The sequence below is a fragment of the Cervus canadensis genome, chromosome 30 (genome assembly GCF_019320065.1).
Source record: "Cervus canadensis isolate Bull #8, Minnesota chromosome 30, ASM1932006v1, whole genome shotgun sequence".
Classification (NCBI taxonomy): domain Eukaryota; kingdom Metazoa; phylum Chordata; class Mammalia; order Artiodactyla; family Cervidae; genus Cervus; species Cervus canadensis.
The window spans coordinates 5,479,423-5,551,511 of NC_057415.1; the positions used below are offsets into that span (position 1 = coordinate 5,479,423).

The 72,089-nt window shown below is 37.9% G+C and overlaps 1 long non-coding RNA gene across 1 annotated transcript; it reads left to right on the forward strand.

Moving 5' to 3' along the window:
- Positions 1-17,820: 17,820 nt before the first annotated feature.
- Positions 17,821-40,706, forward strand: LOC122431950. Its single transcript, XR_006266675.1, has 3 exons — positions 17,821-17,933; positions 24,377-24,381; positions 40,639-40,706. It is a non-coding gene; the product is annotated as an uncharacterized LOC122431950 (long non-coding RNA).
- The last annotated feature ends 31,383 nt before the right edge of the window (positions 40,707-72,089 follow it).

A 72,089-nucleotide genomic window follows, 5' to 3' on the forward strand; every position in this document is an offset into this window, starting at 1 on the left:
CAACAACAACAAATTCCTTAAGTGGATTCATCATTTTTTCACACATAAGTAGATTTCTACTTCCCTCTACAGCACATACACCAATAGCAACCCCCAACTTGCCAAAGACAAATGTATGAGAAAGTATAACGCATGGAAAATACCGGATATTTCAGAAGCTGTGGGATTTGGTACACATAGCAGACCATCCGTTTGTGAGTCTTTTTGCTCTTTTAGTTCAAGTATGATACATTTCTAGCATGCAAATACAGATATTATGATTCAGCAAAAAAGAAAATTAAAGTTTCTTTTAAAAAATCAAATTGATCACTGGCATTATAATATATTTTTAATGGAGATAAGTGGTATTTGTTTCTTTAATCTAACCATACATTATCTGTATATCACATAGAATGTCTTTAGTATTAGGAGTTTGCTCTAACACTGCATCACGTAGGATTTACAAACACAAGGGTTAAAGTACTAGAAACTATTTTTAAGCAACTTGGAAAGTGAACAGCCAATGAAACATTCTTTGGGTGAGGTAATGCTATTTGCCTGTGCTTCATTGGTTGAATTTAAAATTCTTGTCTCCAGGAGTTGAAGGGTAAGTTTCTCTGCAACCGGAAAGAACTGGATAGTCTCCAATTGCTTATATAAGATATTTTATGATCACTCAATAAAAGCAAGTCCCTCCTCAACTTGACAATAACTTCCTCTGAATTATATCTCAGCAACACTTGTACATAAACTCGACTGCAGGGATCCTTGCTGGGCCCAAAAGAAAACCTACATAAGAAATTAAGAAACACAGAGTTAAATGCTCAGTGATTATATTCGTGTACGGTGTTGTAAAGAATACTGTACCAGAAGTTAAGACATCTTTCCCTCATCTCAGCTCTGATAAAATCATCTTTGTAACTTTGTGCTGCTACTACTACTTCTAGAATGTAGTTTATCATTTTTAAATTTGATTTTATTAACATTTTAAAAATTTTACTATTGGAGTGTGACTGTTTTACAATGTTGTGTTAGCTATATGTGCACATACATCCCCTCCTTCCTGGGTTTTCCGCCCACCCTCCATCCCACCCCTCTGGGCCAGCACAGAGCGCTGAGCTGAGCTCCGTGCTATAGAGGTTCCCACTGTCTGTTTACACACAGTCGTGTACACACATCAACACTACTCTCCCAGTTCATCCCACCTTCCACCTCCCATGTTTCTTCTTGTCTTCTTTTCTTTTCCTTTTTGGGGGACTTTGGATTTCTTAGCTTACAATGATAATAACTGTGCTAGTCCAACCTATTTCATAGAGTTTTGCATGCAAGGACATCTAATCACATACTGTATATGTAAGAGTTACAAAAGACATAAATGTCTACCTCAAATTCCAGACCTGCCTATAATTTTAAGAAAGGCAACACTGATGATTTCTTATTTTTGAGGCAACATAGAGCCCTTTATAAGCAAGCACAGAAAGCCTCTTGGCTAGAAGTGGTATTTTCATATGCTGCAGAGTCCCTGAAGCTGAGAAAGCTGTCTGTGCTTTAACACTAGAGAGAAAGATGCAGGTTTTCTCTGGACAGAGTTCTATCCAAGCTGCTTTGAAGCTTAATTATCTAATTAGAAGACCACTTCTGTCTTTGTGAAACATGGAAAGACTGTTGGTGACTTTGGGACACTTAATTTCCATCTTCATACCCACAGGTTTCCAGGCAAGTAATCCACCTTCACGTTACAAAGTCTGACCATCTATGTGTACAATCCACTGCATAGGCAGAACTACAGCTTTAAGCCTCTTGCTATCTTGGCAAGAACAAATGCAGCATATTTCTTTTCTAAGAGACAGCACTGGTTATAGATTTTTAACACATTCAAAAGCAAACTCCTGATCTCCTCACCACTCAACTCCCTCCTTCCAAAATCACCACTCCTCTGATCTTGGTAGGTAGTAATCTTAGTCTTCATGTTGTTAAGAGAAAACACCATGGAAGCATCCTTCTTCCATTTTTTCCTCCTCCATCCAACTGTGACTCTATCAGCAAATCCTGCAGGCCTATCTCCAAAAATATCTCCACAAACCAGCCCAGCGTTTGACTACACTGCTGGTCAAAACTGCTGTCCTTTTCCTCTTCATTATTACACTCACCTCTTTACTACTCTCTCTGCTTATGCCTTTGTCCTCATAAACTCTATGGTTCACACAGTGATTTGAGTGATCATTTTAAAAACAAAGACAGCTACATCACTCCTCTCTGCCCAACCCTCCAATGGTCCCATCTTACTCAAAATTAAAATCCAGAGGCCTGACAGTGATCTGACCCTACCATCTCCGGTATACCGCCTCTCTCTTATCACCAGCCCCTTCTGCTCCTTGAATAATTCAACACTCCAACCTCACCTTTGCACTGGGTTTTCATATGGGATTTGTACAGGATGGTTTTCTCTCTCTCTCTCTGGATTTTTCCTCTATTATTACCTTCTCAGAGATCTTTCTCAATCACTCCATATAAAACAATATCCTCTATATAAACCCCATCTTTTACATTGCTGTATTTTTTATATTGCTATTTTTTTTTTTGCACTGTTATATTTTCCTCCATGTTTCTTATTGTCATTTTCTTGCACTACAAAATAAACTCTATGAGGACAAGAAGTTGCTCTGGATTTTCCTCCCATATTCTCAGTCTCTAGCAGTAGGTGCTGAAAAAATATTTAACAAAGTACTCAGGAAAGGTACTGTTTAATATGTCTTTTGAGGTAGGCATGAGGCATTTTAATATTTAAGAAATACTGAAGTGCAATTATGAAGTATTGACTTTCCTAAAATATTGCAATTCATATGCTCCTGCGAGAGTTTTCTAGCATTTAATCAGTGTCAGTATCATTGGAATAAGTGTACAGTTGCTTAAGGATATTATATTGATTAGGGAAATGTGGAAAAGTAGCATATAACAAATGCTTAGACTTCCTTAGACACTGGGTGATTTTCTTTTGTTAGCATTTTTATCTCATTTAGAGAATCGCAGTGGTCAATAATTATTTATATGGACATATACTTTTGCATTATTTTATAAAACCAGTTTTTATATGTGTAAGTATGAACATATATGTATTAATGGGATATTAAAATGAGATGGTTGGATGGCATCACCGATTAAATGGACATGGGTTTGGGTGAATTCCGCAAGTCAGTGATGGACAGGGAGGCCTGGCGTGCTGTGGTTCATAGGGTCACAAAGAGTCGGACATGACTGAGCGACTGAATTGAACTGAACAGAACTAAAAATGGTATTAGCCTGAATATAGGTAGTCAGATTCTGACATACAAGTAAGTTAGCCTTTAGACACAAATTAACCATTGTGTAGGTTGGAAAGAACATCAATTCTGTAGAATTTTTAAAAGTGGTCTGGAAGAATCAGTGTACCTCCCAGAGAATCTCATTTATGTTCCTCAAAGGGAACAACATGGCTTATGTTAAAGAAAAATCTATTTATTCTGACTTTAGCTAAAATGTTAAGGAATATTTTACTCAGGACTATTGCAAAAGGTTTCAAGACTATCACAACAGAAGAGATGTGTATACTAAGTAGCTTCAGTCATGTCCAACTCTTTGTGACCTCATGGACTGTAGCCCACCAGGTTCCTCTGTCCTTGGGATTCTCCAGACAAGAATACAGGAATGGGTCACCATGCCTGCCAATAGAGGAGATAGATAGGGCTTAACACTGAATACAGAAAGACAGCTGGGGATTCATAGCCAAAGAGTCGACCTAAAGGTCAGGGAGTGGAAAATTACTAAGCGAAAACATAAAGGGCAGGGAGAATTTTGCTAAAATAACAGAATTTTTGCTAAAACTGAACTCAACAGACCAAAGGACCCAAGGACAATGTGAAGCCACAAAGACAGCTCAGAAGAGCATAGGTAAAATTTGGGGAGAGGGTCTTTGTCACATGAAAGGCCTTCTCAAGAGATCATCTGAAGTCCCTTTGCTTCCAGCTATCAATAATTAAATAAGAACCACTTATTGTTTAATTCAACAGCATTCATTCACCCAGCTTGCTCTAGGCACTGCACTAAATAAGAAGGCCATACATTTGAATATGATGCATTCCTGATGTGGGAGCTCCCATCTAGTGAGGAAATCAAGGGGTAAGTTTATAATTACAGTGTGATAAAGCATATGCTTTATTAAAGGTATAAAACATTCCTGCTCTAGAAACACAGGGATGGAGAGGAAGTTAGTGCTAAGTAGGAGAGAAAAGAACAGGGGTGAAGAAGATTCTTTGGGATTGGATCCAGGAAGAAGAGGGGGCATTAAACAGAAAAATGAGATTGCCTTTTTCAAGGCAAAAGCAGCAACACTTACACAGGTACACAAAGAAACATAAAACATGGAACGTGACAACTTACTGAGAAATGTAGAAAGAAGCTGGACAAGCATTTGGGAATCTGGAGGAAAACAGAAATAGTTAAGTCTGATAGTCACCTGGAGGCAGAGAGTGAAAGACATTGTACTTGAATACTGCATGGACTTGGGCTTGACCTTTGATGGGAGGAGAAAGTAAGATTTGTTGTTTAGAAAGATTTCTCTGGCATGAGTGGAAGAAGATAGATTATAATGTACATGTGTGCTCAGTCGTGTCCGACTCTTTTGCAATACCATGGACTGTAGCCCGCCAGGCTCCTCTTGTGCATGGGATTTCCCGGGCAAGAATACTGAAGTGGATTGCCATTTCCTCCTCCAGGAGATCTCCCTGACCCAGAGAGTGAACCTCTATCTCCTGCACTGGCAGGCGGATTCTTTACCACTGAGCCACCAGGGAAGCCCTAGATTGTAACCGAAACAGGCCAAATGGAGTAGACTAACTTAGTATTTCCAGAGCCCAGGAGAAAAAAAATACTGAAGGCCTCAAGGACAACTAATACCCCTGGCAAGAAAATTATAGATTTTAGAGGAGAGAGATTTCTATTAGCAATCCAAAATGAAGTATAAGGAAAAGTTAGAACTTGATAACGGCGCCTAGATTTCTGGGTTGGGTGTTTGTGAAGACAGTGCTGGTATCCACAAACACAGGAGTACAGAAAGGAATAGGTTGTCTGTGGGATATAAAGATATTTGTTTTGAATATGCTCAGTTTAAGGTGCTTGAAGGACTTCCAAATCTAGACGTCCAGTATGCAGATCTGTGTGTGGGTTTGCTGAACAAGAGGAGGTGGATGTTGAGAAGGGAATTTGCAAATCACTTCAATAGAAACTGAAGTTTGAAGCACTGGAGAAGCAAAAGGGATCCAGGAATAATATCGGGTAAAGAGGTAAGTCGAAAATGGAACCCTGAGGCTCCAACGCTTAAGAAAAAGCCTTGTGTGTCTAATAAGAAAAGCATGTTTTATATTACATAATCCCAACTGTTCTTTTTTTTTAATTAATTTATTTTAATTGGAGAATAATTACTTTACAATATTGTGACAGTTTTTTGACATACATTAACATGAATTGATCAGAGGTACACATGTGTTCCCCCTATCCTGAACCCCCTCCAACCTCCCTCCCCACCCCACCCCTCTGGGTTGTTCCCAAGCACTGGCTTTGGGTGCCCTGTTTCATGCATTGATCTTGCACTGGTCATCTATTTCACATATGGAAATGGTAACTCACTCCAGTATTCTTGCCTGGAGAATCCCATGGACAGAGGAGCCTGGTAGGCTACAGTCCATGGGGTCGCAAAGAGTCAGACATGACTGAGCGACTTCACTTTCACTTCACTAATGTAACATGTTTCAATGCTATTCTCTCAAATCATCCCATCCTCGCCTTTAAAGAGGATATGTTAAAGAGAAAAGCCTTGTTTTGAGAGCAGATTGATAGGTTACGGTAAGCAAATTTGAGCTAGGCACAAATTTGCAGCTACTCTGCACATTAAAAAGAACTGAAATTCCTTACAGAAAAAATAGGGGAAGAAAGAACACAAGAGAAAGGCAGGATGCTTAGTGAGATCAGAGGGATACACCTTGGCGGGAACTTCAGGAAAGAAATAGGCTGTAAAGAGATGGACGATCTGTGTTCAGCTTTAAGTTCTCGCTCTCAAGTGAGAACCTCATTAAGCCTCCGGCCACTGATGTCTCTGTGCCTGTGGGTCACTGACGCTGGGTGTGGGCGTCGGCAGTCAGTTCTCAGAAATCTACTGCTCTCCACTTCTACCTCTTTAGCACAGCAGAAAATAACACAACATTGTAAAGCAGCTGTACTCCAAAAAACATTTTAAAAATGAAAGAGATTGAAAGACAACATTCAGAATTAGTTCAGTTCAGTCGCTCAGTCATGTCCGACTCTTTGCAACCCCATGGACTGCAGCACGCCAGGCCTCCTTGTCCATCACCAACTCCCGGAGCTTACCCAAACTCATGTCCATCCAGTCAGTGATGCCATCCAGCCATCTCATCCTCTGTCGTCCCCTTCTCCTCCTGCCCTCAATCTTTCCCAGCATCAGGGTATTTTCCAATGAGTCAGTTCTTCGCATCTGGTGGCCAAAATATTGGAGTTTCAGCTTCAGCATCGTCCTTCCAATGAATATTCAGGACTGATCTCCTTTAGGATGGACTGGTTGGATCTCCATGCTGTCCAAGGGACTGTCAAGTGTCTTCTCCAATACCACATTTCAAAAGCATCTGTTCTTTGGTGCTCAGCTTTCTTTATAGTCCGACTCTCACATCCGTACATGACTACTGGAAAAACCATAGCTTTGACTGATGGATTTTTAATATGCTTTTTAAATATGCTGTCTGCTTTTTAATATGCTGTCTAGGTTGGTCATAGCTTTTCTTCCAAGGAGTAAGCGTCTTTTAATTTCATGGCTGCAGTCACCATCTACAGTGATTTCGGAGTGCCCCCGCCCCCCCGCAAAAAATAAAGTCTTTCATTGTTTCCATTATTTCCACATCTATTTGCCATGAAGTGGTGGGACTGGATGCCATGATTTTAGTTTTCTGAATGTTGAATTTTAAGCCAACTTTTTCACTCTCCTCTTTCATCAAGAGACTCTTTGATTCTTCTTCACTTTCTGCCATAATGGTGGTGTCACCTGCATATCTGAGGTTATTGATATTTCTCCTGGAAATCTTGATTCCAGCTTGTGCTTCATCAAACCCAGCATTTCTTATGATGGACTCTGCATAGAAGTTAAATAAGCAGGGTGACAATACATAGCCTTGACGTACTCCTTTCCCAATTTTGAACTAGTCCATTTTTCCGTGTCTGTTTCTAACTGTTGCTTCTTGACTTGCATACAGATTTCTCAAGAGGCAGGTCAGGTGGTCTGGTATTCCCATCTCTTGAAGAATTTTCCACAGTTTGTTGTGATTCATAAGTCAAAGGCTTTGGTGTAGTCAATGAAGCAGAATTAGATTTTTTCTGGAACTCTCTTGCTTTTTCTATGATCCAACAGATGTTGACAATTTGATCTCTGGTTCCTCTGCCTTTATTATATTCAAAATAGAGGGGGCTATGAGAGACTAAGCCATATAAGCTGATCAAAAAAGTATTGTGTCGAGGGTTCCTTACTTCCCAAAGAACGGGAAGGTCCCAGTTGACGTTTGTGTGACATAGCATCTGTCATCATTGTTGCTGTTGTTTAGTCCCTAAATCATGTCCAACTCTTTTGCAACCTCATGGACTATAGCCAACCAGGCTCCTCTGTCCATAGGATTTTCCAGGCAAGAATACTGGAGTGGACTGCCATTTCCTTCTACAGCGGATCTTCCTGCCTCAGTGATCAAACCCACGTCTCCTGCATTGGCAGGCAGATTCTTTAACACTGAACCACCAGAGCAGCATGTTACACAGCATAGACATACATAAATAATACCTATGAATAAGTCATGTACACTGGCTTTAGCTAATTAGCTATGTGATCTTAGGCAAGTTGCCAATCTTTTCTCACATATCAGCTCTTTCACATATGCCTCCATATTCATATATCAAACTCAAATTCAAAATGATAGTCTCATTGAGATGCATAGCATGAACCATCATATTTAGTTATATATTTAACCATATTGTCTATATATTTAGCCACCTTTCTACATACATTACGATGTTTATATGCAAAATGTCACTTCATTGTACATCCCAAAATAATATAGAAAGAATGTATATAAGCTTTTTAAAGCTACATTATCAATCTCTGATTTTAGAAAATGACTTTTAATTTAATGAGGGTTTTGTGATTCGGCAGATCATGCACAACAGATAAAAGAAACTGAAAAACATTTCCAAGAGATGAGAAGGTTCATCAGAAAGGCTTTTCTATACAGGTCAATGCAGCAAAGCAAACCTCAATCATTGTGCAGGCAGTCTGCTGTCAGGTTTTCATGCTGCCCAGTGAGTCCCCAAGGATGCCCTTGATCTTGCTGCAGATACTGCGGAGATGTGGGTGTGGTTTCTAATAGAGAAGCTGACTGTCTATGAATATTCATAGACACACTCTAGCTAAAACCCTCTGATGGTTTTCTGGGAACAGTTAAAATAGAAGCAGTAAATTTTCTATAGCTCACCAGATACAGTTAGTTAAGGAGGAAGGATGCTAAACTCTTGGGAAATGAATGTATACAGCACCCCACTCCCAAGAGCAAATCTCCTCTGAATCAGCCTCCCCTGAGTTATGGGGGCATGTGATTCTAAACAAATTGGTAAGAAACAAGGAGCACAATTCAGCCAGCTGCAAAGCAACAGAATCATCTTCTTTCTTAAGATAGTGTCTATAATTGGATATTTTTTGGATCCCCAACGTGGGTCCCAAAACTCAGGTAGACTCAAACCTATTTATTTTGGCAAAACTGTCCACCTAAAGGGGTCATAGTCCCCTGAATCATCAGCTGATCTTTGTAAGAGTTGGGAAAAATACAAAGCCGTAAAAATAAGCCAAAATGCTTTTAATCCCCTACACAAAATTAAAATTATAAACAGTTAACACAATAGACTATTATTTATTCATCATATATAAATTCCCTTATGCAAATTTTAAACCTTCTACTTATCTATCTAACCTATTAATATATAATACTTGTTTTTCTCTTTCTGACTTACTTCACTCTGTATGACACGCTCTAGGATGGACTTGATATTTTTAAGACTTTTTAAAGAGCAGTTTTAGGTTCACAGCAAAATTGAGGGGAAGGTACAGAGGTTTCCCATATACTTGCTGCATAGCCTCCCCCATTATCAACATCCCCACCAGAGTGGTACATTTGTTTAAACTGATGAGCCTACGTTGATATATCATAAGCATCCTTAAGTCCATAGCTTACGTTGGAGTTCACTCTTGGTTATGTACGTTTTGTGCATCTGGTCAACTGTATAATAACATGTATCCATCATTACAGTATCATACAGAATAATTTCACTGGCCTAAAGATCTCTTGTGTTTCATCTCTTCAATTCTCCACACTCACAACCCCTGGAAACCACAAATCTTTTACCTTCCATATAGTTTTGCCTTGTCCAGAACATCATATAGTTGGAATCATACAGTATGAAGCCTTCTCAGATTGACTTCTTTCACTCAGTAATGTGCACTTCAGTTTCTTCCCTGTCGTTTTACTCTTGATAGCTCATTTCCTTTTAGTACTGAATAAAATTCCATTGTCTGGATGTACCCCTATACATTTAACCATTAATCTACTGAAGAACATCTTGAATGCTTTCCAATTTTAGTAATGATGAATAAGCTTCTACAAACATTTGTGTGCAGGTTTTTGCATAAACATAAGTTTCAACTTCTCTGGGCAAGAAGTACCAAAGAGTGCAGTTGCTGAATCCTATGCAGAGAAGGTTTAGTTCAGTTTTTTTTTTTTTTTTTTTTTAAAGCCATCAAACTATTTTCCAAAATAGCTGTACTATTTTACATTCCCACGAGCGATGAATGAAAGTTCCTATCACTTCACATTCCTCACCAGAATTTGGGATTATCAGTGTTCCAGATTTTGGCCATTCTAATAGATGTGCAATGGTATTTTTTTTTAATTTGAATTTCTCCCATCAGATATGATGTAGAGTATCTTTTCATATGTTTGCTTTCCATCTGTACCTCTTCTTTTGAGAAGTATCTGTTTAGTTCTTTGACCCATCTTTTAATTGGGTTGTTTTCTTATTGTTAAGGTTTAAGAATTTTTTGTATATTTGGGGTAATATTCTTTTATCAGACATGTTTTCTGTAAATATTTTGTCCTAATATGTGTTCTGTCATATTATTCTCTTGACTTTGTCTTTCTCATAGCAGAAGTTTTTAATTTTAATCAAGTCCAGCTTATCAATTATTCCTTTCATGGGTGTGCCTTTAGTGTTATATCTAAAAAGTCACCATCATACTCAAGGTCATCCATATCTTGTCTTATGTTATCTTCATATGCTATATGTCTTATGTTTTGTAGTTTTATATTTTACAGTTAGATCTGTTATCCATTTTAAATTAATTTTTGCACTCATAACTTTTATTACATATGCTGTTTTTTAAGTACTCCTCTAAATGTATTATAGAATGACTATCACATCCATTCCCTGAAATAAAATTATTAGGAGTTAATATATTTAATTTTTACTTTATATTGGAGTACTGTTGATTAACAATGTGTTAGTTTCAAGCGCACAACAAAATGATTCGGATATACATATACATATATCTATTCTTTTTCAAGTTCTCTTCTGAATTAGGTTCAGCTCAGTTCAGTTCAGTCATTCAGTCGTGTCTAACTCTTTGTGACCCAATGGACTACAGCATGCCAGGCTTCCCTCTCTATCATCAATTCCTGAAGCTTGCTCAAACTCATGTCCATTGAGTTGGTGATGCCAGCCCATCATCTCATCCTCTGTCGTCCCCGTCTCCTCCTGCCAATTAGGTTGGTTACAGAATATTGAGCAGAGTTCCCTGTGCTATACGGTAGATCCTTGTTGGTTATTCATTTTAAATATATTAATAGCAGTGTGTACACGTCAATCCCAAACTTACTAACTATCCCTCCAGGATACTTCCCCCCCCCGGTAACTATAAGCTTTGAGTTAATTCTTATGAAGAGTGTAAGTTCCATGTCTAGACTTCATTCTTTTGCAGGTAGATATCCGGTTCTTCCAGCACCATTTGTTAAACAGATTATCTTCGTTCTGTTGCATTGCCTTTGCTCCTTTCTCAAATATCAGCTGACTACATATGTGGGTCTATTTCTGGGCTCTCTACTGTCTTCCACTGATTTATTTGTCCATTCTTTTGCCAATAACACACTGTCTTGATTACTGCAGTTTTAGAGTAAGTCAAAGTGGGGTAGTGTCAGTCCTCCAACCTAATTCTTCTCTTTCTATATTGTGTTGGCTATTCTAGCACAATATAATTAAATGTATATTTTATATATCTGAAAATATTAGTATATTATTATATACTGTTGATAACTTTTTTCATGTTATATCAAGATCATGCTCCCAGCAGAATTCCCTGGCAGTCCAGTGGTTAAGACTTCACCTTCCAATGATTCGACCCCTGGCTGGGGAGCTAAGATCCCACAAACCTTGAGGCCAAAAAGCAAAACATAAAACAGGAGCAATATTGCAACAAATTCAATAAAGACTTTAAACAACTGGTCCACATTAAAAAAATCTTAAAAAAAGAGATTATTCTCCCAAATCTTTAGCAATGATCTCAAAATTCCACATTATGGATATATTGTCACATATTTAAACAATGTTTTTTAGATATTAAGTACTTTCTAATTTTTGCTATCATAAATAAGAATATAGCAAATGTTCTTGTATATAAATCCTTGTGGACCTCTTTAGATAATGTCCTATGAATAAAGTTCTTGATTAGAATTTTAGCCAGGATAATCTTCACAAAATTTTGGAAAATTTATCAGAATTTCACTCAGAAATGAACACTTTTTCTTTCCCTACATTTTCACCATCATTAATAATGAAAACCATGGTCATGGTCATGAAAGCAAAAAGCTTTAATCTGCATTCTTTGATTGCTAGGGAAGTCAAAATCCTTTCTGATTATTTCCTCTTTCCTCCCTCTTTCCTTTCTCCTCTCTTTTTTCCTTCTTCTTTTTTCTTCTGTATTTTGATAATGGTTGTATTATATGCTCTCTCTATCATTATCAGATACAGTTTTTAGGCATGTGCATTTTTTGTTAAATGAATTGGAAAGCTTATCATCCTTGTTTTTCCTCCTAATCTGACATAATTTGTCATGGACATTAAATCTTGAAAGTTCAAAGTAAAAATGGGTTTGGAATTAGTTGGAATTACAGTATTTTTCAGATGAAACTTTTCTAACCAAAAAAAAAAAAAAAATTCCCTTTTGCCATATCCATGGTCAAATTGAAGTAAAAAAAAAAAATGTGAGATGACTGTGCATTTCTTTTTTCAAGACAAATAAAATCTGTCAAGAGTTCTACATATTAGATTATTTGCTAAAAATCTCCTTTTGTCTCATCAGTCATATACTCCATTTATACCCTTCATTTCACAATAATAAATCATCTAAACTTATTTTAGAATAAAGAGGTTGAAAATAGATTCTTAAAATGTTTGATTTTCTTAAAACAAAGTATACATTGAGTACATGTTGAAAATACTAATGCTTGTGCCCACTCCTGAGCAGTATTTGTCAGTACTCTGTGTTTGCATCTAAAGTCCAGTGTGATTTCTATCTTCATATAAATTTGGAAAATTCTATTTTGTGACCAAGAGAAAGTCATGCAAACAGTAGGTCTAAAATCCAAGAAAATAACACCAGAAGCATAGAAAATAGAAAATAATGTATTCCCCTTTTACATGAAAGACAGTTAATATTTTCATATTCCTAATTATTATAGAGTTGGACATAACTGAGTGACTGAACACCAGCAAAGATAATTTTAAAAATTTGAGCAAATCACACATGACATGCAAAAATAGATATGTTTCCTAAATTATTAGAGAAAGTCAAACCAAATAAGAAAACTTAGCTAAAAAATAAAAACAAATAAAAGATAAAATGGGGGAAAAGAAGACCAAACATGAGTTATGGTAAAATATTTAATTAAGATACTCTGATTATTCTTACAGAGTGGTTAACAAAAGCAAAGAACAGCACTGTTATTAATTCTTAATCACTGGAAGTCTGAGAGACAAAACCAAAGTTCATTCTAATTTATGTTTTTTATTGACTAGATGACTATATTTTCATATAGTTATTTTCTATATGAATTATTTAAATTACATACTCAAAATTTCTCTGCACTATTTGCTCATTAAAAAAATAAAATGTATCACCTACGAGACACTGTTCTTGGAACTTACAACACAGTAATACATTTACTGTACCATAGAAAATACTTACTCATTTTACTTATCTGTAATAGATTTCATTTGGTAGAAATATTGAATCCTTATCTTTAACATGAAAATGATTTCTCCAGTTTTTGTTTTTTTCAGTTTTATTTTTAACTTTATCATGATTGTTATTTGCTAACATGATGATTCCTCCCCATCCCCTACCCCGTCTCCAACCTCCACCCTCCCGCCATGGTCAAAATGGTCATCACTTCTCTATAGAGTTTTTCCCATAGTGCCACACTGAGACATTATAATATTCCCTTAATATTTATCAAAGCACTCTTTTATTCTAGTTACATTTCATTTTTAATCAACTTCAATTTATTTTTTATAAGAAGGAGGGAACCAACTTTCTTTTGTTGAAATTCCTAGTCATTTACCCAAATGACATTCATTGGTTAATCAATCCTTTGCTAAATGACTTGGAAAGACCATCCCAAAATGTACTTGTATAAGAGAGATCTGCAATCAAAATATTTTGTAAAATAAATTTTATACTGTACTTATATATCTTTTAGAGATTAAAAAACATAGAGTACAGATAAGTAGTTACATCTTCCCACACAACTCAGCTTATTTAATGGCATCAATCTAGTAATCTCAGATCTCTAGACTGCAATCAAAAACCTGCTGGAGGAAAAGAAGCCTGGCGTCATCTATATTCCACGTGATAAATAGTATGCATTAAATCTCAGCCTCTTACTTAGAATCCACATTTTCTCAGTCAAGTGACCATGATCATAGAACTCCTGATTCACTAAGATCAGAAAGTATGAAAGGCATTAAATCTAAAAGAAGGCTTATAGAGAGCAGTAAGAAATTATGCTAAACCCTGACAGTAAGGTGAAGGAGAAAGGCAGAGCAAAGGAAAAAAAAAATCTGAGGAATAAAGAACACAATGGTTGAAGGTCCTTTAGTATAGTGATAAATAATTTTACTTACTTCAAGATGTTATAAAAATTGATTCTCATGCCATTAATAATGAGTCATAAGTAAACAACAGAATTTTACATGATATTCAGCTAGAAGTGGCAAAAATCAGATAATTCATCTTTTAGAACTGTCAAAGAATTTGTCATTGACAAAATATATATGAATGCTAAAGCATTATGCTTTAGTACCTCCACATGTGCTTCTGTGGAACACATTTGATAGATACTAGATCGTGGTCATGTATGGATGTGAGAGTTGGACTGTGAAGAAAGCTGAGCACCGAAAAATTGATGCTTTTGAACTGTTGTGTTGGAGAAGACTCTTGAGAGTCCCTTGGACTGCAAGGAGATCCAACCAGTCCATCCTAAAGGAGATCAGTCCTGGGTGTTCATTGGAAGGACTGATGCTGAAGCTGAAACTCCAATACTTTGGCCACCTCATGCGAAGAGTTGACTCATTGGAAAAGACTCTGATGCTGGGAGGGATTGGGGGCAGGAGGAGAAGGGGACAACAGAGGGTGAGATGGCTGGATGGCATCACTGACTCAATGGACATGAGTTTGAGTAAACTCGGGAGTTGGTGATGGACAGGGAGGCCTGGCGTGTTGCGATTCATGGGGTCGCAAAGAGTCGGACATGACTAAGTGACTGAACTGAAGACCATAAGAGTTTCCTATTGTTTGATGAGGATACAATTCTATTGCTATGCAGTCAAGGGTTAATTTGGGGGCTTCCCAGGTGGTTTACTGGTAAAGAATCCACCTGCCAATGCAGGAGACATGGGTTCAATCCCTGGTTTGTGAAGATCCTCTGGAGGGAATGCAACCCATTCCAGTATTCTTGCTTGGAGAATCCTATGGACAGAGGAGCCTGGTGGGCTACAGTCCATGGGGTTGCAAAGAGTTGGACATGACTAGCGACTAAAAAAGGGTTAATTTAATAGGCTTGGGTTCCTAAACCCTGCACATTCCAAAGAAATGTGTGAGTTTGTGACAGAGAACCTCTAAGTCTCTGTAATTTTCTGTTTGATAAGAGTATCTTTAAATACCTGGGAGCTTGAGACAAATTAGATTTATAACAATAATGTGATTTATGATGAACACAAAATTGTTATTGCTTGGGGTCTTGGTGTTGGTGTATCAGTGTGACCTCTGGGCGGTTGGAGGAGGGAGAGAGGCTGAGTAGCTAAGGTTGGTCTTGCAGACATTCTATGCCTATAGGACTGACTTATTTAGAAAATAAAAACCCTAGACTCCAAAGCACAGGTGAACTCTTCCATTAGCAATACTTCGGATGTAGCGTCCCATATCATTGCTGGGAGAGGTAGGCGCTGTATATATGACTCTCCTGGGAGAGCACAATTGGAAAGTTAAGCCTGGTTTCTCCTGGGCTACTGCACTATGCACCTTTTTCCTTGACTTATTTTAATCTGTATGATTTCATTTTGTAGTAAATGTTCACCATGAGGATAACAGTTTTACTGAGCTCTGTGAGTCCTTCTAGAAAATCACTAAATCTGAAGGTGGTCTTGAAATCCTTGACACAGTTGCTGAGACAACTAAAAATCTTCAATAAGTACATTAAGTGTCAGAGGAGGTACTGAAATGTAAGTTTGGAAATGGCTGTCATGGAAATCTGAGCAACAGCTGGAGCTGCATCTTGACTTCTGGATTTCATGTGTATCAGTAACTGAGAGTGGAAGCTACACGCCAGAGGCCTTATACCCAAGGAACAGACCTAGTCCAGGTGTGGAATAAACCAGGAAGATTCAGAGAGGTCCAGAGGGGTCCAGCCTGCTGCTCAGGGCTAGAGGTGAGGACACATGCATGGCTGCTAAGTCGCTTCACTTCTGTCTGTCCATGGGATTTTCCAGGCAAGAATACTGGAGTAGGTTGTCATCTCATCCTCCAGGGGATCTTCCCAACCCAGGGATCAAATCTGCATCTCTTATGTCTCCTGCACTGGTAGGTGGGTTCTTTATCACTAGACCCACCTGGGAGGATACAGTTTGAACAAGATATTTGGGTTTATAACTACACCCTCCTTTTTCTGATGAAAGGGGTTAAGTTAACCTTCCTGTGCCTCCATCTCTCACCTGTTAGATGGGAATAATTGTAGGTTGTTTGAACATTGGTTTAACACATGCAAACATTAGAACAGTGTATACCTAAAAGCTCAACAATTGTTAGCTATTAATATTATTGTGATTATATTGTTTTGTGGCTAGAAATCCAAGAACCCTATTGCAGAAATGAAGATGAAGTTATTTAGTTAATTTAGGAAAGAAAAGTTCTTTGGTCACTTATCAAAGATAGACTAGTCTTGAGGTATACTTAAAATACATCAAAACAATATTTCTAAATAAATATATTAAAACATAGAAAATTTTAAGAAGCAACCATCAACAATATTAATCTATATACATAAGTCTATTCATAAGCTGTACCTATTTGTCTTTCTTCTGAATATTCACATTCAGGATTTGTCTTTTAAAAATTTTTTTAAACAAATAAAAGTTTTTATTGGAGTATAGCTTTTTTACAATGTTGTGTTAGTTTCTACTCTACAGCAAAGTGAATCATCTATACACACACATACACCCCCTCTTTTCTGGATTTCCTTTCCACTTAGGTCACCAAAGAGCACTGAGTAGAGTTCCCTGTGCTACATAATAGGTTCTCGTTAGTGGCCTATTTTATATATGGTATCAATAGTATATATATGTCAATCCCAAATTCCTATATTCTGGCTTCTTTGTTTTACAGAATTATTTTCATCAGTTATATTGCCAGGGTGATTACTGCTATAAAACAGTATTAATGTTCTTATGATTGTGCTCTTCCTGTGTGGCTCAGATAGCAAAGCATCTGCCTGCAATGCAGGAGACCCAGGTTCGATCCCTGGGTCAGGGAGATTCTCTTGAGAAGGAAATGACTTCCCACTCCAATATTCTTACCCAGAGAATTCCATGGATAGAGGAGCCTGGCAGGCTACAGTCCACGGGGTTGCAAAGAGTCACACATGACTGAGTGACTAAAATTTAATGTATAATAATATTGTTTTATAACAAACTACACTCCACAATTCAGTGCCAGCTAAGCAGAATGTGCTAGGTGAAATTCTAGGATCCTTGAATCATTTGATTGAGGTAACCACCTCTGCCACCTACAAGCTCTGTGACATGGGACTCGTCACTGAAGTTCCTTGGCACTATATACCTCTATAGAATTGCAGTGATGACAACATCAAGATCATATGCATTTTGGAAAATTAAATGAGAAAATGCACAAAAGGTGGTCATATTTAGTTCCAAGAGTAGATACTCCAAAAATATGTTGTATATGCTAATATTTGTTCTGAGTAGGTACTATGTGCTTTATGTAGTGATTCAGGCAGAAGCGTAGAGATTCAAGGATTTAACAAATACTGAGATATGGGTAAGTGTAGGTATATAAGCATGAAATTACATGTGTCTCAAGATCCTGATGGGTTAGTAAGGAGACAGATACATATAAAGATGCAACACAGCAGAGACAAATGCGTTGTTGTCCAGTCGCTCTGTCGTGTCTGACTCTTTGCAACCCCATGGACTGCAGCACACCAGGCTTCCCTGTCCTTCACCATCTCCCGGAATTTGCTCAACCTCGTGTCCATTGAGTGAATGATGCCTACAACCATCTCCTCCTCTGCAGCTGTGTTGCGGAAGGGCATTTCAGGTAGAGGATACAGTCAGTCCTAGTTTGTGCAGAGGTGTGATGAGCATATTTAAGGGACAGTGAAAATTAAAGTTTCCAGAAGCTGGAAACTAGGCTGTGTGGGTGGAGATGAAGTGGGTCAGAGAGGGCACCCAGGTACTGGAACTGCATCTATTTCCCCTCAACTTCATCAACATTTCCTTAGTTGCTTTCCTAAAGGCAGAGAGTGTACAGGCATTTGGAGTCTCTGCCTTTAAGCTTTCCCCTTAGACTGTGCTGTCTGTTCCTTCAGAAGCTAAAACAAATTACCCTTATTGGCAGATGGCTGAGACGACTGCAGCTAAGGCTGTCTGGTATGCCTGCATTTCCAATGAGATCCTTCTGATTTATTTCATCTGCAGTAATTAAACTTGCCTTTCCTTGCAGCAATGACTTCAAAATGCCAGGAGCTCTGGGCCTCATTGAAGAAGTTTGCCGTTGTGACTGCCGGGTTACCCAGGGACAATTCCTGCTGTGGACATTTCAGATTGTCACCTGCAGACCCTAGGAAAGAGGCCCTCAGCTGTCATACTGAGGTGCATCTCACAGCCATTTCATCCATCAGAGTCAAAGACTGAAAATGCTCTCATCTCTCTCTTTGTACTGCAACAAAACATTGACTCCATCCTAAGATGTGCTTGTCAGGGTTCCCAGGGATAATAACAAGGGGACAAAGCTCTGAAAAGAGAAAAGAACCATTTCGTAACATTATATATTCATCTAAAGGATGCAAGGGGCTTCCTGGGTGGCTCAGTGACAAAGAATCTGCCTACCGATGCAGGAGACACAGGTTCAATCCCTGGGTTGAGAAGATCCCCTGGAGATGGAAATTGCAACCCACTCCTGTATTCTTGCTTGGGAAATCCCATGGACAGAGGAGCCTAGCTACAGTCCATGGCGTCACAAAGATTCGGACATGACTGAGCAACTGAGCTAAGGATGAAAGATATAGAGACTTCAAACCAAAAATAAATAAATAAATAAACTTCTTAAGCATAAAAGAAGAATGCAATTAGTGCTAGACTTCCACTTAAGAAATCCACAGATGGGATTTCTCTGGTGGTCCAGTGGCTAAAACTTTACCTTACAAAGCAGGGGGTACAGGTTTGATCCTTGGTCAGGAAGCTAAGATCTTACATGCCTGTGGCCAAAAAAAAAAAACCAAAAACATAAAAAATAAGTAATATTGTAACAAATTCAATTAAAGTGAAAGTCCCTTAGTCGTGTCTCACTTTTTGTGATCCCATGGACTATATAGTCCATGGAATTCTCCAGGCCAGAATACTGGTTTGGGTAGTCGTTCGCTTCTCCAGGAGATCTTCCCAACCTAGGGATTGAACCCAGGTCTCCCACACTGCAGGCAGATTCTTTACCAGCTAAACTACCAGGGAAGCCCAGGAATACTGGAGCAGGTAGCTTATCCCTTCTCCAGTGAATCTTGCCAACCCAGAAATCTAACCAGGGACTCCTGCATTGCAGGCAGATTCTTTACCAGCTGAGCTACCAGTGAAGCCCAAAACAAATTCAATGAAGACTTTAAAAATGGTCCACATCAAAAAAAAAAAAGAAGAAGAAGAAGAAAAGAAATCCACAGACATTTGAATTAAGTTTCTATCTCCCCACCTTCAATAACATGCTGTGATTGTCTTATTGAAGACTGCAGGCATAGCAAGAAGGGTGTAGAAAAGACAAAGGAAGCCAAGTGAAAGGCACATGCAGTAGGAACACTCTGTACAATGTTACTGGAACAGATCATTCTGAGCAGGTCATTCTTCAGATAAAACTCAAAGGAGATAGCCAGGTATAATACTAAGATTTATAATAAGAAATACCTATTTGGTCTTAGGTCACTGTTGTTCCTGGCACAGAGCTTGTAAACCCTTTGGTATTTCCTATAATGGGCACAATAAAGATGTTTTTCTTTATGATTATGAGGGGACTTTTGGAAAACCCCTAAGGATGAAGACTGGTTGCCAATAAAACTAACCTTGGGATTAGAGGATTGGAACTTTCAGTACCACACTCCTGACCTCACAGGGAATTGGGGGTGGGGAGGCTGCAATCACTCATGGCCAATGACTTAATCAATCGGTGCCTAGGTAATGAAGCCTCCATAAAACCTCAAGGGCAGGGTTCAGAGAGCTTCCAGGTTGGTGAGTACCTGGAGGTGATGCACCCCAGCTCCATGGGGACAGAAGCTCCCATGCGCAGGACCCTCCCAGATCTCGCCCTACGGATATCTTCATCTGGCTGTTACCTTCAACATTCTTTGTAAGAATTCTATAATCTGGTGAGTAAACTGATTTCCTGAGTTCTGTGAGCCTTACTCGCAGATTAATCAACCAAGGAGGGGAGTCATGGGAACCTTTCATTTATACGCAGCCAGAGGCACAGATATGAACCCGCACCTAAGATGGACCCCTGAAGTGGAAGTGGACTTGTAGGACTGAACCCAGCTTAACCTGTGGAATCTGATGTCAAGTCCAGGTAGATAGTATCAGAAGCAAGTTAAATTTACGGGACATTTGGTGAATACCCCAAGGAAATCGATGTGTAAAAAAATCAAACACATAGATTGGAATCGGTGTCTGAATTGTACCAAGTTAAATAGCTGGGTGTAGGAGAATGAAAGAAGCCCTTGATGTGGCAACCAGTAAGGTTTGTTAAGACTGGAAGGAGAGTGTGTGGTGGAAGTTGTTGGAGACAGCAATTATAATTGTTGCTCTTCTTGTTGTTTAGTTGCTAAGTCATGTCCAACCCCATGGACTGTAGCCTGCCAGACTCCTTCTGTCTGTGGGATTTTTCAGGCAAGAATACAGGAGTGGATTGCCATTTCCTTCTCCAGGGCAACTTTCTGACCCAGGGATCAAAACTGCATCTCCTTTATTGGCAGGCAGGGTCTTGACCACTGAGCCCCCTGGGGAGCCGGCCATTAAAGTTATTGTTGTACAGTTGCAGTTATATGGCCAACATCGTGCTCACTTACTCCATCCAGGGACTGAGCAAAGTCTGTTAAATGTCTTATTTCATTTAATCCTCGCCAGGGCCCTGTGAGGTACAACCTTCATTACCCATTATCCCAGTTTTGAAGAGGAGTGAACTGAGATTCAGAGGCTATGATGCACTGGTCAAGGTCGTTCAGCTCAATAGCTAGGCAAAGCCCAAGTGATGAAATGTCTTATATTCCAAGTTAGACTTCAAGTTTTCCTCTGAAAGCAATGGGGATACATGGAAGGATTTTAACTAAAAGAGTGGCATGCTCAGATCTGCATTTAAAGATAGACTTGGAGATGAAGGTGGAGGCAGAAAAGGGGAGTCAGAGGCAGAGAAAAGCAAATTAGGACCAATTAGAAAGACTTAGCCTATATTGAGATAAAGGATGAGCAGAAACTGGGAAAGGAATCACTTTGAATCATGTAATAAACTTGTTTTGTTTGTTTGGACCATCATTGGCAATTCAAGGGTTATAGCAATGTTCTAAAGCAGATATTAACAACATTTTATTATTTTGTATTTCCCAAAGGATGATGGGAATCTGCACAATTAGACAGGATTCGCACACTGGTAAATATTTATTTGGCAATTTGGAAAATCTGCTTAGTGATTAGTAGACCAAGTTATTTTAAACTCATGGGCCAGGGTCATTAAGAACAAGAAAATTGCCTCTCTTGTTGCATTATATGTATGTTAATTCCAAGCAGGAAGACTTATTTAGCAGCCTTTGTCATAGAGCTTATAAACAACAGTTTTAAAAAGTGAGACAACATAAACAGCTTCATTCTGAAGCTACATGAGTCAGCCTCTGCAAAAGAGGACAGATTTCTACAGCCCCAAACCAATAGCCTGTTTATGAGGGGTCAAAGCTCATTCTCTATCACCACCTCTTAGCTCATGCCCTTGAAATACAAAGTTACAGATCTCTGCGTGTGTGCATGCTGTCACTTCAGTCGCGTCTGACTCTTTGCAACCCTATGAATGTAGCCTGCCAGGTTTCTCTGTCCATGGGATTCTCCAGGAAAGAATACTGGAGTGGGTTGCCATTTCCCACTCCAGGGGATCTTCCTGACCCAGGCATGCAGGTCTCTTGCGTGTCCTGCATTAGCAGGCAGGTTTTTTTTTTTTACCACTAGTACCACCTGGAAAGCCCTTCAGATCTCTAGAGGCATTGCAATTAAAATCATTTGGTTAGCATCCCCAGAAACAGATTCCCTTCATTTCTCTCTCATATATTAATGAATATAGGTCAAGGACAAATTTTCACTAGTCTTGGCTTTCCCCCTAAAAAACAAACAAACAAAAAAACAGTAAAAGCAGTAGCTGCTTATGATTTTCCAGGGAAACCAGGATGAGAAAAGTACCACACCTTGAGCCCCATTTACCTGTCTTCCAAGTACCTTTCCCCACAATACTAATAGCACCCTGGGGACTCAAGGCATGAAATAGAATGATTCAGAATTTTGTAGGAAGGCCAACAGGAAATTAAGTTCTTGCTAATTTTTTTTCTATATTTTTAATTACCTTTATTTCACCAACATAGCATACATGTGCTTTATATACACTTACCTTAAACTTCATTTCCTATTTTTGACAATCCAAATACACAATATATTATCATCTTAAGAATACAAAGCACACAACATACAGGAAAATTAAGAAAATAGATTCCCAGCAGTTAGTCACTAGTGACTGCATAGACTTGCCTTCTATTGTTTTCTATTGAAAGTTTTAAATATTCTGCCATGGCTCTGTAAGAATAGAGCTGCAGGGAATGGGAAGCAATAAAACCAAAATGTATCCAAAGTTAAGAAGAGTCAAGAAGGAAATCCAATACAATTCTGTACTTTAAATCTTAAAAATTGCAATTTGTAAATAGATTTGTTGTTTGTGTTGAATTTTCATGAATCATGTTCAAAAAAGGCTTCATATTTAGAAGACTGGACAACTTTTTGAGAACTGCAAAGTAAAACTTAGGATGGGAAAAGTGGTTGAAATCCATATAGATTATTTTGACCAGCTCCCTAAATCTTAAAAGGGGCAAGAAGTCTAAAGTTATAATATATACAAGAAGGACATCATGTAAAGTTTCTGAGCACTTTTTAAAAAACATAACATATACACCAAAATGTGCACAGACTTTAAATATTTAAGTTGTATTTTTACAGTGATCCTATCCATGAAAACAGTGACCAATTCAATAATTGGAACTTGGCCATCACTTCAATCACTACTTTCTCTTGAATGATGATGCTGCGGATAATCTTTGTACCCTCTCAAAATTCAATGGTTGAAGCTCTTACCTTTAATGTGATGGCATTTGGAGATGGGATTTAGGGAGGTAATTAGGGTTAGATGAGACCATAAGAGTAGGGCCCCCATGATAGGACTAGTGCCCTTAAAGAAGAGATACGAGACCCTGATGTCTCCCTATATATGCACAAAAAGGAGATTCTGTGCACAGACAGCAAGGTGGCAGCCACCTACAAGCCAAGGGGCAAGGCCTCAAAATGAAAACTGACACCTGGATCTTGGACTCCCCAGCCTCCAGAAAAGAACAAATTTATGTTGAATAAGCCACCCAATTCACAATATTTTGTTATGTCAGCCCAAGCAGATTGAGACAAATAGTAACCACTGTTCTGACCTCTAACAGCATAAATTATTCTTCCTTGGTTTTTAATTTTATATAACTAGAATTACATGGTATGCATTCTGCATATTTGGTTTTTTGCCTTGATACAATGAGAAATTCATCCATATTTACCAGAATAAGGAAATGCTTTTTGTATTTTTAGTCTACAGAAAGGTTTCTTTATTTCTTTCTTTTTTAAACTCTGAATGGTGTTGAATTTTCTCCAATGTTTTTCTGCACCAAGAGAAAAGATAATTTGATTTCCCTCACACACTTCATTTTCCTGCTAACATGGAGAATTGCTGCATTGGTTGACATTCAAATATTAGCTTACTCGTATTAGTGGAGAGAGATTAGTCAAGGTGTGTTATCATATATAATTATAATATATATATGCATGTGTGTGTGTGTAGCTGAAATCACTATGCTAAAATTTTGTTAAGAATTTTTGCATCTATGTCCATAAGAAAGATTGCTGTGCAATGTCATTATCAGGTTCTCAATTCTAGGTTATATTGGCCTCAAAAAGAAGAGGGAATTATTCTTTTTGTTTTCATTCCTTGATACTTTTAAATTGGTGGGATTTTTTCCTTAAATATTTGGAACATTCATTGGTATAATTACATGAGGATGTTTTTGGGTTTTGTTGTTATTTTTGCATATGGAAGATATTTAATAATGAGTTCAATTTCTTTGCTAACTATTAAGCAAGAGGTTTTTGTTCCCATTACTTTCAGTTCGAGTAGTTTTTTCTTAAGGAATTTATTTCATCCAAATAGTCAAACTTATTGGCAGAAAGTTGCTTCTAACATCCTCATCACTTTTATGTGTGTAGCACATGTGGTGATGTTCATTCTTTCTATTGATAATTTGTGTTTCCTCTCCCTTGCTGCCTTTCTTCTTTCTTTCCTTCCATCCCTCTTATTCATTTCTTTCTTTTTTTTTTTTTTGTCATCACTCTTTCTCGGTTTTTATCAATGTTAATTATTTAAAGAGAATCAACTTTTGTCTTTGTATTCTTTTATACTTTATTAATATCTACAGTTAACTTTATTATTTTCCTTCTCTCATATTTAATTTCATATTCCTGCTTTTTAAAAAATATACCAGCTTTTCTGTTTTCTAATACATACGTATAAAATTAAAAATTTACCTGAGTCCTACTTTAGCTGAATCTCATGAGTTGCTGTCAATGTTGTTGTATATTTGCTGTAATTCCATTCAAAATATTCTCTAATTTCAGTTGTAGTTTCTTTTGACCTACTAATTACTTAGGAGTGTGTTGTTTAATTTTTAAATGATTGGAAATTTTCAAGTTATCTTTTTATTATTTATTTCTGGCTTAATTCCACTGGGGAAGAAACATCATAACTAAATTTTATTAATTATTTGAGTTTGTAAAGCTTCCTTCATAGTCCAGCATATGATAATTTTAGTAAATTTTTTAACTCTTTTTTTTAATCTCTCTGTGCTTCTCTCTGGATATTTTTCACTGTTTTTCCTAGCCACTGTTCTGTCTTCTATTATGTTCAGACTTCCCTGATGACTCAGTTGGTAAAGAATCTGCCTACAATGCAAGAGACCCAGGTTCAAACTCTGGGTCAGGAAGATGCCCTGGAGAAGGAAGTGGCAACCCACTCCAGTATTCTTGCCTGGAGAATCCCATGGACAGAGGAGCCTGGTGGGCTACAGTCCATGGGGTTGCAAAGAGTCAGATACAACTTACTGTTATGTTCAATTTGTTACTAAAATCGTCAATTCAGAGACTGTTATTTTTCAGCTCCATAATGTCCATTTGACTTTTTATATGTATTCTAACTCCATGTTAAAATTGTACAATATTCCTATTTCCCCTCTTTTCCTCTGTTTTCTAGAACATTCTAATCAACTTTATTTTTAAAGAACTTGTCTGCTAACTCCAGTATCTGGACTACTGACTGGTTTACCTCTAGTGTCTGTTTTGTGTCTTAGCATTTGGTCCTGTATTCTGTCTCTTCACATGCTTAGTAATTTTTTATTGAATGCCATATATTTGGGCAAAACAATGTGCATATGCTTCCAATTATTTTATCTACCATGAAAGAGGTTTCCCATTTCCTTCGCTAAATAGTTAGCAGGAGACCAGCTCATTAATGTAATCACAGGCTTCTCTGGGCCAACGCTGAGGTGCAATGTGGTAAGATTCAGTCAACTTCCTTTTTGAACCTGGGGCATGGCCTCTCATGGTTTTCCACTGAGATCTTTGTAAATCTGTTTCCTTAGCAATGAAAAACTCCAGGAACTTCTGCTCTAATTCTGGGGGGTTTCAGCTTAGCTCTTTAGCCTCCCATCCCACACAACATCACAGCTTGACAACTGTCTTGAGAAGGAGGCCAGCTGTGATTAAAAGTCCCATGAGTTTCCAATTTTATCACTCCAATTCTGAGTAAATCACAAAAGCTCTGCTGGTTTCTCTGTCTACAGCAATAGTCCTCTTTCAGAGGTCAAACCCGTATTCTCAGATTATAGCTGTATCAGATCTGCAAGTGCCTCCAGGGAAAAAGTTGGAGCTTCGCATCTGCGTCAGCTCACCAGTCCTAAAAGGGTTTTCAGTTCTCACCTCTTGCTTTCAAGTTTCCTGCCTCTTGCAAGTATTTGTTTTCTAAATAGCAGGAAACTGGAAAATTCCACTCAGCTCTTCTGAGATTTGGGCTTAGCTCTTTAGTCTCCTATTCTATGGAGATTTGTAGTTCAGCACATGCATTAAAGGGAACTTGGCCATCTGTTTAAAAACTTCCACATCTCTAAATCTGTTACTCCCCAGGTGGCTTTGTTGGTAAAGAACCCACCTGCCAATGCAGGAGACTTAAGAGACGCGGGTTCCACCCCTGGGTGGGGAAGATCCCCTGGAGTAGGAAATGGCAACCTGCTCCAGTATTCTTGCCCGGAAAATTCCATGAACAGAGAAGCCTGACAGGCTACAGAACACGGGGAGTCGGACACAACTGGGCACACACCAACCCTTCATGACTGCCCTAGTCTCTGGTGCTTGTTTTATACGAGAAGTAGCTCGCAACCTAGGCTGAGCCCAGACTCTCAGCCCATGCCCTGAATCAGACAATGTCCACAGTGAGAGCTGAATGTCTGGATTTCACCATCTAAAAGCTTTCCTCTCCCTAGAATTTTACTCTCTAGTTCCCACAATTCCGTTGTTCTCAGGCACATTAAATCTTAAAAAAATTTTATTTTATCTGACTTTTCTAGTTGGTTTTGGCAGAAGCATTGGTCTTCTTGCTCCTATCCCAGTACAGAAATCCTGACTTGGCCTTTTACATAAATTAAATAAATGTCATTCCTCATTTTTTTTTTTTTTTCACTTCTACATGGAAGTTACTTTCAGATTTTCTGGATACATATCAAATCACTTTTACTCAGGGATTCTCAGCATACAAATGAAGACTGACAAAATTTTATTTCAAAGGAAGGAAAATCCATACATCATAATTGAGTTCATCTTTCCCAAAAGTTGCTGGATATTTTTTAATCTACAACCACTGATAAGAGAAACCATCAAAACCAGGTTTCCTGTCATTGTTAGCTTTTAGATAACATCTATATTTATGATTTCTGAATAGGAATTTCTTTACTTATAAATTTTATAGAAGAGTGTTTTCTAATTATTCATTTAAAGATTGATAAAATCAAGCTCTAATGGGCTTCCCTGGTGGCTCAGCAGTAAAGAATCTGCCTGCCAATACTGGAGACACAGGAGATGTGGGTTTGATCCCTAGGTAGGGATGCTACCATGGAGAATGAAATGAAACTAGCTTTACCTTCTTCTGCAATTTTCTGGAAGAGTTTGAGTAAGATAGGTGTTAACCTGTTTAACAAGTGGTGCTGGGAAAACTGGTCAATCATTTGTAAAAGAATGAAACTAGAACACTTTCTAACACCATACACAAAAATAAACTCAAAACTATAAAACTCCTAGAGGAAAACATAGGCAAAACACTCTCTGACATAAATCACAGCAGGATCCTCTCTGATCCACCTCCCAGAATATTGGAAATAAAAGCAAAAATACACAAATGGGACCTAATGAAACTTAAAAGCTTTTGCACAACAAAGGAAACTATAAGCAAGGTGAAAAGACAGCCCTCAGATTGGGAGAAAATAATAGCAAATGAAGAAACAGACAAAGGATTAATCTCAAAAATATACAAGCAACTCCTGCAGCTCAATTCCAGAAAAATAAATGACCCAATCAAAAAATGGGTCAAAGAACTAAACAGACATTTCTCCAAAGAAGACATACAGATGGCTAACAAACACATGAAAAGATGCTCAACATCACTCATTATCAGAGAAATGCAAATCAAAACCACAATGAGGTACCATTACACGCCAGTCAGGATGGCTGCTATCCAAAAGTCTACAAGCAATAAATGCTGGAGAGGGTGTGGAGAAAAGGGAACCCTCTTACACTGTTGGTGGGAATGCAAACTAGTACAGCCGCTATGGAGAACAGTGTGGAGATTTCTTAAAAAACTGGAAATAGAACTGCCATATTACCCAGCAATCCCACTTCTGGGCATACACACCGAAGAAACCAGATCTGAAAGAGACACGTGCCCCAATGTTCATCGCAGCACTGTTTATAATAGCCAGGACATGGAAGCAACCTAGATGCCCATCAGCAGACGAATGGATAAGGAAGCTGTGGTACATATACACAATGGAATATTACTCAGCCATTAAAAAGAATTCATTTGAATCAGTTCTAATGAGATGGATGAAACTGGAGCCCATTATACAGAGTGAAGTAAGCCAGAAAGATAAAGACCAATACAGTATACTAATGCATACATATGGAATTTAGAAAGATGGTAACGATAACCCTATATGCAAAACAGAAAAAGAGACACAGATGTACAGAACAGACTTTTGGACTCTGTGGGAGAAGGCGAGGGTGGGATGTTTCGAGAGAACAACATCGAAACATGTATATTATCTAGGGTGAAACAGATCACCAGTCCAGGCTGGATGCATGAGACAAGTGCTCAGGCCTGGTGCACTGGGAAGACCCAGAGGGATCGGGTAGAGAGGGAGGTGGGAGGGGGGATCTGGATGGGGAATACATGTAAACCCATGGCTGATTCATGTCAATGTATGACAAACACCACTACAATATTGTAAAGTAATTAGCCTCCAACTAATAAAAATAAATGGACAAAGAAAGAAAGAAACTAGCTTTAGTATTCTTGCCTAGGAAATCCCGTGGACTGGAGGGCTACAGTCCAGAGGGTTGCAAAGAGTATGACATGACTTAGTGACTAACAACAATTAAATTTCAGTTCTACTTCATGACTTTTTTGGCCCCTATATCCCCTTCTGTGACACTGTTGGCAGATTAACCCCACTCCCGTCCCACACTTGACTTCAGTCATTCAAACATGATCATCTCCCTCAGTGTTGTTTATCAGGAGTTTTGATACTTCTGAGTTTCATAATAGAATTTTAGTTGGGAAGTGTATTTGTAGAGGGATTTGATACTTTTTAAATGGAAATGCATTTGATATCAGCATTTGTCTGGTATAATGAGATGGCAGAGTTCTGACACCTCTTTCCTTTTGTAGAATAATAATGGTAATATTAGGGTAGAGCATTTTTGCTTACAAAGTAGCTTTACAAAATCTCACATTTACCTCTCAAAAAGCATATAACAAAGTTATTATTATCCCCATTGGAGAGGTTTATTGATTTCCCCAAAGTGAAATGGCTAGAAGTAAACTGAACTGGGGCTCAAATTCAGGTCTTCCAATTATAAATTCCATGCTGTTTCCTTTTACTTCATTGCTTTATTGAGGATAACTGGTCTAGTAGGTATTGTGTGAGAAGTTAGGAAAGCATAATTATATAAGGTCCTGCCCTAATGTTTATGCAGTCCATGTGAAACACAAACTAATGATCCACAATTTTCAGATGGTATGAAAAGCATCATACTATGCAGATGGGAACATGGAGACTTAATATTTAAATAAAAAATAACAAATTAGTAAAGGTTTGTCTGTGGAATGACACATGCTGAGTTTTCAAGGTGCAAAGGTTGGGCTAAGAATAATGGAAAAACATTTCCCAGAGGCAACTGTAAATTAAAAAATGCATATGCTAATATTCTAAGAACAATATTTCACATAGGGAATGGTTCAGAAATCAATGATTAATTTATGGTCTATTCTTAGAGCTAGAATTATTCTCCAGAGTCTACCTAGTCAGTCTATTTGTTAGTAGCCTCGTAGCATCTTTTTTAAAACTTTTATTTTTAATTTTTTAATTAATTTTTATTGGAGTGTAGTTGCTTTACAATGCTGTTACTTTCTGCTGTGCAGCAAAGTGAATCAGCTCTACATATACCAACATCCCCTCTTTCTGTATTTCCTTCCCATTTAGATCACCACAGAGCATCACCACTGTGATACAGTAGGTTCTCATTAATTATCTATTTTATAGATACAGTAGTATATATATGTTATACTAACATATAGTAGTGTGTATACTAGCATATTAACATGTTATAACTAACATATATATATTATAAACATATAATAGTGTGTATATGTTAATCCCAATTCCCCAATTCATTCCATCTTTCTGTTCCCTCCTTGGAATCCATAAGTTTGTTCTCTACCTCCGTATCTTTATTTCTGCTTTGCCAGTAAGTTCATCTGTACCGTTTTTCTAGATTCCACACATAAACGACTTATACAATATTTGTTTTTCTCTAACTTATTTCACTCTGTATGACAGCTTCTAGGTTCATCCGTGTCTCTGCAAATGGCACAGTTTTGTCTCTTTTTATGACTAATTAACATTCCATTTTATATATCTACAACATCTTCTTCATCCACTCCTCGCTGATGGGCATTTACGTCGTCTCCATGCCCTGGCTATTGCAAATAGTGCCACGCAGCATCTTACTGATGCCAGCCAAGTGGCATTAGTACATAAAGGAAACCTTTATACACTTTCTAATAATATTTTCCATTTGCTAACAAGATTTCTTTTATTTCTGAATTCTTTCAATGAATAATCTTAGAGTCATATACTATCTGTTTCTTCTGTGGGTAGGACTAATGACCATAGACAGATGAGAGCACAAAAAATGTAAAATTAATGTTTCAATGTGTTAAACTCACCATATATTTTACCAACCACACTAGAAAAAGTCATCATAGCCTTTGAAGACATCAATTTCCTTGCATGTGAGGCAGGTCATCATAAATTCTCAGCTAAACTTCCTTATGTTTAATGGACCAAAATTTATACAGTTTTTTATGTATTTTTATATTTTTTATGTATTTTGAGGTCCTTCACTTTCATTTAGTGACAATTTTCTAATGTGAAAAAGATGATAAAGGAAATGTAATTTTATTAAAATAAAATGCAATTAAAATGTATCATTGATCCTACTGGAAATTGAAATCGTTTGTGAATCATAAGAATTGTTAAATTTACAAAAAGTATACTTCTCCAAGATGTCACATACTTTATTTCTTGCTTGCATTTTATGACAGGCTCATGAGCCACAACAGACATCACCTCTGCCTGGCCCTTGGTCACAAGTACTGAACCAAAATGAAACTCCATTTCAAATCCAGTGATTTTCCCATTATTCTATGCTGTCTGACCACTGGTATCCCTCTCTTCCTCTCTCTTCGTTACTTTTAAAATTTTATTATACCTTATAAATTCTACAGTGAACAGCCTGGAGTTACCATCCCTTGAGTTTACGCTGTTGATTAGAGTTCCTGAATTCCATAACTAACTGACAAATGACTTTGACTTTGGGGAGCTCTCTCTTTGTGTCAATTACTGAATATTCCCTTTCTGAATCTTAGACTCATTTTTTATTCCTGACACAGATGTAGGACTTGACCTACTTTCTAAATTTATGTTACATTGAACTTTACCCTCGCTTCTAACAACCCAATTTATCTCACTGCTTTAAAGAAAAAAAAAAAATGATGTGAACATACTTCTTGGTAAATGTGATATTGTGGTCTATAAGAAATATATATTTGTCCATTCAGATAAAACACATTTCTCATATATATTTCATCTTTGTCCATAGTTCCTGGCTCACAGGTCTCAGAATTTCTCTAAGTGTTGAAAGTGATAATGGTGTCTTATATCATGTTAATAGACTTCCCCGGTGTCTCAGATGATAAGGAACCCACCTGCCAATACAAGAGACTCGAGATTCCTGTTAGATCCCTGGCTAAGGAAGATACCCTAGAGTCAGAAATAACAACTTGCTCCAGTATTTTTGCCTGGGAAATCCCATGGACAGAGGAACCTAGCAGGCTACAGTCCATGGGGTGGCAAAACAGCTGGACATGACTTAACTACTGAACAGCAATTATGTTAATAAGATGAATTTTGTAAAGCACTTAAGGATGGGAGCTGGTTACCAAAGGAGCCAACAAGGTGATTTACTGTCGCTGTTTTAGTCGCTAACTTGTGTCCAACTCCTTTGCAATTCCATGGACTGTAGCCTGTGAGGCTCCTCTGTCCTTGGGATTTGCCCTGCAAGAATACTGGAATGGGTTGCCATTCCCTTCTCCAGCAGATCTTCCTGACCCAGGGATCAAACCCAAGTCTCTTGCACTGACAGGTGGATTCTGTACCACTAGCATCACCTGGAAAGCCTAGGTAATTAGGAGGTTGGAAATTTCAGTCCCACCCCCTCACCTCTACAGCAGGGGAAGAGGCTAGCAGCTGAATTAATGGCTAATGGCCAATGATTCAGTTAATCATGCCTATGAAATGAAGCCTCCATAAAAACCCAGTAATTCTGTGAGCCACTCTAGCAAATTAATTGAACTGGAGGAGGGGTTTATGGGAACCTCTGATTTAAAGCCCGTTGGTCAGAACTAAGGTAAAACCCTGGGCTTGTGATTGGCATCTGAAGTTGGACAGTGTGCGGTCTTGTAAGACTGAGTCCTCAACCTGTGTCATCTGATGCTATCTCTGGGTAGAATGTCAGAGTTGAATTAAATGGAAGATAGCAGGAAAACCACTTGGATAGGGTGGGGAAACCTTCATATATTTAGGGACCAGAATTGAAGTGTTCTTGAGAAGGTAATGGAGACACACAATGAAGAGAAACACATAATAGAGAAGAACTGGGTTTTTCCTTACACAGGAGAAGGACTGTGAGTTTTTTATCAGTGATTTTTTAACCTAAACTCTTAGCAAACCCATCAGTGCAAGATGAGATGTGTGAAATTACTGAAGAGATAGCAGGGGGAAAATGAAAACGAATCCTAGTTCATCGCTTAACAGAGAGGTTAAGAACATCAAGATAGATTTTGAGGTCAAGCTCATTAAAACCATAATCTTTGTAAGTAAGTTTGGGAAACAGCATTCTGGTAAGTCATTTCTATCTCCCAGTGAAAAACTGCAAAACGGAAATTAAGATGAAAATGTAAGAAAGCCAGAGGATCTATCTAGAAAAAATTTAAGAACAAAAGAAAAAAAGGGAGACTCTTATAAAAACAGTAACAGAATAAATTTTCCAGAGCTGAATAAATGAATTCCAGATTTAAAAGGACCACTGAGTGATAATACATGAAGAAAATTTCAAGAGCTTTCACAAGAAAGAAAATCACATGAAGAATATTTGGGATTTGAATGTTATCAAATTTCTAGTGAACTACTGTTTCACACTTCCCTGGTGGCTCAGTTGGTAAAGAATCTGCCTGCAATGTGGGAGACCTGAGTTCGATCCCTGGGTTGGGAAGATCCCCTGAAGGGAAAGGCTACCTACTCCAGTATTCTTGCCTGGAGAATTCCACGGACTGTATAGTCCATGGGGTCACAAAGAGTCAGACACGACTGAGCGACTTTCATTTTCACTTCACTGTTTCTCACAGAGAAGTGACATAATCATATTTATAATTTATATATAATGAGTCCAGATGCTGGTAAATAAATGAATTGGAATGAGAGCAGGGAGGACAGTTATGTGGCTACCACTACTATCCATTGACCTAAAACACAGAACCTGTCAGTTAATTCTCCAGCAAAAACAAATGTATGCAGTATCAGCAGAGAATCGCAACTGGGGTTTGGCAGCCATGGCAAGCTACATACATGCAAATCCCTGCAAAGCAAAGTATGGAAAATGCTTCTATAAAGAAGGGGAAGGGTAATTGGGAGGACTATCATAAACAGAGTCGATGGCTTTTCATTGACTGGGTTGTTACCAGAAAAGGAATAGACTTTCTTCCTTCTTCTGAGTGCTACCACCATCATAGAACCTGAGAACTCCCCCTCTGATCTCTCAACTCTGTTTAATTTGGGTTTGTGTTTACCAATGTTTTTACACATCCAACCAATATGATGCTGATAATGAGGATGGAGAGTTGTCAGAGATGTGAGATAGAATCAATAGGAGTGTGAAAATAAAGAACCCTAGGGGAGGGAGACTTACTAATTTCCAAAGCCCCATAGATACTGCCTATATAGTCTCAGTGTGACTGAAAATGATACAAAGATTGTATCTGCAGATAAGCATAGTCTGAAGATTTGGAATTCTTTTCATGACATCAAATAACATTTACTCTTCTATCCCTACACCATATACATACATCTTTTTGGCCGAATATGTTTTTAAAAGAGGGTGGTTTTCCACTCAGTTTTTTTTTTCTTTCTCTACAATACTCAAAAGAACAAGAAAAAAATTATAAAAGTTGGTGACCTGAAGTCTCTGTTCTCAACATAAATTCTAAATAACATGGCAAGCTGAGTAATATTATGAGCAAGTACATTAAGATGCAAAAAGTAGCATGACAACAATGTTCTTTAGGTGTTTAGAGGGAGGGTGTTGTCTTTATACTGGTCATAGAAGTGGAGACTTGGGAAGATATATTAAGTATGGATGTTTGACAAGTGGAGAATAGATATGAGACATTGCAAAAAGGATAACATAAATAATAGGGAAGACATAATATTCATGCTTTGTATGTAGAGGGTAGAAGTGCCTGGTTCATACTATCCTTAACAAACAAGAAGCTCATTTTTTGTGCTTGAGTAGTGTCTTCCATTGACAATTTCAGCATCCACCCACAGGATTCTAATCCTATTGTTATACTCACTCCTGCCCGCATGCATCCCATGCATGCAGGGGCTTCCCAGGTGGCACTAGTGGTAAAGAATACTTGTGCAAATGCAGGAGATGCAGGTTCAATCCCTGGGTCATGAAGATCCCCTGGAGGAAGAAATGGCCACTCACTCCAGTATTCTTGCTTGGCGAATATCACGGACAGAGGAGCCTAGCAGGCTATGGCCCATGGGGTTGCCAAGAGCTGGACATGAATGAGCACATCCTCATGCCCACAGCTAGTCTTGGGTCTGATTATATTAATATGACCAACACAAAAATAATTTGGCCCCTATAATTTTGAGGGCTTATTTTATTTTACAGCCCCTCTTTATGGTAGGATAGGGTTCATTCACTCAGAATTCCCTTCAATAGAAGCTGATGTTGGGAGTATTGTTGTAGTTCGGCCATTAAGTCCTGTCTGACTCTCTGCGACCCCACGGACTGTAACACACCAGACTCCCCTGTTCTTTACTATCTCCCGGAGTTTGCTCAAACCTCCTGCTGCCTCACTGTGAGACACGTCTTTGTATTCACACAAAAACACACTTTACCTAGGCAGCTCCCAGCCAGTAACTGAGCATATCAGAGATGTTTGAATTGGGTCCCTTCTATACACTGGCATGACCCAAACTCCCCAGAACTGCACTGAGATCCGAGGCCCTCCCTACCCAAAGCCTTCCATCCCTTCTTCTTCTTTTTTTTTTTTTTGCACAGGTATCTAAACAGCATTGCAGATTTAAAGCTTTCCCTACCTGCAAGGTATTTCCTATAAATCCCTTGTACATTGAATTCCACCCTGATGTCTGCTTATTGGAGAAACAAACTTACATACCTAGACACTCTGATTAAGAATTAAAATCAACAATTATTCCCGTCAGAGGCACTGCAGGGTATACATCTTTTAGGAAACCACAGTTCTGAGACAAAAGAATCATGAATTTCTTTCAAATGTGATTAAGTTTCTGTCCCAGGGTTGGAACAAACAGTAGTGGTCATTTAATTCAATCCTTCATTCCGATGTGTGATTACTAAAGTAGATGGATTAGAAAAAATTGTCTCATTCTCCACCTCTGTCTGTATCCACACTCTCTGCAGTATAACTGTAGCTCCTGCCATCAAGAAGTGACGACCATTCATTCCTCCACCTCTTACATCTAGGCTGGCCTCACGACTTGCTTTGGCCAACAGAATGTGATAGAAGAGACTCTGAGCCATTTCCAAGCTTAGACCCCAAGAGCCCTTGTACACATCCACTTTCTCCTGGTCCTCTGCCTTCACCAACAGAACAAGACTAAGCCCACCTCCTGGAGGGCGAGAGGCCTCAAAAAAACAGAGCTGACAATTTAAAAAGCAAAGACTTTTCTCACAACTGAAGCCATAGAACAAAACACCAGATCCCAAATCTGGAAAGACAGTGGTATCCAGTAAGATACACAGGGGGAATTTGCTTAGTGGAAGAGGCAAATGGAAGTCATTAACTGACAGGAAAATTCATAATTTAGATTTATTGTTGGAAACTGAGTGTCAGCTAGCATGAAAATAAGAAACTCCTGGGAACTCAGTCTAAGGGAAGCCCACACGTTTTGGGAGTTTTCTGCCAGGAAACTCACAGGGTTTTTTCACAATGAAGGTCCAAGAAAGAACTACAAAGCAGCAAAAAAAAAAAAAAAGACAAAATGTCAACAGTAAAATTTTACCTATTAATAATTAATTGTAAATAGATCAAACTCTCCAAAAAAATGGATTACAAATAATATACAAAACTACATGTTACCTATAAGAGACTCACTACAGATTTAAGAATGTACACACGTGGAAAGTGAAGGGATAGAAAAAGATACCCCATGTAAATGGAAATCAGAAAAGAATGAGAATAGCTATGTTAATGTAAGACAAAATAGACTTTAAGCCAGATACTGTAAAAAAAGACAAAGAAGGTCATTTTATAATGGCAAAGGAATCAATTCATAAAAGGATACAATTATAAATATTGTTGTTGTGCTTGCTCAATTGCTCAATTGTATCCAACTCTTTGTGACCCCATGGACTGCAGCACACCAGGCTTCCCTGTTCTTCACTATCTCCCACAGCTTGCTTAAGCTCCTGTCCATTGAGTCAGTGATGCCATCCATCTCATCCTCTGTCATCCCCTTCTCCTCCTGCCTTCAATTTTTCCCAGCATCAGGGTCTTCTCTAATGAGTCAGCTCTTCACTTCAGGTGGCCAAAGTATTGGAGCTTTCATTTCAGCATTAGTCCTTCCAGTGAATATTCAGGGCTGATTTCCTTTAGAATTGACTGGTTTGATTTCCTTGCATGACCTTAATATGGGCTTGCCAGGTGGCTCAGTGGTAAGGAATCTGCCCACCAATGCAAGAGCCACACAAGACACGGGTTTGATCCCTGGATTGGGAAGATCCCCTGGAGGAGGGCGTGACAACCCACTCCAGTATTCTTGCCTGGGAAATCCCATGGACAGAGGAGCCTAGCAGGCTACAGCCCATGGGGTATCAAAAGAGTCAGACTTAGGGATTAATCAACAACGATTATCCAGCCTTAAGGAAAAAAGAAAATTCCTCCATTTGCAACAAGATGTATGATATTGGGAGAATGTGTTATGTCAAATAAGCTAAACAGAAAGATAAATACTGCATGGTCTCAGTTATACGTCAGATTTTTAAAAAGTCAAACTTGTAGAAACAGAAAAGTAGAATGATGATTACCCAGGCTGGTGTGGGGGTAGTTCTTAAACATGAGTAAAACCTTTCAGTCATAAGGTAAATAAGCTATAGAAACCTAATGTATAGCATACATTATAATATACACAAATGTAACTACAGTCATATAGTTAATAATAACATATATTTAAAGTGGTGAGAGAAAGGAAAACACCAAATTAGAATTCAGCTTCAGTGGCATTATTCTTAAAAAGCAAAGGACAAATATACTTTCTCAGACAAATAAAAATGAACAGAATTTACAGCCAGACAAACTGTCCTACAAAGGCTTCAGTGAAAGGATATAGGTCAGAAACTTTGACATATTTACATAAAGAAATGAAGAACATCAGAAAAAGAATAGATGAAGGTTAAATAAAACTTTTAATTTTTTTATTCTTAACTAATCTAAAATATAACTCTATTTAAATCAATAATAGTAAAGAATTGGGCAATGGTAGCATATAAATAAATTAAATGAATGACAGCAATGCTAAGAAATATGAGAGGAATTAGGAATCAAATTGGCAGTCCATATGCGTGTGTTTCATGTATGTGGAGTCAATGAATCACATATCAAAAATGTATGAAAAAAAGTCCCAGAAAGTTTAAAAATCAAAACTTGAATTTGCCAGACGCTGGTAATTATTTACATATAATTTACATTGAATTTACAACCATTAACATAGCATTTACATTGTATTAGGTATTATAAGTAACCTGGAGATGATTTAAAGTATATGGGAAGATATGAATAAGATATATTCAAATATTACGTCATTTTATACAAGAAACTTTAGAATCTATGGATTTTGGTTTCTGTGGGGGACCATGGAACCAAGCCCTGCATGGATACTAAGAGATGATTGTACTCTGTTATAAAATGCATGCATTGTAGATAATGTGCTATAGTTATTTGAAGGTGCATTTAAATTAGCTTAAAAATATTGCAAGCTCTAGGATAACAACCATTTATTTAAAAGAGAATAGATAAAATAAAATTATATTAAATGTTCAAATAAAACTGGGAAGCCCCAAAAAAGGGGGAAAACAAAAAAAGCCAAAGAACAAACATAATGAATAAAAAGCATTGCAAACGTGGTGGAGTTAAACTATTTCAATAATCACTTTAAATATGGTCAAAGTAAAATATACCAATTAAAACAGATCACCACAACAGATTAAAAAAAAAAGTCTGACTACCTTGTCTACAAAAAAATTCACCTTCAATATAAAAATTCTAGTAGGCTAGAAGTAAAGAAGTGGAAAAGATTTATCTTACTGATATTAATCAAAAGAAAGTTGAAGTAGTTATGTTAATTCTAGATCAAGGAAAGTAGAGTTTAGATCAAAGAAAAGTATCTAGTTATAAAAAAGGACATTACATAATGGTTAAAGGGGTCAATTTTTCAATAAAACAATTCTTCAAGAATCCTGAAGTTTTCAGACAATAGATCACCAGAATACATGATTTAAAAACAGAAAGAAGAAATATTAATAAATAATTGTTATAGATGGAGACCTTAACACCCTATCCCCATCAATAATTAATAGATCAAGTAAGCAGAAAATCAGTAAAACTATAATGGACTTGAACAGAACTATCAATCAATTTGATCAGGTATTTTTTGAACACTCCACTCAATAACAACAGAATAGACATTCTTTTCAAGCTCACATAGTACATTTACCATGATAGACCACATGTTGGCTCACAAAATACACTTTAATGAATGTAAAACAATATAAACTATACAGATCATATTTGCAGATAGTAATGGATTTAAAATGAAAATCAATAACAAAAGTAGCTGGAAAACCCTCAGATGTTCGAAAGTAAAAAATATACCTCTACATAGCACATAGGCCCAAAGGGAAGTTTCAAGATAAATTTTAAAATGTTATGAATGAAGTGAAATGAAAATATATGTTATCAAAATTTGTGGGATGAAATAAAAGCTATAATTAGGGAAATTATAGAACACTAAATGCATATATCCAAAAAGAAGAAATATTTAAAATCAATAACCTAGCTTCCACCTCAGGAAACTAGATGTTAAAAAAAAAAAAACAGTTTAAATATAAGCAAGGAAAGGAAAAGAAATTTAAAAATTAGAACAGAAATTAAGGAGATTGAAAGCAGGAAAACAGCAGAGAAAAATCAATGAAACCAAAAGCTAGTTTTTGAAAAGGTCAGTGAAACATAAATCTCTAGCTGGCCTAACCAAGGAAAAAGGAGAAAAGTTACAAATAATATGCAGCATGGTCTGTGACGCTAGTCTTCAGTACTTTTTTGTATCTCTCTCCCCAGGCAAGGGAAACAAAAGCAAAAATAAACGTATGTGACAACAAACTAAAAAGCTTTAGCACAGCAAAAGAAGCTTTCAACAAGATGGAAAGGCTGCGTACTGAATAACAGAGGTTACCTGCAAATGGTATATCCGACAAGGGGTTAATATCCAAAATATACAGAAAACTCATATAACTCAACATCAAAAAATAAATAAAGAGCAGATGAACTAAACTGATGCTTTTTCTCAAGAAGACATAAAGGTAGTCACCAGGCATATGAAAAGATGTTCAACACTAATCATCAGGGAAATTCAAATCAAAACCTTGAGATGTCACTTCACACCTGTCAGAATGGATATTATCCAAAAGAAAAGAAACAGCAAGTGTTGATGAGAATGTGTAGAAGAGGGACTCTATGCACTGTCAATGGGAATGCAAGATGTACAGCTGCTGTGTAGAATAGTATAAAGGTTTTTCCAAAAATTAAAACTAGAAATACCATACAATCCAGCAATTCCAGGTCCGGGTATTTTACCAAAGGAAACAAAAATACTAACTTGAAAAGATATATGGATGCCCAATTTCAATGCAGTATTATTTACAATAGCAAAGATGTGGAAGAAATCTTATTGCCCACTGATGGATGAATGGATAAATATATATATATTTTTATATATTTACATATATAAATGTATATATATATATATACACATCAGTTCAGTTCAGTTCAGTTCAGTTGCTCAGTCATGTCCAACTCTTTGCGACCCCATGGACCGCAGCATGCCAGGCCTCCCTTGTCCATCACCAACTCCTGGAGTTCACCCAAACCCATGTCCATTGAGTCAGTGATGCCATCCAACCATCTCATCCTCTGTCATCCCCTTCTCCTCCTGCCCTCAATCTTTCCCAGCATCCAGGTTTTTCAAATGAGTCAGCTCTTCACATGAGGTGGCCAAAGTATTGGAGTTTCAGCTTCAACATCAATCCTTCCAGTGAACACCCAGGACTGATCTCCTTCAGGATGGACTGGTTGGATCTCCTTGCAGTCCAAGGGACTCTCAAGAGTCTTCTCCAACACCACAGTTCAAAAGCATCAATACATACACATATACAATTAGAACACTACTCAGACATTAAAAAAAATACTGAAATCTTGACATTTGCAACAACATGGATGGATCTAGAAGATACTATGCTAAGAGAAATAAGTCAGAGACAGAAAGATACATATTGTTTGATATGTATGTACATATTGCATGATTTCACTTACATGTATAATCTAAAAAACAATACAAATGAACAAACACATCAAAAGAGAAACAGAGTCATAGATACAGAAAACAAACTGGTGCTTTCTGGAGGCCAGAAGAGTAGAAAGATGAGTAAAATAGTTAAGGGAAATTAAGAGTACCAACTTTCATTAATAAAAGAAATAAGCTTCAGTGATGTAATGTACAGCATAGATAGCAGAGTCAATAATATTGTAATGACATTGTACAATAATAGATGGTAGATAGATTTGCAGTGGTGTTCATTTCATAATGGGTACAAATATTGAATCACTATATTTTACACGTGAAAACTAATATAATATTCTGTCAGTTACATTTCAATAAAAAAATAAATAAATACAGTTAACTGCATCCCCTAATAGTATTCATTTAAAGAAGCATCAGTTTCCAAGTGAACCATGGATTTATTCTCTCTAGACATTCCTTCTGGAAACATGCTAAAGGAAAAAATGGTAAGATGCCAAAAGTTAAGATTTATATGTTTGGCATTAGCTCTATCAGAAGAGAATACATTTAGGTTTGGTTTAATGTCTTGATATTGATGGCCTATAAAATTATATTGAAAAATCAATGTGTTAAAATGTGTAAGGGACTGTCAGGAAAATGGAGAAGCCATTATCACCCACAATTGCTTTTATATTCTAAAATTTAAATCCATTCCTGCAATATGTCTATGGTTACAGAAAGACTTTTTCTATCAATATTTGGATGAGACCTTCTCCCCATACTCAGACATCTTTTTTTTTTAATTCAGAGCTAATTTTGATAGAGAAAAGTTGTTAGGTCCAGATTTATATGAAAATTATTTTCTTAAATTTTAGAAGCATATGATCATTAGGGAAATTACTAACATTCAAGCTAATATTTGTATAACTTGCTTCCTGGCCTTGTGTGAACAGAGTGAAACATTGTTTGAGATTTTTGCTATGCTTCCTTGTAATAGAACTTGATTTGGAAATATAAATTATGTTAAGAAGCTTCTGGTTGCCTGATGAGGACAGCAGTTGTTCAGTTGCTCAGTCGTGTCTAACTCTTTGCGACCCCATGAACTGCAACATGCCAGTCTTCCCTGTCCTTCAACCTCTCCCAGAGCTTGCTCAAACTCATGTCCATTGAGTCAGTGGATGCCATTCAACCATTTCATCCTCTGTTGCCCTCTTTTCCTCCTGTACTCAATTTTTCCCAGCATCAGGGTCTTTTCCAGTGAGTCAGCTCTTTGCATCAGGTGACCAAAGTATTGGAGCTTCAGCTTCAGCATCAGTCCTTCCAATGAACATTCAGGGTTAATTTCCTTTAGAGTTGACTGTTTTGATTTCCTTGCAGTCCAAGGGATTCTTAAGAGTCTCCTCCAGCATCACAATTCAAAAGCATCAGTTCTTCAGTGCTCAACCTTCTTTATGGTCCAACTCTCACATCCATACATGACTACTGAAAAAACCATAGCTTTGACTATATGGACTTTGTGGCAGAATGATGTCTCTGCTTTTTAATATGTTGTCTAGGTTTGCCATAACTTTTCTTCCAAGGAGCAAGTGTCTTTTCATTTCATGCTAAATGTAACTCAATCTTGTCTCTAAAATTTAAAGTGCTTTCCTGAAGACCCCATCCATGCCTAATAGTGATGAGTTTCCTAAAAGACATAGAATATTTCCTAGAGTCTAGAGTCAGATTTTCTGAGTCTGAATCCCGGTTCAGCTGCTCTGAATAAAATCTAGAGTGTGTTATTTAATGTTTCCAAACCTCATTTTCCTCATCTGTAAAATGGACATAAGCACCACATCTGCCTTGTTGGGCTGCTGTGAAAAGTATGAATGTAAATAAGATAACGTGTGTCAAGTGCTTTGCAAGAGGAGCTTACACTTGTTAAGCACTAAATAAATGTTATTGTCAAAAAAAGAGACACAGAGGTTACAGAACAGGTTGCAGGATTTTTCAGTGGTATTTTCTAACGAGTCCTTAAATTGTGGAAGAACTTGGTTTGAGGTTTACTTTTTAATTTAGTAGGGAGAATGTGACAGAGGAGACTTGAAGTCTTTACCCAGGTCAGTTGTCCACAAAACAGCATGCATAACCATACTGGGTTAGGTTAGCAATCTACTCCCCAAACCAAGCTTAAAAAACAGAAAATGATAGCCAGTGCTCTGTGCTATGTTCCGCCGTGTCCAACACTTTGAGACCCCATGGAGTGTAGCCCACCAGGCTCCTCTGTACATGGGATTTTCTAGGTAAGAATATTGGAGTGGGTTGCCATTTCCTCCTCCAGGGGATCTTCCCAACCCAGGGATCAAACCCGCATCTCTTGCATCTCCTGCCTTGGCAGATGGATTCTTTACCATCGTGTCACCGGGAAAGACCAGCCAGTGCTCTATGGCAGCTCAAGTTTTCCTCATTCTTACTCCCACTTGACCCTGTTGAGCTAGAAGAACACTGACACTGTGCAGCTTTCTGGATAAAAGTTGAACTTTTACTGAGATGAAGCATTTATGTTACAGAATATTCTCACTTCCTGGAAGCACCACTTCTTGACTCTTGCATTTGTGCTTCTTTCCTGAAGACTCTGTTAGAATCTTTTATTTCAATAATTAAAAGTTTTTGACTATGTGGTTGACTTTGTGGCCATGACCTCTTTTTGCCTTGCTGGGGGGAGGCACTGTCCACTGTCTCCGAGAGAGTCAGGAATGGTGAGTGAAGTAAGGAAAATCCACTGACATCAAATACTGATACCTTTCTTGGGAATGAGAGGGGCTGGGGCATGGGGGCAGTGAAAGATGGAGAAGGCAAGAGAATTAAGGCAAAGATAGAAAAATCCCCTGTGTGTCACACTAAGGATTTTGGATATGTTTCGGTAAATAAGGACAAAAGGGTGGGGAAGCATAAGAGAGACCACTGGAAGTTTTAAGTCAGGAAATGCAGAAACATATTTGCATTCAAGGAAGTACAATGGAGACAGTGGAAAGACCAAGAGACAACTAAGGTGATTATTGCTAGCCCATGCAAGAGGATGAGAGGAATGAAAGTCTGAACAAGGATACCAGCCGGGAGATGGAGGGGAGGACGGGGTAAATTCAAAACAATTTTTAAAAATAAAGGATTTGGTCTCATGTCTCCAATGTATTTTTTCACTTTCACATTTTATCACACTTTCAAAGTATCTAAGACTAAAATATTTTTTCCTAGATAAATATTTTTCAATTGTGACTGAATTCATCACTCATAGGAGCATCATCTAATCACTTAGAGGGGGAAAGAACTATGATCCTATTTTAGAATTGTAGTTGATTTAAAATGTGTAATCTCTGCTATACAGCAAAGTGACTGTTATACACATAAATATATATTCTTTTTTATATTCTTTTCCATTATGGTTTATCCCAGGAGATTGGATATAGTTCCCTGTGCTCTACATTAGAAACGTTGTATGACCTTTCTCATTCAGAGACTTTCTCTAATCAACCCAGTTATATTCTGAGAATTTCTTCTTCTCTTCTTTATGATTTTTCCATGTGCTCTTTTTTCCTCCCTCTTTCATTAATATATATTATATATGATATCTGTGTGCACACTAAGTCACTTCAGTTTTGTCTGACTCTTTGAGACCCTGTGGACTGTAGCACGCCAGGCTCCTCTGTCTGTGGGATTCTGCAGGCAAGAATACTGGAGTTGGCTGCCATGGGGGAATCCCATGGACAGCGAAGCCTGGTGGGCTCTGTACAGAAAGGTCAGACTAAGGCTACTAATTGCAGTCTTTCTCTTGATGTCTTAGGGCAATGTGTTACTTATCAAAAATACTCCAGAGCAGAGGGTTGGACATATTGAACTAAAAGCAGTTAGTAAGCATTGCTGTTTCAGTTTGTAACAGGCATCTGTTGGAGCCTCTCAAATCTGAAATTTCCTGTCCAATTACTTACACAAGGCTTTAATCAGCACCACAGAATTGAAAAGATCTCATATTTTAGTTATTCTTGGTTTGCTTGCATGTAACAGTAATCTTTTTATCCAAGCTGCCTATATTTTTACATACAACCAATTTGACCAATTGGACCGAACTGACCGATCAAATCAGACAAAAAAGTCCTTAAGAATGATTCTTATTTTAATCAGTGGGTTCGCTTACTTAAATAGACATGCAGCCTTAATAAAGGCAGTTAAGTAGTTTGCATGCCAACACTATGAAGTAATTTCCTTTAATATAACTTAGGAATCCATAGGGAAGGACCCTAGCGAGTAGCCTGCAATTGTTCCTGAACTTCATGGTTTATCAAACATTTCCCCTTTCACATGTCACTTGAACTACATCACCCTTAGGATAGCAAGTATATTTTTCCATTTTGCAGATGAGGACATTAAAATTTAGAGAATATAGGCAATTTTACCCAAAACATGATTCTAATAAATTAGAAAGTCTGGGTTCAAAACTGAGTCTTTTCTCTAGAAATACCATGACACTTAACTTACTTGCTAGCTTGTCAGATGTTCAGTTGTGTTCAACCTTTTCCGACACCATGGACTGTGGTCCACAAGTCTCCTCTGTCCATGGGATTTTCCAGGCAAGCATACTGGAATGTGTTGCCATTCTCTACTCCAGGGGATCTTTGTGACCCAAGGATCGAACCCAAGTCTCCTGTGTCACCTGCATTGGCAGGAGAATTCTTTGCCATTAGTGCCCCTTGGGATGCCTGCACTTACATTACTAGAGGTTTATAAATGTTACTGGGCATTGGAATAACTTGGAATCTTGTTAAATGTAGACACCCAGGATAACAGTAAGGAACCCCCTGGGTTGACATTGTAGCAGGTGATATGAGTATCACACACCGAAAAACAATATCCTATATACCATCTTGCCTAGTTTATTAAAAAGCATAGTGGGTTTAAATGAGTTGGACAGGTATGATGTTTAAGGTGTGCATCTTTTTAGTAAGTAAGCAAGAAATATTTCTTCTATTTGCAGCAATATCACCACAAAGGCACTAATATGAATATTAATGTACTTAGATTCTTCATATCAAGAATATGAAACTAGATATAAATTAGATCACTATGATTATGCATATTTCTTCCTGACTCACAAAAACAAGCAGTGATTATGTCATTATTTCAACCATACCAGGAATGCTACTCATCACATGTGCAGCATAACTAACCAAGGCTAAGACAGTTCCAAATAGCCTGATTTAGGTGAAAACCAAGGCACTATTCATAGGAAACCAGTTTTCTGGGCTATGTAACATTTTTTACTGAATGGTTTTACTGATTTTACTGAATGGTTTTATGATAAATAAAAATAGTCAAGTAGGGTGGATAAAGTATTCAGTCTAGTTTTACCCAAATCTTACAGTTCCCAGAAGTATATATGAAATAAATACGTGGAACATGGATTTTCAACATGTTTTTGAAAATATCAGAATGTTCCAAGATTAGGATAATCAACTCTACAAATTTGCCCAGGACTGAATGGGTTCCTATAGTGTGGGACTTTTAGTTTGAAAACCAAGACAGTCCTGGGCAAACCAGAATTACTCTACCCAAGATACTGCAAACTGAAAATTCTCAAACATTTAATCAGCTTGACATTTTAAATGAAGACATTCTTCGCAAATCATGCCTAGGCAGATGAAAGTATGGGGTATGAAAACAATAACCATGGAGAATAGTGATTCTCAAATAAATGGTGATTAGATACTGAACAATTCAATTGAATTTGATGGATATGTGAAGATTATCCACCTAGTTCTGTGTTCTGGGCTACAGGCTGCAGATTTAAAGATGATGCTGCAGTGTTGTGAAGTAATTAGCCTCCAGCTAATAAAAATAAATGGAAAAAAAAAAGAAAAAAAAGATAAACAACAACAACAAAAATAAATAAATAAAGATGATCAAGGATCATTCATGAACTGGAATAATTAATAAGATATAAAATGGATATGGACTTCCCAGGTGGCTTAGACGCAAAGAATCTGCCTGCCAATGTAGGAGATGCAAGAGATGTAGGTTTGATCCCTGGGTTTGGAAGATTCCCTGGAGGAGGGCATGTCAACCCACTCCAGTATTCTTGCCTGGGAAACCCCATGGACAGAGGAGCCTGGTGGGCTACAGCCCATGGGGTCGTAAAGAGCCAGACACCACTAAGCAACTGGGCACACACCCACACAACATGGCTATAAGAAGCATGTATATTTCTTATAATAATTTCAAACAACACAAGTTCTCAGCACACCAAAGTGCAGCTCTAGGGGAAAAAAACGAATAGTACATAATGAAGGTAGATATAATTAGCCATAAATTATATGCATAAATAAAATGTAAAGGTAGTTCTACATATAATGAAAATGAGTACAATGTTGAAAGAAATACTATAAAAGCATTTTTAATCAAACTAATTAGCTGAAAGCATCTTTTTTTGATTACAGACATGCTTTTGCTCTCCCAAGTAAACATACCAATTGTCACTGGCATAATATTTTTTCCGTTTTAAAGAAGTTTTCCAGTTCCTTTGAAATTGTTGACAATCTGAGAACCTGGCATTCAGCATAAGTGTAACAAAAATATTAAAAGACATTTTTCTAAAACAAAAAGCAATAGTAATGCTAGAGAACTATTTCATATTTATTTTTACCATCTTGGCAATTTAGGAGGCTGCTATTTCATAAGTTATAAGAAAAGTCCACATTCACAACTGAAGAGGTTCCATTTGGGATCATATTCTCTTTTCTTATTTATGTACTGACTTGTTGTTTCTCATTTTTTTTAAGGTTTTGATTTTCTTTTACCCCAACAGAAAAAAAAAAGTTATCAATTCCATGTTACAGCTAAGGCTTTAAAAAATAAGATAAAATGTGGTGAGAATTAAAATTGTGTCAACAGGAACTGTTATTAACCCTTGGATTAGATCTTTTCTATGATTATTTGTGTCTCAGGAGGAGTAAGATAGAATCAGGTCCTGGCCAAGCTCCATGTACTAGACATAGGATCCAAGAGAGACTGGCCTGGTTTCAAGTGGGTAAAAGTCACAATGAACTTTATCATCTCTCAGATAATAACTAGCACCAAGATTTCCAAAGAAGATAGCAAACTGTTGGGAGTCCAGAAATTAATAAGTCCCAGTCACTCCATTTAGAGATTCTCTAAATAGTTCCCAGTCAAGAAACATAGTTCCCAGTCAAGATGCTTATAGTACAATTTGAAATACTGAGTGAGCAATTTGAAATACTGAGTATTTATTTGAAATACTATATATATATATATACACATAGTCTTCCCTGGTGACTCAGAGGTAAAGAATCCACCTGCAATGCAGGAGTCATAGTAGACAAGGGTTTGACCCCTGGATTTGGAAGATCCCCTGGAGAAGGAAATAGCAACCCACTTCAGTTTTCTTTCCTGGGAAATACAATGGGCAGAGGAGCCTGGCAGGCTACGGTTCACAGGGTCTCAAGAGTCCGATACGACTGAGGTAAATGAGCACACACATATATACAAAGAGACTTAGCAATAAAAAAGAAAACAAACAATGTTTGGAGAATAAATTGGAATCAAGGGAGATTTGTTTTCTTTAAAGACTGAAATAGACAGAGGACTTAGAATAAGCATGGATGCTGGAAATACATAAGAGCAATGATTGAATCCATGTCCCAGAATAGGCTGAATAGAATTCTGTACAGACTCAAGATTGGTAATTCACTAATTTCAAGACTTTTAGGTTTTTTTTCTTTCCATAGTTTCAGTATTTTTAATTTTCAGTTTGAAAAAATTATAGATTTCTGGGAGGTTGCAAAGAACTGCACAAGGAAACTCTGTGCACCCTTCCACAGTTACAACTAACCTATAACACAACCATAGTATAAAACCAAAGCCAGGACATTCATGCAATCTGTAAAGCGTATTCATCTTTCAACAGTTATACAAGCATTCATTTGTGCATGTCTGTGTGTGTGTATCTTTGCAATGCTATCACACGTGTACCTGCCTGCTATTGTTGTTTAGTCACTCAGTCGTGTCCAACTCTTTTGTGACCCCATGGACTGTAGCCCACCAGGCTCCTCTGTCCATTGGATTTCCCAGGCAAGAATACTGGAGGAGATTTCCTTCTCCAGGGGATCTTCCTGACCTAGGGATCAAACCTGCTTCTCCTACATTGGTAGGCAGATTCTTTACAACTAAGCCATGAGGAAAGCCTGTGTACCTTCCAAATCACCACCAAAATCAAGACACTCAACTGTACCATCACTGCAAGACTTCTTTGCATTACCTTTTTGTTACTAGACCTAGCTCCTCTCCCATTCCTAACCCCTGACAATCACTAATCTGTTCTCCATCTTGATAACTTTATCTAACAGATGTTACACACATGAAATCATATAGGATATATCTTATTGAAACAGCCTTTTCTTAATGAATACAGCAGTTTTCTTGAGAAAATTACCAAAAACAATGTTTTGCACACTTTGTACTGAAGTATTCTGTAAAGATGATATTTAGAACAGCAACTGCAGTTTCTGGATATAGAAACATCTTGACTAGAAAGTGCTTGTCATTTTTAGAATACAGTTGTATTTAAAGTTTGGGAATGACTTTTAAATGACTCAATGGTTTCTAAACACAAAAGACTATTGAAATAAGTTTCGAAAGAAGGTAATTCTTGTGGGATGCTGCCTCGTTTCCTACAGTAAATAATTACATAGATCCAATTATAGAGACTTATAAATATGCTCTCTCATGCTTTCAATATTCACACTTTCAGGCAAATGAGCTTCTCCAAGTTACTAATACAACCTTAACATTTATGAACCTTGACAATACTTATTTTGGAATGCAATATATTCCACCCACCTTGCTTTAAAAAAAATGGGGTAAACCCAATAGAATTCAGCAAACTTTTATCCATGTAGGAAAAGTTGAAATTAAAATAGAAATCTTGAGAAGGATATCTGTAATACTGTCTTGATGGGATTCAGAGGAAGAATTCAGAGAAGTACTGCAGTGAATTCAATTATGAGTAGGGGCATATACAGGCCAGAGGCTCATCTTTAAAATTTTCTCTACCTCTGTGTCTGTATTACTGCCCTTCAAATAGGTTTATCGGTACCATTTTTGTAGATTTTATATATTAATGCATGCATGCATGTTCAGTCACTTGAGTCATATCTGACTCTTTGTGACCCTGTGAACTGTAGCCCACCAGACTCCTCTGTCCATGAAATTCTCCAGGCAAGAATACTGGAGTGGGTTGCCATGCACCTCCAGGGGAATCTTGGCAATCCAAGGATCGAATCCACATCTCCTGTGTCTCCTGCACTGCAGGTGAATTCTTTACCCACTGAGCCACCTGGGAAGCCCTCCATGTATTAATATATATGTATTAATATACAATATTTGTTTTTCTCTTTCTGATTTCACTCTGTATGACAGACTCTAGGTTCAACCACATCACTAAAAATGACCCACTTGAGATATATATATATATACACTAACATGTATAACATAGCTAGCTAGCTGGAACCTGCTATATAGCATAGAGAGCTCAGCTCAAGGCTCTGTGATGACCTAGGGGGTGAGATGGGAGGGGGTGTGGAAGGAAGGCTCAAGAGGGAGGAGATATATGTGTACAAATAGCTGATTCATCTTGTTGTACAGCAGAAATAGACACAACATTGTAAAACAATCATACTCCAATTTAAAAAATTTAAATGAAAAAATAGGAAAAAAGCACCTTTTTCTCCCTTGCTGGAGCCCTGCATATTACAGACCACCCAGGAGCCTAGGAACCACCTCAGCTACTAAAAGAACAATTGTCCATTTCTCCCCGAAACAAATCAGCCCATCTTATAATGATGGCTTTGTACCAATTTCAGCCATAGAACAATTTAGGGCACGTAGACTAGATGGTGAAATATTGTGACTCTTCTAGTATTTTCATGGTACTTGTAAAGAGAAGAATTTCAGAATTAGCATGTAAAATCTAGTAAAAAATGTCCATTACAAATGTAAGAAGTCCTAAGCACTCTTCTTTGTGCAAAAGGTTAACACTAGTTTTCAAGGGTTGCCAAAACACAGTACCACCAACTGAACGGCTTAAATAGCAGAAATTGATTGTCTCACAGTTCTAGAGGCTAGACATCTTAGGGTAAGGTGCTGGTAGGGTTGATTTCATCTGAGGACTTAGAGAGAAGGATCTGTTCTAGATCTCTCCTCAGCTTATGGATGGCCATCTTACTATTTACATGGCATTTCCCCTGTATGCATGCCTGTGCCCCAATTTGCTCCTTTTCTAAAAACACCAGTCGTATTGAATTAAGACGCCACTCTACTCCAGTAAAACCCTTGTCTTAACTAATGACATCTAAAACAACCATGTTTCCAAATCGCTTCACATTCTGAGCTACTGAGGGGTTAGGGCTTGGATTCATGCCTTTGGAGGGATGGTATAATTCAACTCATAGTAGGGTTTATTTGATTAAAAGAATATTTCAATCTACTTTATCTTAGCAGTATTTCCTGTAAGAACTGGTACCTGCGGAGGAGAACCTGATTGAGCATGACTGTAAAAACTGGCTCTCATCTTCCCCTATGAGTGAAGATGAGTGAAGAGAGAAGTCACCTTTGACCATAATTCCCTCCCCCACCCCCACCCCGGGAAAGAGATGCTTGTGTGGCTCTTTCCAGTTGTATAAATGTGAGGTAAGCTGACACTCATCACCTTGAGGATGAAGTATTACAGAACCTTCACTGATTAGTCTAACAAGGATGACTACTTTCAACAACCTTTAGTGAGTGGATTTTGCCTGCAGAGAAGATTGGCAAAATTTTGGCATTGAGTATCCTGTAAGGAAAGTGATTGAGAACCCAGTTTCTTTGTTTTGTTGAGTCTGTAATGGACTGAGACAGTCTTAACTGAGGTTTGCCAGCACTGAAGACACCAACAGTCCCCAGGGATAACTTTTAGTAAGAGTAAGCGTTTGAAACAGAGAACTGGTTTAAATAACCCTGGAAACTACTTAGGAGTGTGGGGGCAGAAAGGATTTGTTCAGGTATATTTTGAATCCCCTTCAAACCTCTGTGACTAGTCACAGAGTCATGGCAATGCTTTGGAGCACAAATTCAAAGAGAAAAAGTCTTGGGAGACTGAAAGGAGGGTGAATGTTAGCATGCATAATATAGTTGAAATTGTCTTTGCTAAAGATCAGAGGGCTGCGCGGGGAGGTAGACCAGAAAGACAATTATCACAGCCATGGATGTAACTGTAATCAAAACAATGGCAAAGTAAATCTAAGGTCCACTATTCCTCTTTAATACAGTGTTTGCAATAGAAGTGGCCCCTTTGGCTGCAGTCAGTCTGCTAGATCTCTAGGCAAGTCAGAGGGAAAGGTGCTCAGAGCTGCAGAGAGTGGCTGGTGGCTTTCCCGGCACAGGTCATAGCTATCATATTAATTCTGTTAGGTCAGGTAAATAACATGACTATTGTCAAATGTGATTTTATGTATGTGGAAAATGAGTATGAATTGGTATTATTGTTATTGTTTTAAATATTTATCTCTCTATGGGAGGATTGTTGGGGAAGAAAATGGCAACCTACTCCAGTATTCTTGCCTGGAGAAGCCCATGGAAAGAGGGGCCTGGTGGGCTACAGCCCATGGGGTTGCAAAAAAGTCAGACATGACTTAGCGACTAAACCACCAATCACCACCAGGAGGATTATGTTGCTGCTGTTGTTCAGTCACTAAGTCGTGTCTGACTCTTTGTAACCGCATGGACTGCAGGGCTAGGCCTCCCTGTCTCTAGCTTCTGGAGTTTGCCCAAATTCATGTCCATTGAGTCAATGATGCTATCCAACCATCTCATTCTCTGGCATTCTCTTCTCCTTTTGCCTCCAATCTTCCCCAGCACAGGGTCTTTTCCAATGAGTCGGCTTTTCACATCAGGTGGCCAAAGTATTGGAGTTTTAGCTTCAGCACCAGTCTTTTTGCTGTGCAAAAAGTTTTTAAGTATAATTAGGTGTTATTTGTTTATTTTTGTTTTTATTTCTGTTACTCTAGGAGACAGATTCCCTAAAATATTGCTGTGATTTGTGTCAAAGAATATTCTGCTTATATTTTCCTCTAAAAATTTCATAGTATCCAGTCTTCAATTTAGGCATTTAATCCATTTTGAGTTTATTTCTGTATATGGTGTTAGAGAAAGTTTTAATTGCATTATTTCCCATGCAGCTGTCCAGTTTTCCCAGCACCACTTCTTGAAGAGACTCTCTTTCTCCACATATATTCTTGCCTCCTTTGTTGTAGGATAATTAGCCATAAGTGTGTGGGTAGAATTCACTCTTAAATTGTAATGTATTTGTATCAGAATCAAGAATTTCAAATTCTCTCTAAGGAACATGTTGGTAGAATAAATTTTCTGGATTGAAAAAAATAAAAAAAGACACACATCTAGAAACCTTGGCTTGGAAACGATGCTTCAACCTGAAGAACTGCCAAACATTTAAGTGTAGTAAATTTGATATTGCCTATTCCTAGCTTAAAAATATTCATTCTCTTGTGATGAATATAAAACTCACAGTGGGGGAGTCATACTGCTGAATGCTGTTGATTTAGATGTGCCAATGATGGGATTATATCTCAAAATAGAAAGAGAAAACCGGGTGTGGTACAATTTATATATCAATAGCTACTTCCAACACCAACTATACAAAAGGTTTACATTGCATATAAATGTTTTAGCCTCGATTGCTTTTTAAAACTATTTTAACCGATATATTTGGCAAAATAAATACATTATTATGTTTCTTAGATTACAACAGGACATCCAAAACTAAACTATACTCTGATGAACTGAAGGCATGGAAAGACAGGAAGGCCTTTATTTCTTCTTTTAGCATACAGGGCAATCACATATACATAATAAAAATACTACAAAATTAATTTAGTTTGTATTTTTTTCACTTTCAGAGAACAAGTGGCAGAATGGATTCACTTAAAGCTACATCACTGTGATTTTAACTTTTGAAAATAAAAAGCATGTGGAGGTGGAAAAATCAATGAATAAACAAATTAATATACACAGTATAATCTTCTATCAGATTCAGACTTAGCTTCATTTAGGAAAATACAAACACAGTAATTACTTGTGTTCCTGAATATGATCCTGTAGATAACATTCTTCTCTACAAGTCATTAATGGAAAAAATTATTCACATAATGATTATCTGAAATATGTTTAATAGCTCATCCAATTTAAACATAATACATCTGTAGATGCTATCTGAAAAGCATGATATAATGAACAGTGCAGAGTTAGAATATCTTATCATGATTGACTTTTTTTTATTAACTATAGAGAAATGTATTGGTATAATAATTAATTAAAGCATATGTTACAAAAATATTTTAAAGAAATATCATTGAGCAATTTTACTTTGAATATTATTGACAGCATTATTCTGAATAATACTCAAAGGTTATGTTTACTGCTAGAATTATACAGCTCAAGAAACATAAAATTCCTAGAAATAAATGGAAACATCCTAGCTTACAAAATTACATTTAAATTTGACCCTTGGTATGATAAAGGATTTATACTTTACTGAATATAAAATGGGTTGGTGAACAGCTTTAGTGATATTTTATAAATACATGTATGTAGTTCTATGGGCTTCCCAGGTAATGCTAATGGTAAAGAACCCACCAGCCATAAGAGACACAAGGAGACCCACGAGACCCAGGTTTGATCCCTGAGTCGGGAAGATCCCCTGGAGGGCACAGCGACCCACTCCAGTATTCTTGCATGGAGAATTCCATGAACAGAGGAGCCTGGCCGGCTCCATTCCATAGGATTACAGAGTCGGACATGACAGAAGTGACTTAATATATACACACATGTCGTTCTATACATTTAGTCATTAGTTTATAGATGATTCTGCACAGACCTGATACTGCTGATCTTAAGAAGATCCACCACATAGGGCTTCCCTGGCGGCTCAGTGGTGAAGAGTCTGCCTGCCCATGCAGGAGAAGCAGGTTTGATCCCTGAACCGGTATGATCCCACTTGCCATAGAGCAGCTAGGCCCACGCACCACAACTATTGAGCCCCTGCTCTAGAGCCTGGGAGCCACAACTATTGACCCCAAATGCTGCAGCTGCTGAAGCCTGCATGCCCCAGAGCCTGTGCTCCAAAACAAGAGGGGCCACGGCAATGAGAAGCCCATGTACTACAACTAGAGAGTATCCCCCATCGCTGCAACTAGAGAAAAGCCCATGAAGCAATGAAGACCCAGCACAGCCAATAAATAAATAAAATTATTAAAAATAAAGAGAAGATCTACCACAGTACATCCCTCCAGCGTGTGCTCTGCAAATGTGCTCATCTCAGCTGCCCACTGTCATGCAGGCAGCTTCTGATTCAGGCACGGTGGCGGTGGGCTTTCCATCAAGCCCTGACCTTTGGCAGGTGTTCTCAGAGTGCTGCAATAAGTCATGAACTTTTCTGCAATTCTAAACAAGTGAGCAAACAACAACAAATAACAAAGAAAAAAAAATCCCTTGCTTTTTTCTCCTGTTACAGTAAAATATGCCCTCTTCACCCTGCCTCTAAGAAAGTCCAGTGTCCTGGCACTACTGAGCATTGATAACCAAACACATGAAAAAGTAGAAATGTGTACCATGTTCAGGAAAGGGCGAGGTGAACTGTGTGATGAGAGTGAGGGACATTCTTAAGAATAGCAGCTAGAAAGTCGATTCAAGGCAACAAAGACAAGTTGTAGTCAGACAGTAAAGAATAATGTTGCTCGACTAAGGTGTTTGGACTTGATTTTACATATATGCAGTAGATTGAGAGATTTTAAGCAGACACATAATTTGATCAGCTTTGTATTTTATATGTTTATAAAGGTCACTCAAATGTCAGGGTAATCTGTAGATATATACACCTTTGGACTTTCCAGGTGGTACTAGTGGTAAAGAACCTGTCTGCCAATGCAGAAGACAAGAGATGTGGGTTCAGTTCCTTGGTCGGGAAGATCCCCTGGAGGAGGGTGTGGCAGCCCACTCCAGTATTCTTGCCTGGAGAATCCCATGGACAGAGGTGCCTGGCTGACTACCGTCCATTGGGTTTCAAAAAGTTGGACATGACTGAAGTGACTTACCAGCAGCAATGTATACACCCTTGGGAAAATTTTTGCAATAATCAAGTGCACGTTGATGAAGGTCTGTGCTAAAGCCATGGCCTTGGGAAAATGGAGATGGGAATGAAAGAAGAACTATTAAGGAGGAAGAAGTCACAGGATTTGCTCACTGGCTAGGTATTGGAAGAGGGCATGCTATGGAGTCAGACAGACATGAGTGGAAGCACCGGTTCCACCACTAACTACCTGTGACTACTTGGACACTTAAACTCTGTGACTCAGTTCTCTTGTTTGTAAAATAGAGAAAATAGCAATGCATATGCATAAGGTTTTTATGAAGAGAAAATAAAATAACACAAAACCATAATGCAGTGTCAAGTACAGAATTAAAAATTAACAAATTTAGCCTCATATAGCTTCCCTGGTGGCTCAGATACTAAAGAATCTGTTTGCAATGCAGGAGACCCCATTTTGATCCTGGGTCAGAAAGATCCTCTGGAGAAGGGAATGGCAACCCACTCTTGCCTAGAGAATCCTGTGGACAGAGGAGCCTGATAGAGTCCATAGGGTCACAGAGTCAGACATGACTGAGTGACTAACACTTTCACTTTCATTTTCAGCTTCATATAGGATAGGTAAAAGCTTCAGGAGGACCGTTAAGTTCCTGACTGAGCATTCCATTAGGAATAGCATAGAGGAGATGGACACACTGGGCTTGATGAGAATCTACGATTACATGAGTGGAAGAAAATATAATTCCTCTGACAGAGATAAAGAATATTTTTCAGAGCACAGTTTTTATTGCCTTTAGAATCAATTAACTGTACCAGAATCTCTGGTAGCTGATCTCACCCTGGGCAACCTGTCCTGCTTCCTTTGATTAATTGATCCTTGCAGAATTCTAAGAGGCAGCATTTGACTCTGCAGCTTTAGAGGCAATCCCTTATTTAGAACAGGCTGATCACTTTAGACTCAATTTCCAGCCTCAGGTCATGCCCTTGTCAGAACATCCCAGCTGCTCCAAAGCAGGAGGCCCTTGGTTCTCCATTAAATGCATCATATGAAGCCTTAGTAACCATGGCAATAATCCTCAGAAGACACAGTCCCATCACCATCCTGACCTTTTGATCATCCATAGTGAGAAACACAATTCCTGTTTAAATGTTTTAAACTGAACCCTCACATGATCTGCTTTCAGTCAAGGGAAAATACCACATGTCTATGTTAACAGCTGCCTAATATCAATCAAAGCAAGATACCAGTGATAAAATGCTGTGCTAACATAATTTGGGGCAAAAATGTAATCAGTCGTTTATCTCTAATGGGCAACCAACATTTTTCACTTCTTGCGTGATTCTGAAGTTTGAGATGTCTGATTACTATTTTAGAACATTTTCTGCATGAAGGAACATTTTTTGTGTTTCTCTAGGAGGAGTATTGGGAGAAAAGAAAATTTAAGAGTGTTACAATTAAAATGAAATCTAATAGATTTTCTAGTCTTCTGTGTAATTTTATAAAGAAGGAAGCTGAAGCACAAAAATCAGATAAAATAGATTGTCCAAAAACAAGCCTTGAGAGATCACTGAGACTTTACATATTTCTCTTGGAAATCCCACGGCTAGAGGATCCTGGTGGGCTACAGTCCATGGGGTGGCAAAAGAGTTGGATGTGACTTAGTGACTAAACACCTACAACTTGATGTTCCTAGAAACTGTTCTCTACTGCATTCTGCTCCTTGCCGTGTACCAGAACAGTGGCAAAACTGATTGTGCTGTCATTTTTACAACTAGGCTTTATATTTTAGAGATCATCAACAACAAAATAACACCATTGTCATGGGAAGAATAGTCTTGAAAATCAGACAGACTTTAGCTCAAACCCAGCTTCTACCATTATCTTGGAGCCAGTAGACAATCTTTTGAGTTTTCTGTTTTCTCACATACAAAAGATAACAATAGTTATTTATACATAGAGTTAAAAGTGAGAATTAATTAAAGCCATCTCTATAAAGTTAATAGCCATCTCTGCAAAGCTAGTGGAGGTGATGGAATTCCAGTTGTGCTATTTCAAATCCTGAAAGATGATGCTGTGAAAGTGCTGCACTCAATACGCCAGCAAATTTGGAAAATTCAGCAGTTGCCACAGGACTGGAAAAGGTCAGTTTTCATTCCAGTCCCAAAGAAAGGCAATGCCAAAGAATGCTCATACTGCTGTACAATCGTACTCATCTCACATCCTGGCAAAGTACTGCTCAAAATTCTCCAAGACAGGCTTCAACAGTACATGAACTGTGAACTTCCAGATGTTTAAGCTGAATTTAGAAAAGGCAGAGGAACCATAGATCAAATTTCCAACATCCTTTGGATCATCAAAAAAGCAAGAGAGTTCTAGAAAAAATCTACTTCTGCTTTATTGACTATGTCAAAGCCTATGACTGCATGGATCACAACAAACTGTGGAAAATTCTTAAGAGATGGGAATACCAGACCACCTTACATGCCTCCTAAAAAATCTGTATGCAGGTCAAGAAACAACAGTTAGAACTGGATACAGACAACAGACTGGTTCCAAATCGGGAAAGGAGTATGTCAAGGCTGTATATTGTCACCCTGCTTATTTAACTCATATGCAGAGTACATCATGAGAAATGCTGGGCTGGATGAAGCACAAGGTGTAATCAAGATTGCCAGGAGAAATATCAATAACCTCAGATATACAGATGACACCACCCTTGTGGCAGAAAGTGAAGAAGAACTAAAGAGCCTCTTGATGAAAGTGAAAGAGGAGAGTGAAAAAGTTGGCTTAAAGCTCAACATTCAGAAAACTAAGATCATGGCATCTGGTCCCATCACTTCATGTCAAATGAATGGAGAAACAGTGGAAAGAGTGAGAGACTTTATTTTTGGGGGGTGGGGGGGTGGGGCTCCAAAATCACTTCAGATGGTGACTGCAACCATGAAATTAAAAGATGCTTGCTCCTTGGAAGAAAAGTTATGACCAACCTAGATAGCATATTAAAAAGCAGAGACATTACTTTGTCAACAAAGGTATGTCTAGTCAAGGCTATGGTTTTTCCAATAGTCATGTATGATTTTGGCCACCTGATGCAAAGAACTGACTCATTTTAAAAGACCCTGATGCTGGGAAAGATTGAATGTGGGAGGAGAAGAGGATGACAGAGGATGAGATGGTTGGACGGCAGCACCCACTCGATGGACATGAGTTTGAGTAAACTCCTGGAGTTGGTGATGAACAGGGAGGCCTGGCGGGCTGCAGTCCATGGGGTCGCAAAGAGTCGGACATATCTGAGTGACTCAACTGAACTGAACTGAATCTCTATAAAATGTCTAGCATTTAGGCAAAAACACAATAAATGTTCATTTCTCTCTTTTTTAGATTCTATCTTCAAATTATAGAAAGAAATGAATAGCATATTTCTAAAGTTAATCTGGACAGATAGAGCACAAAGATGGGTTCACTTCATTATTTTTCTTCTCTTTGAAGAATAGAAAGATGATGTCATCATACACACATAGGTTGCATAAAGAAGCTAAAAGATAATTAAAACAGGTTTTTTAATTCACAGAGTGAATAGTATTCATCATCCTTTAAAATAAACAAAGCTCACTGAGGACCTTGACATGAGGGAAGCTGATCCAACAATGACAATCAATGGACAAGTCAGCTGGCTCATGGCAAAGTCACTGAAGTGAATGAAAGTGGAAAACAATTTATTTTCCTTGGAAACATGTTTTTCCAATAAGAAAGTGTTTCTAACAACCACATTTCTCACATGCAAAGGAGAACAATGTTCACAATTCAAAATTGCAAGTAAAGAAAATAGACAAATATCAACAAGACCAAAAACCAAGATTAAGATACATCTTCATACCTGTATCAAGATGAAACCCTAATTATTAATCAACAGGACAGGTCAAATTAGGTTTAGAAGAAATCCTACTTAGGACTGATTTTAAACCAATATTTCTTCATAAAATAAAGACACAATGAAAAACAGTAACAAGGAAGAGGGCACCTGCTGTCCCCCCTGGCTGTCTTCACACTCCAGGCACCAACAAACACAGGTTCACAGGCAAAATGCCATGGCCAACCCTTGTCCTTCCTCACAACTTTCACGCTCTCAGTCACTCCAGCGTCTCACCATTCTTATTAGAGTTGTGTTTGGTAAGAACAGATGCATGTAGAAGAGTGTGTCAACAATATATTCTTTCATATATTTATTGGGTTTCTACTGTGAGCAGTGGTACACTGGTAAATATTTAACCATCAACTCTCCAAAAATAAGATATTTGTATATATGTATCCCCTGGTAGCTCAGTAGGTAAAGACACCACCTGCAATTCAGGAGACCCAGGCTCGATCCCTGGGTCGGGAAGATCCCCTAGAGAAGGAAATGGCAGCCCACTCCAGTATTCTTGCCTAGAGAATTCCATGGACAAAGGAGCGCAGTGGGCTACAGCCCATGGAATCACAGAGTTGGACATGACTGAGCCACCCACACACGCACACACACAGGAAAGTGAAAGTGTGAGTGAATAGTATTCACCATCCTTTGAAATAAAGTTCACTTACAACCTTGACATGCAGCCGATCCAACATGCTCAGTTGTGTCCAACTCTTTGAGACCCCAGGGACTGTAGCCTGCCACGCTCCTCTGTCCATGGAATTCTCCAGGAAAGCATACTGGCACGGATAGTCATTCCCTTCTATAAGGGATCTTCCTGATCCTGGGATCGAACCTGGGTCTCCTGCACTGCAGGCAGATTCTTTACCATCTGAGCTACTAAATGCAACTAATTCAAAGATGGAAGACAGAAATTTTCAAATAATAATAAAATATGCAATATTCTTTATTATAGATCCTGAACTACCAACTAATTATCACAAAATATAGTTCCTTGTTCCTTCATTTTTGCTAAACTTTTATGTCCATAACCAACCTACAGTTGCAACTGACAAATGGGTGTTGTGGCATAAATGTTGATGAATTGGTTGTGGTAACAGGAAAGAGGAAAATTGACACAATGAAGATACATGTTAGACCTTCATTCATTATTGACATGAACAATATTTTTGCTGAATCAGCTAATAATTTCCAAATATTTAGAAGACTAGTTCCTCTGATTCCAGTCTTAGTGACAATAGAGTGGCTACAGACAATAAGTTTAACATTTTCTTTATTCTTAACATTTTCATCATTTTTCTAAGATTAGACAATCAACAAAACAATAAACAGTAATGGTTTCTGATTTCCATGATGCAAATACTGCCACCATAAGTGATTGTAAATATACCTACATAGATCACTGAATGCAGAGAAGAGATCTATGGTAGCACACCACTATATAGTATTTCAACCATACAGATACAATATTCATACAAAATCTCAAGAGCAAAGGGTATAGGAAAATGTATAAAATAATTAGGAAGTAATGGAAAGTGAGTTTTTATTGCTTCTGTTTTTACTATAAGTTTTTTAATTGAAAGTTTATATAATTTAATTTTAACAATTAATCTGTTCAATAACTGGCTCATAAAACTCCTGAAAATTTAATAACTTGCACTTGCAGACCAGAACAAGCTGACTCTCAAACAGAACTGAATGTGGAAAATGCTGTGTTCCATGCTGGCATAGCCACTGTTTATCTGAAATAAAAATTCATGTAGGAGAGACAAATATAAAAAATATATTATTTATTATTTAATCATACTGCCTTCATTCATTCATAATAAATATTTATTGACCTTACTATATACCACAGAAGTAGAAACATAAGGCACAATAGGAGTATACCAATGTGTTCCTAAGTAAATAGCATTTTCTAAATGATATGAAAGGATTTATACTGGATAAGGTAGGATTTAGAGAGGTTAGGAGGAGTGTATACTATAGGAAAAAACAGCTGTACAAAATCTATGAGATGAGAAAAAGTATGATATTATAGGGAAGTTGAAAGTATGTTTCTAGTGCACAGTGGATAAGAATATAGCATAAAATATTGGTAAGAAACTAAACCACATAGAACATTATAGGAAGAGTATCCATACACCCTGGTTTGCCTCAGATTCTCCCACTTTATTCTTATTGCCCTAATTATTGGTATAATTAGAAATAGCACCCCTCATTCGCATGTAAATGTGTGCTATTTTAGATAACAAATTATATAGTCATCCTACCTACTAATCATGTTAGTTCAGTCACTTAATCATGTCCAACTCTTTGAGACCCCATGGACTGTGGTATGCCAGGCTTCCCTGTCCTTCACCATCTCCCAGAGCTTGCTCAAACTGAAGTCCATTGAGTCAGTGATGCTATCCAACCATCTCATCCTCTGTTGTCCACTTCTCTTGCTCTCAATCTTTCCCAGCACTGGGGTATTTTCCAGTGAGTTGGCTCTTTGCATCAGGAGGCCAAAGCTTCAGCTTTGGAGCTTCAGCTTCGGCATCAGTCATTCCAATGAACATTCAGGGTTGATTTCCTTTAGCATTGACTGTTTGATCTCCTTGCACTCCAAGGGACTCTCAAGAGTCTTCTCCAAACCACAGTTCAAAAGCATCAATTCTTTGGCACTCAGCCTTCTTTATGGTCCAACTCTCACATCTATACATGACTACTGGAAAAACCATAGCTTTGACTAGACGGAACTTTGTTGGCAAAGTAATGTCTCTTCTTTTTAATATGCTGCCTAGGTTGGCCATAGCTTTTCTCCCAAGTAGCAAGTGTCTCTTAATTTCATGGCTGCAGTCACCATCCTCAGTTATTTTGGAGCCCAAGAAAATAAAGTCTGTCACTGTTTCCATTTTTCTACTTGCCATAAAGTGATGTGACCAGACTCCAGCATTCATCATGAAAGATTTAAGCAAGGAAAATCTAGGAGGATTTTGGCCACATTTGTATGTATCAAAGAGTGGATACTGGATATAGAGAGAATTACAAAGAGTCAAGAAGCAAAATAGGGAAATCCCGTTTGGAAGCTATTACAGTAATCCAGCGAAAGGCCATTGGAGAATAGATAAGAGCTATGGCAAGGATTTGAGGGCATTTAATTTGACATGTAATGAATAGGCAAGACTCGGTGATTCATGGAACTGAGAGAGAGAAAGAGAAAGAAATGTCAAAAGTATTCGTGAATTCTGGCTTACCCAGCTGACTGAAGGGCTGTGCCAGTCACTGAGATGGTGAATATCAGAGGAATACCATGTCTAGGGGAACAACAGATAGGGTCTGTTTGTATGTAAAATTCAGGACTATGGTGAGACATACAAATGGATATGTTCATAGATCCTTGGGCCTCAAGTTCATGTCAATGTATGACAAAACCCACTGAAAAAAAAAATAAATAAATAAATAAATGAGAAAATCCTGACAGTCATGAAATTTTCTTAGAAAAGGGTAGCAAGAACAAAAGAAGGTCTAGGACAGAGTTTTTTTGGGGGGGAAAAAACTATCTATCTCATGTGATAAATCTCAGAAATTTTTTTCTGGTTTTTAAATGTTGATGACTACTTTATTTTTCACAAGATGTGAGGAATAAAAAATGTGTTGGTGGGTTACTCTGAACCTCTACTGTGTGACCTCTTTTTATTAATTTTTATTGCATTATGTTTGCTTTACAATGCTGTGTTAGTGTCTATTGTATAGCAAAGTGATTCGGCTTCACGTACACCTCTGTCCCCTCCCTTTTGGACTGCCTCCCCACCTAGGTCCCCACAGAGCATGGACCAGAGCGCCTTGTGCTCCGACGGGAGGCTCCCAATAATTATCTAGTCTATAGATAGAGTAGTGTATTTTTGGCAACCTCAATCTCCCAATTGATTCCGCCCCCTGCCCTTTTCCCCTTGATGTCCACACACTTGTCCTCTACATCTGTGTCTCTATTTCTGCTTTGCAAATGAGGTCATCTATACTATTTTTCTAGATTCCACATGTATGCATTAACAAACTGTATTTGTTTTTACTTTTCTGACTTACTTCACTCTGTATGACAGTCTTTAGATCCTTCCATGTCCCTACAAATAACCCAATTTCACTCCTTTTTATAAATATCAGAATTAAATTAACCTTACCTCTAGAAAAGGAGGATCTTGGAATCCAATAAGTGGATCCTCAGCCACCTGCTAACCATGAAGAAGACAAACAAAAGACACAGCTAGGTAAAGGCACCTTTCTTTATGAGGTATTGGTGATCCATCACTGTACGCCAGTTTGGAGCCTCTTAAATTTGATGACTTGGACTAGGAAAACCTTCCTGGTGCAAGCAGCCTAAATAGACATGCTTCCTATGGCCCATATTGTTTCTACTGGGGAAGGGAACCTTTGCTGAGGAGGAGCTAACTCCAGTGTGGGAGTGGGAAGGGGAAGTATTGTGAGGGTGGGAGATAGAATGTTCCATGGAGAGACTGTAAAAATTAAAGTACCAAATGATAATTAGATTGAGCAAAATTTACCGAGGACCGAAAATATCTCACTGAATCATCACATAAATCTCATGAGGTAGATGTTCCCATCTGAAAGACCAAAGTCTGATCCATGGGGAGGGTAAATATACAGTAAATGAATTTTTAAGAAGCAGAGACATGATTTAATCTCAAGTCTACCTGACTTCAGCGTCTCTCTATATTTGTGAAAGTGAAAGTGAAGTCGCTCAGTCGTGTCGGACTCTTTGCGACCCCATGGACTGTAGCCCACCAAGCTCCTCTGTCCGTGGGATTCTCCAGGCAAGAATACTGGAGTGGGTTGCCATTTCCTTGTAGTTACTGGTAATAAAGAAAACTCTTATTGATTCTTCATGGCAAAAAGTAGTGTGGTCCTTTTTTTTTTTTTCTTTCAAGTGCTAGTCAAGTGAGGGAGAATAAACACAAATTCATTCAGAGGAGAGAGAATAAACTCACAGTACAGTGATGCAATGGAAGACTATGCACTCAAAACAATTGACAAATTAGAGAACCCATTAATTATACAGGCAATGGCTTTCCATATGAGGTTGTCTTGTTTAGTTGCTAAGTCATGTCTAACAATTTGAAACCCATGGACTGTAGCCTGCCAGTCTTTTCTGTCCACGGGACTTCCCAGGCAAGAATACTGGAGTGGGTTGCCACTTTCTCCTCCAAAGGATCTTCCCAACCCAAGGATTAAACCCACGTCTCCTGCATTGCAGGTGGACTCTTTACCACTGCGTCTCCATGAGGTTGTCTACACTCCTCTAAGGGAGATGCCTGTTCCCTTACATGTGAGATGATGCTTGACACATAGGATAAACATAACATATCCAGACCATCAATTTCACTTAAATATATCTGAGGGACAATTCTTTAAAATTAATATGGATGTGTATTGCAATGCAAAATTCACATGAAAGAGAAAAGCACAAAATTCAAAGAAATTATCTATTTTGGTGGACCTGGTTAGAATTCTATCACAAGACTCTCAAGGTTAGTTATCTCTTCTTGTTTAGTTTTAGGGGAAAAAATTTAGAAGAAAAATCTCTCTGTCAAGAGAAAAAAATCATGCCATACAGTGTATACAATCTCTATACAACACAATCTCTCTATGATTATACAATATAATCTCTGACTACAGAAAAACTATAAAATTTTACATAATACATATGGGGAGATGTATTAAAATACTTCAATTGGAGAAAAAAATATACATAATGGAAATACACCAAAATGTTAACAGTAGTTATCTTTTGTATGATTACAAGTGTTTACTTTCTTCTTTACGCTTTTTTATATTTATATAAATTTACAGTACATGTATCTGGCTTTTAAAAATTATTTTTAAAAATCTTTGCTATTTTTGAATGAATAAAATCTAGAGGAACTCACTTCTGTTATTAATGACCAAAGACTAATTTCAAATTTAATAAAATAATAGCATGACTCTATTAAATAATAAAAATGAACATTAGAATATATGAGGTCTCTGGATTATTAACAGTCCTCCTCTGGAATAAATTATTTAACTTTCACAAAATGATTGAAGTTTTGGGAATGGAAGTTTATTAATATCTTTTTTAATTGTATGGATATATTAAGTCCTGCGAGTGGAAGCTATATTTCCCCCATGTGGCAAATATATAAGAAACAATACCCTAGTATCTCTGCACCCAAATATAGTTGCCAAATGTTTCACAGCTTTATTCATTATTAATCATGAAAAATCTTTTAACATGTGCTTTGCACTCATTCTTTTGAGAAGCAACTTTAATTTTATTTTCTTGGACCTTACTCATAAATGTTAAAAAGGAAGGATATTTTAATAAATACTGAATTACCATGTCATCAGTCTCTGCTGTGCCATCAGAGGGCTTCAGTGCATTACAGAAACTAGGACAGGGGATCTGTGGTCCAGCAAGACCAAATTCTGTGAATTGTATATTCTATCTGGAGACGAATGATCTCATTGTGTATACAGTCCAGGAGATAATCAGTGTTAGGAATGGACTGCAGTTTCAGGTTTGTGAAATACCAGAATGGCCTTTTCATGAAACCTCTCTAAACCAGTTTAAAAATCGTAGGCAATCTTTTAATTCTGTGTCTTCAAATATACAAATTATATAAATCATATGTATAATATGTGTTAAAATATTTTTGAGTGTAATAGACATAAAACACTCTAAGGGTAAGAATCAGGAGTCCTGGACCTGAGACAAGTTCCATCATCTTTCATGACTTTGAAGAAAGTCACTAACTTTTGGATATCCTATTTTCATCATCAACAAAATGTGATGAACAACACTGCTTTTTGCTATCTCACAAGACTTTTGAAAGAGTCAAGTGACTGAAAAGCATAAGAGAAAAATGCAAATACAAGATAATGTGATTTTTAAAACTGCAACGGTCATTTATTTATAGATCATTTTTCTCATGTTTGGAAAATGAAGGTGCTTTTCTTTTTTTAAAAAAAAAGAATGTGATCTGAGGCATTATATCTTTTTTAGGAGACACAAAAAAATAGAATAACTCTTTTATCTTGCCAGTGGACACTAATATTTTTTGACTTTCAGACCCAGCTGAGTCAAATGAAGTATATCAACTTTATCATAGCCTTCAAAACAGAAATCAAATATTTGCTTCAATTTTTTTTTTTTTTTTGGTATTAAAATAGGGAGGTGGCGTTAGTAGTAAAGAACCCACCTGCCAATGCAGGAAACGTAAGAGATACCAGTTTGATCCCTGGTCAGGAAGATACCCTGGAGGACGGCATGGCGACCCACTCCAGTATTCATGCCTAGAGAATCGCATGGACAGAAGAGCCTGGCATGCTACAGTCCTTAGGGTTTCAAAGAGTCGGACATCACTGAAGCGACCTAGCATGCAGGGTTAAAAGGTGACCCCCTCCCAGTCTGTGTAGCCATCTAGCCTCAGGTCCCAGGGAGAATGACGCCCTTGACATCTTGAGATAAAATTCCAAAACAAGCAGACTGAGTTCTCTTTGGCACCATGAAGTTGATCGCTTTTATATGAGACCTTACTCAGCATTTCCTTCTCTTCTGCCCCCACCCTGTAAGTTGTAGAGTCCTTGGGAACAGACAATGTGTCTTATTTATCTTTTTATCTTTCCCTGCCTTACCATATAGAGCTGTGTGAATTATAGACACAAATGACAGTTGTTAAATAATTACCATTTACATGCTTACAACTGTTCTAAGAACCATTAATAGCATTTATTGAGCACTTACTATGATCTTGGTCACCTGGCTAAATGCTTTGCAGACAAATCTCCCTTCATCCCTAAGGGGATGTTACAAGTAGTACTTAGAACATAGCCCTTAGTGTTAACTGTGATTGAGATAATGACCATTCTTATTATTCCCCTTCAACAGGTGAAAAAAGTAAGCTTCAGAAATGTGAAGGTGACCAAGGTGACATGGTGAGTAAATGGTAAAACAAGGACTTAAACTCATACCTATCTGATGTCAGACCTTACACATGGCCATTTTACTCCATGGAGAAGCAGTTACAGCTTTTATGCTTGTTTTTTTGTTGTTGTTGTTGGTTTGTTTTTTTACAGTTTTCAGCCTTACACCTTTCCATAGATGGGGATGTGATTACTGAAGAGTTTCCCCAGACAAAAATGCCATCTTTGTCTGCTGCTGCTGCTAAGTCACTTCAGTCGTGTCCAACTCTGCGCGACCTGATAAACGGCAGCCCACCAGGCTCCTCTGTTCCTGGGATTCTCCAGGCAAGAACACTGGAGTGGGTTGCCATTTCCTTCTCCAACGCACGCATGCATGCTAAGTCACTTCGGTCGTGTCTGACTCTGCGACCCCATGGACAGCAGCCCACCAGGCTCCTCTGTCCACAGGATTCTCCAGGCAAGAATACTTTGTATTATTACAAAATTGCCTATCCCTCTCTATGGTTTGAGAGACCTTTTAAGGAGTCTGTGAACAGTCTGGGCTATTTACTGTGTGTCTCCTTAATCAGATTCAGCTTCAGACTCTTGTCTTCTTATTCTACCCCTCTCATACACTGGGATCCATAATATGTGCCTCAGGAAAGTGAAAGTAAAAATCATTCAGTCATGTCCGACTCTTTGCAATCCCATGGACTATACAGTCCATGGAATTCTCCAGGCCAGAATACTGGAGTGGATAGTCTTTCCCTTCTCAGGGGGATCTTCCCAACCCAGGGATTGAACCCAGGTCTCCCGCATTGTGGGCGGATTCTTTACCAGCTCAGCCACCAGGGAAGCCCAAGAACACTGGAGTGGGTAGCCTATCCCTTCTCCAGCAGATCTTCCTGACCCAGGAATCCAACTTGGGTCTCCTGCATTGCAGGTGGATTCTTTACCAACTGAGCTATCAGGGAAGCCCATGTGCCTCATGACTTCTCACTAAAAGCAGACTGAATTTCTGTGTAAATAGTTTATACTTACCAATTTATGTGCTATGATACTTCTTTGGTTGAAGCATCTCAGTCTTTTTATTTTCATAATATTATTGTTTAGTTTTATTCTTTATAAAAGGAATACTATGTTTATTATAGAATACCTAGTAATACAAAGAAGCAACAAGGAGGAAAAAGACTCATCCATTTACACTATTTTCAGCTGTCCACAATTTTCTAGATGTCCTTTTCTATATATGATATGTATGTGTATAAACACTATGTGAGTATTGTGCAAATACATGACCACACATACAATAGTCATATCGTAGAATTCATACTACTAGGTGAATTCTGTTTTCAATTTGATAACAGATTTTGATTCTCTTCAGTTCAGTTCAGTTCAGTTCATTCACTCAGTCGTGTCCGACTCTTTGCAACCCCATGAATCGCAGCTCGCTAGGCCTCCCTGTCTATCACCAACCCCCGGAGTTTACTCAAACTCTTGCCCATCAAGTCGGTGATGCCATCCAGCCATCTCATCCTCTATCACCCCCTTCTCCTCCTGCTCCCAATCCCTCCCAGCATCAGGGTCTTTTCCAATGAGTCAACTTGCGTCTCTTACCGTTACATAAAAATATTCCCTAAAATTATCATGTATGTGGCTGCATAATAATGCTTTGCATAAACATATTACGTTACTTAGTCGCTCAGTCGTGTCCAACTCTTTGAGCCCCCATGGACTATAACCCACTGGGCTCCTCTGTCCATGGAATTCTCCAGACAAGAATATTGGAGTGGGTTGCCATTCCGTTCTCCAGGGGAACTTCCTGATCCGGGATCAACCTTCAGTCTCCTGCATTGCAGGCAGATTCTTTACCATCTAAGCCACAAGGGAAGCAATCCTTTATTATTAAATACTTTATTTTCCATTGTAAACATAATGTTGCAAGGGTTATCAATGTAGTTGACTGCATCATTAACCATTCCCTTAGAATGACTTCTTGATTTTTGTCTTCTCTAAATGTACAGCTTTGCAAAGGGGAGTTTGTTTTGTTTGGTTGTTAAGTGAATACAGATAGGTCATACAGCTAATGCATAGAGTGGCTTGGAGTCTAACCTTCAATATGCATAACTTATATGTTTCACTGTACCATACGGTCTCTGATAACGGCATACTAGTCAGAAAACCATATCCAGTCCACTTGCCAAAAATGCATAAGGGAATTTTTTTAAAAAAGAGAGAGAGAGAAATAGGAATGCTTATCCCAAGGAAATTGTAATTTTGATGATGTGATCCTGTTTTGGAATCATCTTTGCATTTAAATTTTTAATTTGCAAAATGCTGCAGGGAGCTTGACATGCAGTCTCTGAATTCTAGAGGTCTAACCATGAAGTATATTGGTCTTTCTAATGAGCTCGGCAGTTTTAAGGGGAAGAAAAATGCATATATTGATTTGGCTCAGCTGTCTCGGTTTGGGAGCTGTCCCAGTAATCTCATTACTACGGTATGTATGCTTTTATTCCCTCTGCATCAGAATTAAGTCTATATATAGAGCCGGCAGCTGCATTCTCAGCAAGACCTCAAGGTATCAAATGCACCCAGGAGCTCTCAGCTACCCATTTTCATTAACACAAGGCACTGATGACAAATAACCTTTTTCTTTTTGTGACCAGTATGTTATTTCTAGCCCACAGGCTTTTTTTTCTCCTTTATATGTCTTTGTCTAAACTAATGCATGACTTTTATCATTTCTGGATTCAGGCCTCATATGCTTAGATTTTGGCCAAGATTTGAAGATATTCAAAGAAAACCTTCTTTTTATCTGACTCATGAGATCATCAGATTGACCCTGAGAATATTGCATGAATCTAGTTACAAAGAAAACCACAGGGAATTTCCTGGTGGTCCAGGGGTTAAGACTTATGATGCAGGGAGTGCAGGTTTGATCCCTGGTCAGGGAGCTAAGATCCCATTAGCCTCACGGCTGAAAAACAAGACTATAAAACAGAGGCAATGCTGTAACAAACTCAAGAGACTTAAAGTGGTCCACATCAAAAAAAAAAAAAAAAGTAAAATAAAGAAAGCTTTGATAGCTAAGAATGATATTGTATATCTTCATTATTGTCCTTTGCATCAAAAAAATTAGTTTTAAGATAAGTATATACATTTTTTTCTCACCAAGAGAAACTCCCTTCAGTGCTAGTCCTTTACATTTTTCTCTCTTCTGCACAAGGAAATACATGCTTATGTATAGAAAGTCTGGCTCACCCAAGTCTCCAATTCACACTCACTTGCCATATGCACTGCATAAATTTATAATGTGTTAAGCTTCAAGAACAGCTGACGACAAATTTCAACTTTGCAACCAAGGTTTAATTCCACCTAGACTCTCTCTCCTCTTATATCAGCTCTGTGCATTGTGAAATGCTTTTATGACTAATCAAATATCTTCTGCTGCAAAGATTTTAAGGGTTCTTAGGGAAAATGAAAACCTGTATTAATAAGAACTTGAGAAGTGCTAATGAATTGTATTTGTCTGAACACCACGTTTTTTTTCTCCCTTCACCTTGAAAGGTCATAGGCTTCCAGAGCAGAGGTTTCTCCTACAGCCAGTTTCTATGACATTCAAGTCAAATGTTGGGTTATAAGGTTATTTTCTTAATTAGTAAGATTAGTTCTTTCATTATTATCATTTGTTTTTAGTATCCTAAGTAGAAACTATGTTCAACTTCTATTCATTTACTTGGGGCAAAACATATCCATTAAATCTTCTTGCCTCAGATAATTAGGCAGTTTTAAAGGAGAAAGAGAATGTTTCAACAACCTTTGGTCGTATAGGAAAAAATAAATGAAAATTAACACCACTCAATAGCAATGCAGCTACGGCTTTAAGTGTAGTCCTCCAAAGGACCTTCCAAAATAACACACCAAAATATATTTGATCTTCCTTAAATGCTAAAATACAAGTAGAAAACGTATTTGCCTGTTTAGTTTATCCTGGTGTCTTAAAAAAAAAAAATGCTGATTGAG